Genomic DNA, 72,089 nt, shown 5'->3' on the forward strand with positions numbered 1-72,089 from the left:
ATATTTTATATATTTATTTAAAAAAAACACCAAAAACTATTCTGCTCTACAAGGAAATATATGGGGAAGAGAGGTATAGGATTACAATATTGTATATAGCATATATGTATGACAACTATATTACATATTGTATATGTACTTTCCTCCAATTAGACTCTGAATCCCTTGAGGACTGTTTTCTTTTTCTATTTGTATCCCCATAACTTGAGAACAGGGTGTGATATATAATAAAAGGGCTAAATAAATGTTGTTATTGCCTTTTTCTGCATTCAACAATTAAAGGAGAAATTAAAAGAGCTGAGTTTGAATCATGAATCTGCTACTAGAAATTTCAGGTAAGCTAACTGAACTCTATTAGTCTTAATTTCTTCATGTGAAATATCAGCATAGTGATTGAGATTATCTTCATGGTCTCTTCCAGTTCCAAGTCTATGATCTAATAATACCAGCCCTTCACAGACTCATCAGGAATTAGCTGTCTCTTTTTTCATGTTTATTCTGCATTTCTCTAACTTAACCTCTTCACTTCTGTTAACTCTTCTCCCAGAATCAGTGAAAGAGGCAAGGATGCACAGCATTCAGTCCAGGCACATTCTGGAACCAGCTCAGGCAATTGTTGACTGTTAAATTTTCATCCTAAGCATTCATACCTCCAAAATAACCAAACCACAAATCAGGGATTGAGTTATTGTTTTGATTGTCTAATCTTAAGAAAGTGATGAGAAAAGTGTTGATAATGCAGAAGAAGCTTAGAAATATGTCACTGTATATTTTTCCCCCAAGGAAATCTGTTAAACTTCTAACAGTATACTCTTGATCTAGACTCTGACCACAGAGTAGAAAAAGGAGGGAGCACCATGTAGGAAGGAAACTCTAAGGATTTCTCCTTAGTTGAGGAAATGATTAATCAGAGGACACTTAAGGTGACATAAGACTTCTGGTCAGTGAAACTATCACCATTCTAATCCAGCAGAGTGAAGAACCAAGAATGGAAGTTGAAATATCTGAGAGGCAAGATGTTGGGGGTGGGGGATGCTGCAGTTTTGATTTCCTCTTGGCCCTTCCCCCTTTGTGAACTTCTCATGGCTCTCTGAGGAGGTATCTGGAATATAGGTCTCCTATTTTTATTTGCCATGGAGAATAGCTTCTAGAGGATCATTGGTCTTGCCTCTTTGGAACCATAATGGTTTATAGTCTTCCTGGAAATCATCCAGTGATGGGAAAAATTGTCTTCACACCCATTTTCATGCCTTTTTTCTTCAATCTTTCTCCTCCAGCTATGACTATAACAGCATAGTGACTCTTTCAGTCACAGGTCTCTAGGCAATCAATATGGTTTGGCAAACCTACAGGTGTCTAGGCTAAGTTACTTTCTTACCCATTCCCCCAATACTGAACATTGGCTCCAGTAACCTGATGGCATATCCTCAATAGGCTCTCCTTTTTTGATGCTGTTTTCCTTGCCCCCCATTCTGACAAATTCTTGCTCATCCTTATGAGGAGAAGACAATTTTGATCTGACTCTTTGTATGAGAATCACCCTTCCTTCTCTGATTTTCTCAAGAACTCTTCCTTTAGTTTTTTAGCCAATCTGCCATAATCAATACATCCCTCACACTTTCTTTCCTGGAGACCTTGGTACTCTATCTTTCTAGGTGTTCCTTTTCTCCTATGTTTCCTTTATGTCCTAGGTGTTATGAAAATAGTAGATGGAGAACTAGATTTAGATTCAGAAGACCTGGGTGGTTACCTTGGCTCTTCTAATTACTGCCTAACTCAGAACTTTAGTTTCCTCATTTGTGAAATGAGAAAGTTAGCCTAGAATCAGAGCTACTTCTTTTTTTCTTTCTTAAATAGTATTGTATTTTTCCAAATTTTGTGTAAAGACAATTTTTAAAATTGATATTTTTAATAAAATTTTGAGTTCCAAATTTTCTCCCTCTCTTCCTTCCCTTCCTTCTTCCTAAGATGGTAATTAGATATAGATTATATGTGTTCAATCATGTAAAAGATTTCCATATGTCATACTGTATAAGAAGAAGTGGAACAAAAGGGAAAAAAACTATGAAAAAATAAAAAAAGGGAAAACATTATGCTTTATTGTGCATTGGGATTCCATTAGTTCTTTCTCTGGATGTGGATAGCATTTTCAATCATGAGCATTTTTGAATTGTCTTAGATCATTGTATTGCTGAGAAGAGCTAAGTCTGTCACAGTTAATCATTGCACAATGTTACTGATGCTGTGCATAATGTTCTCTTGGTTCTGCTTACTTCACTTTGAATCAGTTTATATAAGCCTTTCTAAACTTTTCTGAAATCCTCTTGCTCATCAGATTCTTAACCTAGGATCCATGGACTTCTTTTTAAAAATACATATATTTCAGTAATTGTATTTTAATATAACTAGTTTCATTTTCAATCCTGTGTATTTCATTTCATCATTTAAAAAAAGAACATTATTCTGAGAAGAGATCTATAGGCTTCACCAGATTGCCAAAGGGATCTACAAAACTGCATTAAGGTTGGGAAACCCTGGTCTAATCTATGGTTCCTTCTAGTTCTACATTTTATGACTTGTATGACATATATGATTCCTTCAGTCAGGAATATGTCCTACCTGCCCTTGTGTTATAGTTGGCTTCTCTACACTATTGCTTTAGTGTGGGGACTGACTCTTTGTTTATCCTCCACCCTATCCTAGAGCCACATGATCTTGTCTAAGCCATTATGATCCCATTCCTTGAATCTATCTCATCCATGTTGCTGCTAGTTTGAGGTCCCTTCTCTGATTGACCACTTTTTTCCAGTGCAAAACTTGAACCTCCTGGGGACCTTTCCACCAGTCTCCTGTTTCTGAATTTCCTCTTGCCTGGTTCATTGTTAGACAAATAATAAGTACTTTTTTTTTTTCATTTTCTTCATCAATGCCACTGAGTCTTGGCTTGGACCTTTCCCCCAATATGGCACACACAGTGGGAAGAAATGTTGTATTCTAGGAAGTCTTGGATTCAAATCCTGACTTTGCTGTTTGCTAGCTGTGTGTATGTGGGAGCATTGCTTAATCCATCTGAATTCCAGTTCCCTCCTTTATAAATAAAAATAAATATGTAATGAGAGAATCTTGAAATAGGTGAAATCTAAGGACTCTTCTACCTTTATATGTATACTCATATGTGACCCTTAAGGTCCCTTCCAGATTCCAAACTATGAACCTTGCCCAGAGTTATACATCTGAAGCTGAGTCAGAGCTATAACTCGGGTTCCTTGACCCTAACTCTCCTTCCATCACCCCATACAGTCTCTGTATATTGGTTCAATGGTATGGGGGATACCCCTCCATTCCTGGATCAGCATTCCTTTCTCACATTGGCAAGAGAAGAGGGGTATGCTGGATAATCTCTTTTGCATTCCCTGTGGGGACTTTTGGTTAAACTGATGTTTTTACCCCAATGCCCAACTCAGGGCTCTTCATGCCAGATACATCTTGAGCAAGAGTTTGAAGCTGTCATTTTGATTTGTAGAACTTTGGCCAAGGTGTTCAAAGTGACTGGCTGCTTCTTGCATTTTATTATCTAATACAATATTTATAGCATCATCTGTTCTGTTGGCACACTTTGTCCTGCCTTGGTACTCTCTCTGTCTGGAGTAGAGGGTTGTTTCTTTTGCCTTTTTTCTTTCCATTTCCGAAATTCACTTATCTCCTTGTTGATCTCTAACAGAATAAAATCTTCCAAAAGAAAATACCATCCCTGGGGTGGAATTTAGAGACTGTTTCTGTCTATTTTATGCACTGCTCATTTCTAGCAAGGTTCCTTATTGCACATCTTTGGAAGCTGGACAGAAATTCAGGAGCGAGGGAATCTGTTATTCTAACTCGTGCTCATTTGAATCAGGCCTCTGTGGTCATCACTAGATGGTTGGTAGTGAGGCTTAAGATTTTATTTTTTAATAAAATAAAAGTTTATTGATTTTGAAAATTACATTGATGCCACTTCCCGGTGACTTCCTCCCTTCCCCTGCCCCTGAGCTCCAATGAAACTGACCCTGGCAACAAAGTTCAACCAAGCAAAGCAAATCCATGCATTGCTTATAATAAAAATTGAACACATATTCATAGATGTATTGAGTGCTACTTAATTATTGAATCATCATTCAGATGACTCCAGAGCCTTTCTTTCCTTGATATTGAGTCAGGAGTCCTTCAGCTTGGACAGTTTTCTCAAAGCACTAAAAATCCTTTGAAAAATAATTTTTCTTCTCTATGGAAATAAATTTAGCTGAGCAACAACAGTATTGGTAATAATTAGTGTTTATGCAGAATTTTCAAAGGAAGGAAATAAGCATTTAAGAGCCTACTATTGTCAGGCACTGTGCTAAGGGCTTTATAAATATTATCTTTTTTGACCCTCACAATACCCCTGTGAGGTTGATGCTCTTATTATCCCCATTATGCAGCTGAAGAAACTGAGGCAAATAGAGGTTAAGTGACTTGTCCATACAGTTAGTATGTATCGGAGGCTGGATTTGAACTCATATCTTGCTAGCTTCAGGCCCAGCTCTCTATTCACTGTGCCACCTAGCTGCCTCATGCTATATATAAATTATCTATTTGATCAATTTTCAATTGACATTGTAAATGACTGACATGTAAAAAAGCCATTGTTTAATTTGTTAAATAATCCCTTATATACATATTCAACTATGGTACAATCTCATTTACCCAGATCTTTAGTATTCTCCAGATCTTGCTCTCGTTAGGCACATCTATATTAGTGGTTCAATGATATAATTCTTTGGACCTGAATGGTAGGTAGTCCAAACCCATTTCCACACCATTGTATTTAGTTCAAGGAAGACAACATTGTGTGTTAGAAAGAATACTTAGATTGACTCAGAAAACCTGGGTTTAGCTCTCAATCTGCCACAGCACTTGTTGGCTTTGTAAGTCAGTTTTCTTCCTAGGCTTGTTTTCTCACCTGTAAATGAGAGAATTAGACAAGGTGATCTTAAAGCCTTCTTCTAGGCATACACAGTTTATGATTATAAGAATTGAACTGAATTTTTGTTACCCAGTCACCTGGAATTATATTCTAGATTCTGGATGACCTCTTTCTCCTCATCTCAAGCTCCTGGCTTCCCCAGGAAGCAATTTCCTTTGAGTCTCAGTTAAAATTCTACCTTATACACGAGTCCTTTCCCATTTCCCCTGATATCAGTGCTTTCCATTTGAGACTGTCCATAATTTATCTTGCATTTATCTTCTTTATAAATAGTTGTTTGCAAATTGTCTTTCCCATCAGACTGTGAGATCTCCAATTCCAAAGATTGTCTTGTGCCTTTCTTTGCATCCCCCCTCACTCAAAAAAAGTCAAGTGCAAGTCATGTCATCATTTCTCTGATGGCATGGTCTTCTTTGGCAATGAAGGACAAACACACACACACACACACACACACACACACACACACACACACACATCCTCAGCACTTAGGATAGTTCCTGGAAAATAGTAGGCACTTAATAAATGTTTATTTACTTTCTTGTTGACTAGACTTCAGGATTGGCCGTGTAAGGAAGGTTCCTTTGTCTTAACTCTCACAGCAGAATATCTCCCCATTGTATTTGGCTTCTCTGGGTCCTCTTCTACCATCTCTTTAGATTTTCCAAAATTGCCTCCTCTGTTGATCAACATTGGTAACTTCTGGTTATACTTTATCAGAATGACATTTTTTAAAATGATCCTCATGTAAAGAAAATTGAGTTCTTTCAGAAAAAAGTGAAACAAGAGTCAGGGGACAGAGAGTGAAAAGAGCTTTGTCAGTAGAGGACAGCGAAGCAATGTAGTATAGTAGACACATTGTTGGACCTAGGGTCAAGAAGACCTGAGTTTGAATTTTACCTCCGACATCAGGCCATGTAACTTGTCTGTGTATGCAGGTTTCAAATGTATAAAATGGGAACAATTATAGATTTATTGTTTACCACAGAAGGCTGCTGTAAGGATCAGAGGTGATAATACATGCAAAGCACTTTGCAAACCTTAAATGTCAGTTTTTGTATGTTGTTATTGAGAGTGCTATGCTTAGAAAAGACAGTTCTAGAGACTTACAGCTATGTATGGGGCTCCTCTCCATGAGAAAAACCCCATCTGGAGATTCAAAAATTAGTTTTTCCCTTCTTGTTAGATTCTCTTCCCCTATCATTTTGAGTTTAACTTTACCATACCAGGATTAAATAGGTTTCAAAGGCATAAAAATTCCCTTCTTAGAGACCCAAAATGAAAAAAATACCAAATCAGTCTCATGAGGACTTGAAGTAGGTAGTTACTTATGTGATATAATTTTAGAGGTCTACTAGTACCCCAAATCTCTTAAAATGCCTATACCATGCCCAAGATTCCACCATTTGAGCTCATTCCTCTGGATCTTTAAGATTTTTGTTCTTTTACAGCCATGATGATAGGGATAATGTCATCCAATCAATCAAGCATTTATTAATGATAAATATGTAGCAAGAATTCCCTGACCCTACTATTCTAGGTTACATCTGCCTCTCAGGGTTCTAGGGCACCCTGAAGGTTTTGGGGTATGTTCTCTATCATGGTTCAAATCCTCACCAGCTGTATTCCTCCTACTCCACTGTTAGATGTTAGTGACTAGTGACCCAATTCTATTTAACCACTTAAAATCAATTAGTTTCTAAATGGATATTTACCTCAGAGATATAGGAAGACAAAGTACAAATATTTTCCTTAATACCTAAAGAGTATTCATGCTGTTCTCTGTACATGCTTTGGTCTCTAGGGAGAGTGTTCTCTCTTATCTCAGTTCCAGTGTAATATTAGATCCACCAAGTTCATGTCCAAATTTGGCACTAATGCCATCTGAGTCTTCATCTCAGCTACCACTTGGCTAGATCCCTAAGGTCCATCCATGACCTCCTGGGCATTGATGCTTAGCTGGCTGCAAAACATGGACTCCGAAATGTTAGTACACTATAGGGAACCCTCCTGACCTTTACTTTAGGAATCACAAGAGCAAAGGCTCCAGTCCCATCACCTAGAAGGGTAAAGAATAAATGCATAGCCCAAAGGCAGGGAAGTGTTTCACCAGGGCACATTTCAGCCTTGGTGGAGAAAGCCTAAGGCTTCTAGTCTAACATTATCTCTCATTGGACAGATCAGCAAAGGAGTCCAAACCACAAGCAGAACATAGTTAAAATGAGTCATGACAAAGACAGTAGGTGAGGTTTGAAGATATTCCCAATTCTAAGTACATAGCCATTTGAAAAAGACTCCTCCTAACCACATGTTTAACAGATCAGAACCAGTTATAGAATATCTATATATTCTCAATAGTCTCTTCAAAGCACTTCCATTCCTCATTATTATAATTCTTCTGGAAGCAGATTCCCCTGTAATTCCACATGGAGAGATAAAATCGGACTGGCACTTTTCATGGAATGCTAATTCAAATATTTATTGTGATATATTGTGTGTATATTTAGATATAAATACAGATATTGATAGAAATATAAATAGATTTAATTATCTGTGTCATTCATATTTACATGTATCTATATACACAGAGAATATGACACAATAAGCATTTGAATTCCTACTGGTAGTCATTTAATAAAAGAAAAACTTTCTAACAGTGGCAAAGCTTAGTGGGCCAGTTCCATTCAGAGGGCAAGCTTGAACAGAAAAGTCAGAGAGGGATATGAAAGAAGAGGTGGGAGGACAACAAATGAAAATCTTACTCACTTGCCAGTTTGGCTTGGAGCTGTCATTAGCTGAGGCTAACTTCTGCTACACTGTGCTCATTCTGAACACTGTGTAATGCATCAGGAGGGCTATATGCATCTGAGTTATTTCTTTTCCTGTTTTTCAATTCTGGTTGATCTGCTACCTGGATGGTTCACTCCTGGGCATTGCTTGGTCTTGGCTGGTTGGTTTCCTGAGTGGTAGGGAGGTTGGTTTTTGTCTTTGAGATTGCAATTTAATGTTGGAAGGAACCCATCCGGCTCCAATTTCCCAGGCTTCTGCACAGGCGGTAACAAGGTTTTACATGAATCACCATTCCCTTTGGGGTCTGTGCTTCAGCAGAGAATGTGGGGGTGACTGGAACATGTTTGCCTTGCAAGCTGTCAAGCATATCATGTCATCAGATAGGATGCACCTTCCACGATGAAAAGTGAGTTTTACTTTAGGGATTAGGATACACATGGGGTGTGCGGCCAACTGGTGTGCAAGTCTATTAGCTGTCCCCTGGGTAGAGACAAACCTGAGAATATCACTCCTATTTTATCACACTGAGAGAAATGATTAGGCATAGGCAGAAGTGGTAGAGATGCCCTGAGGCAGCCCCTCTACTGGATCCATGGAGGTAAGAGAAAAGAAAGGAAAGAAAAGGGAGACACTGGTAAGTAATTAATTTACATCTGTCAGTGACACAAGTTGAGAAGTATAGGAATAGAATCTAGCTAAGATACAGACATTAATAACACATAGCATTTGTACAGACTTCCACAAATGTCTACTCCAGTGTTTCATAATAGCAGAGAGATCATAGGATCATAGCTATGAAACTGGAAAAGATCTTAGAGGTTATCTAGTCCTATCCCTTTAGTTTACAAATCAGGAAACTGAGTCCCAAGGAGATCACACAAGCAGTAAATGAGAAAGAAAGCCCATGATTTAAACTCAGGTAAATGGGAAAGCTTTGAACACCACATCATGGCAGGGAGATCATAAGCTCATAGATCCAGGGATGGAAGAAATCTTTGAAAGTATTCAATCTAATTCCTTCATTTTATAGATGAGAAAACAGAGGTCCAGGAAAGTCATACAACTAGGAAATGAGAAAGTCCAGGGTTTAAGTTTAGGTCCTATTGCTGTGCTTAATTCTACTGATTCCATTATGACCTTGGGGTCATGCAATGAATCAAAGTTAGTTACTTGCAATTAGTTAGACTTTGAATATAGATAAGACAATGGATTGTGAGCCTGTCACCCAAGGACCAGCCTAGTTGAGTTGGGAAAGGCCAGAAATTCATCTGCTAGGGGTAAATTTCTTCAGCCATTGCAACTGACAAAGACCTCTTACTAAGGGCCTGCAATCTGCACTCAAATCATCTAAATGTCATTCAACGGTTCTTTTCAAAGCTTTTACAAGTCAAGACATCACCTTGCCATTATCACTGCTCCTATTCATGGGAGAAGAATGGGCCACAAACAATGACAACAAACATCTAAGGTTTAGTTTTATACAGCAAAAGCCATGGGAGCTGCAGAAGACAAATAATCTTGCCATTTAAAAGATAAGAAAATTGACTCATGTGGAAGTGAAATGTCTTGTTTAAGTTTACCTATCTAATTAGTTACTGAGTTCAGGTTGCTGTGCTTCATGTTTTATCTGAATCAGTTGAGACAGAGTGTCAGAGTTCAATTTAGGAATCCCTAGCATGATCCCTATCTCAGAAACTAACTAATTGTGTGACCGTCAGCCAGTTATTTCTTTTTTGTGAGCCTTGGTTTCTTCATCTGTAAAATGGGGATAATAGCACCTACTTCATAGGGTTGTCATGTGGATCAAATGAGATACAGTATGTAAACCTTTTTGTAAACCTTAAAGCACTAGCTATCATGACCACCACTACCACTACCACCATGACCACCACTATCATCCATTTTCCTAGTCCCCAGTGATTCCATTGGGCTCTCAATCCATTAAGCAGAGGAACAGCGAGTGTGTACCAAGATTTTAGTGCCTGGGGGATTCCCCCAGAGAAGAAGACTTCCATTGCTCTAGTTGACATTAAGATTGACATGCCTAGAATCAAAAGTTTAGACTTGGAGGGGACCCTAGAGCTCACCTTTTCCACCATACCCCCCACATTTTACAGATAAGAAAACTGGAGACAAGAGACTTGCCCAAAGTCACACAAATAATAAATGGAAGAGGTAATAACAGCTAGTCTTTATTTGTTGTGGAGTCATTTCAGTCATGTCCAACTTTGTGACTCAATTTTAGGTTTTCTTAGCAAAGATACTGGAGTGGTTTGCCATTTCCTTCTCCAGCTCATTTTACAGTTGAGGAAACCAAGGCAAACAGGGTTAAGTGACTTGTCCAGGATCACACAACTACTAAGTGTCTGAGGCTGGATTTGAACTTGGATCTACCTGACTCCAGATCTAGCACTTTATCCACTGTGCCAACTAGCTACCTGCTAGCCTTTATATAGCACTTTAATGCTATGTTTTTTTCTTTAAATTTAATTCATCTTTATTCAATTTTATTTTATTTTTAGACTTGAATTCTTTTCTTCTCACTCTTCCTTCCTACACCATCCCCCATCGAAAAGCAAGAAAAACTAACTTATTACATATCTATATAACCAAGTAAAATAAATTCTCACTTTAGCCATATCATACATTTTGTGTGTATACATATATACATATACACACATATATGTATCAGTTAATCAATATTTACTAAATACCTACTATGTGCCAAGCACTCCTCTCTATCTGGATGGAGATGAGTAGGTGGTTTCATCATGAGTTGTCTGGAATTGTGATTGGTAACTGTATGATCATAGTTTCTAAGATTTTCAGAGTTGTTTGTCTTTACAATATTGTTGTTATTGTATAAAAGGTTCTCCTGATTCTGCTTACTTCATTTTGTATCAGTTCAGACAAGTTTTACAAGGTTTCTCTGAAACAATCCCCTTCACTAATTCTAACCAGTCAGCATAATTCTATCACACTATATGCCATGATTTGTTCAAAGGTTATCATTTTTTGAAAAGTGGGATTTGAAGTGTTGCCCTCTGACTGCCCCTGCCAAAATAAATGATTACCCTTTATTCTGTTCCTTACTGTCTGTAGGCTCAGCCCTAGCCACAATTCTACCATGGCCCACTCTTCTGTGGGACAGTTTGTTTTAAGGGTTAAACCAATGGTATTATAAAGCAGCAATTATCAAAACCACTTGGTACTGGCTAAGAAACAGAAGGGTAGACCAGTGGAATAGGTTAAGTACTCAAGACACAGTAGTCAATGAATATAGCAATCTAATGTTTGATAAATGCAAGGACCCCAGCTTCTGGGATAAGAACTCATTGTTTGACAAAAATTGTTGGGAAAACTAGATAACAGTGTGGCAGAAACTAGGCATAGACCAATGCCTGACACCATACAAAAGAATAAAGTCCAAATGGGTACATGATGTAGGTATAAAGATTGATACTATAAACAAATTAGTGGAGCAAGGAATACTATATTTATCAGATTTATGGAGAAGGGAAGAATTTTTGACTAAGCAAGAGATAGAAAACACTATGAAGTGCAAAATGGATAATTCTGATTATATTACATTGAAAAGTTATTGCACAAACAAACCCAATGCAACCAAAATTAGGAGGAAAGCAGAAAACTGGGAAACAATTTTTACAACTAGTGTCTGTGATAAAGGCCTCATTTCTAAAATATATAGAGAACTGAGTCAAATGTATAAGAATACAAGTCATTCCCCGATTGAGAAATTGTCAAAGGATATGAACAGGCAGTTTTCAGAAGAAATTAAAACTATCTACAGTCATATGAAAAAATACTCTAAATTACTATTGATTAGAGAAATGCAAATCAAAACAGCTCTGAGATACTACATCACACCTATCAGATTGTCTAACATTACAAAACAGGATGATGGTAAATGTTGGAGAAGATGTGGGAGAGTTGGAACACTGATTCATTATTGGTGGAGCTGTGAGCTGATTCAACCATTCTGGAGAGCAATTTGGAACTATGCCCAAAGGGCTACAAAAATTTGCATACCCTTTGACCCAGCAATATCGTTTCTAGGACTGCATCCCCAAGAGATCATAAAAATGGGAAAGGGTCCCACATGTACAAAAACATTTATAGCAGCACTCTTTGTAGTGGCCCAAAACTGGAAATCGAGGGAATGTCCATCAACTGGGGAATGGTTGAATAAATTGTGGTATGTGAATGTAATGGAATACTGTTATGCTGTAAGAAATTATGAACAGGAAGACTTCAGAGAGTCATATGAACTGATGCTGAGTGAAAGGAGCAGAACCAGGAGAACTTTGTACACAGCAAAAACCACAGTGTGCAAGGATTTTTTCTGGTAGACTTAGAACTTCATTGCAATGTAAGGACTTTAAAAATTCCCAGTGGTATCAAGGCAAAATGCCTTCCACATCCAGAGAAAGAACTATGGAATTTGATTGCAAAATGTAGCAGATCATTTTCTTTTGTATTACATTTTGGTTTGTTTTATGATTTCTCTCTTTCATTTAACTCTTTTATGCAACATGACTAAGGTGAAAATGTATTCAATAGTAATTTATGTGTAGAACCTATATAAAATTGTATGTTGTCTCAGGAAGGAGGAAGGAGGTAAGAGGAAAGGAGGGGAAAAAGTCCAAGTTATATGGAAATTATTGTAGAACACCGAAAACAAATAAAATAATAATAATTTTTTTTTAAAAGTTAAACTAATGGGTTGCAGGGCCTTGCTTTCTAAAGAAAGGTCCTTGTGGCCAGACATTGTAATACAAAACTGTCAGATTCTGAATGCCTTTGCAGCTATAGAAATAACTCTCAACATAAACAGTATACTCTGGTCAAGGTCATCCCCTTTCCCTTCTCCTCTTCTCTGAACTCCAGGCTGAGAACCAGGAGCTTCCAGACTGCCCTAGGTTTGGGACAATCAGACTTTTGAGGGTGTGCCTTTTCTGGAGGAACATATATAAAAACAAAGCCCAATGTAATGAAATGTATGTCCTTCCTCTTTTCGTAATCTATAGGAAGAAATTCTTCCTGATGGGAAATTTCAAAGGTGGGTTTTCTTAGAACAAAATAACATCAGCATAGTTAATGAAAAGTCAGGCAAGAATTCCTGGCCAAATCCAAGTGTTTCATTAACCTTAGCCCTCTTGCTAAAAAAAAAGTATCAATAGGTAGCATTTATATGGTACCTTATTTCATACTCACAACCACCCTCAGAGGTAGGTGCTATTATTATCCTCATTTTACAAATGAACAAACTAAGGCTGGGAAAGGTGAAGTGAATTACCTAGGGTCATGTAACTATTAGGCCAAATCTCCATCCAGGTCCGGTGCTTCATTGACTATGCCACTTAGTTACCTCTGGAAAGGAAAGTAAAGAGGAAATATTGAGGGGGTAAAGAATAAATCACTTATTTTTAGAGGCCATCTGACTCATTTGTCATTATTCTGTATGTTATCACATTGAAAATTCACCAGAAAATTCTGAATTCACCAGAAAAAATTCACCAGTAAAGCAGCCTGCCCCTTTTATCATCCCCTCTGTGAGTATTAGTCCCATGCAACTGAACATGCTCTCATCTTGTATTTGATGTATAATGAGAAATTGAAAGCTTATTTTTGTGTCTCCTTCTTGTTTTGCTTTATCAAGCATCTCTAATACACTGGATTTTGCAAAGAAGACAAGTAGGCTTTTTGTATGTGATCTGGTAAGAACACATTTAACAACAAAACATCCCTTCTGAGAGGATTTTCTTTTCATTTATTCTAGATTTTCTCCTATTCCAAATTTAAGAATTTCATAGCATATTGAAAGTACACTTGTTGAAAAGTACATATGTGCATTCACACACAAACACACATATACATTAGGAGGTTGTTTGGTCCAGTGGAAAGAGTTGTGCATTTGGAGTCAGTGGACCTGCTTTCAAATCATCTCTACCACTTTGACCAAGTTACTTAAATCCTTTAGATCTGACTTTCCTCACCTATAAAATGAGGGCTTTAGTTTAAATGATCTCAAAGTCTCTTTCAGCTCTAAAGCTGTGATCCTATGATGTGTGATATCATCAATGTAGGTACTCCTTACAGTAAGGCTGCCTGCAACCCATGCATGTTTTCTTATCCTGTGTAACTCTTATCTACATTCTCCCATAAACCTCCATGGGGAGTCAACCTAGTAAACAAACAGCCTTCCTCTATGACTTACCATTCTGTAGGCATCAGTGCAAAACTTAGGCTGTTCATCTGTTCTCTCTTGCTCTTGGCGGCTTGGCAGTGCAAAGAAAGGAGTGCTGTATTTAGAGTCAGGGAAGCCTGAGTTCAAATCTTGACACACAAACACTAGCTTCGTGACTCTGGGCAAATCATTTAGACTTTATCTGCTTCAGTTTCCTCATCTGTAAAATGGGGAAAGAATTTCACTTACCTCCCAGAGCTCTTGGGAGTATAAAATGAGATCATACTTATAAAGCCCTTTCTAAATCTTTCAGCATTATGTACTTCCTAGGTGAACTAAAACTGAGTTCAAATTCTGCCCCAGACACGACCTTTGTGATCCTAGGCAAGTCATTTAACCTCTTTCAGACCTGGTTTCCTCATTTGTAAAATGGGGTTAATATTGGCTCTCTCCCTCTAACAGAGTTGTGATTTGATGAGATTACATTTGAAAGGTGCTTTTCAAATGTTAAAACACTATATAAATGCTACTTACTATTATTGCTAGATAACTGACTCACTTTTTTTTTAATTATACATTTACTGGATGATATATTTCATACTACCTCTTCCTCTTTAGTATGGAAGAGATATTTTTTTCTCATTGAGTGGGACCAAAGGGAACTTTATTCATGGGAGAGATTCTCTGGATTCTATTTCCCACAATGGTTGGGAGTGTGCTAAGCTTAAAGCATGGTCACACCACCAGATTAGAACTCTGATTGATCTAGAGCAGCTGTTCTAAAGTCTTTTGATTTTAGGACTTCTTTGTTTTCTAGGTGGCACAATGGAAGAAACATTGAGCCTGGAGTCAGAAAATTTTTCAGCCATGTCCAACTCTTTGTGGCCTCATGGACCATAGCATGGCAGGTTTTTCTATCCTCCACTATCTCCTGAAGTCTGTCCTAGCTCATGGTCCTTTGCTTCCATTACACTATCCATCTTATCATCTACTCTATACTTTTTATTTTGCCTTCAATCTTTCCAAATATCAGGGTCTTTTCCAATGAGTCCTGATCTCCTTAGGTGATCAAAGTATTTAAACTTCAGCTTTACTGTTTGACCTTTCAGTGAAGAGCCTGAGTTAATTTTCTTAAGTATTGACTGATTTGATCTTCTTGATGTCCAAGGGACTCTCAAATCTTCTCCAGCATCACAATTTGAAAACACCGATTCTATAACACTCAGCTTTCCTTATAGTCCAACTCTTTCAGCCATACATTGCCACTGGAAAAGTCATAGTTTTGACCCTTGTTGGCAAGGTAATGTCTCTGCTATTTAATATGCTATCCAGATTTGCCATAGCTTTCCTTCTAAGGAGCAAACATCTTTTAATTTCATGGTAACAGTCACTGTCTGCAATGATCTTTGAGCCCAAGAATATAAAATCTGACATTGTTTTCTTTTCTTCTTCCTCTATTTGCTAGTAAGTGATGGCACCTGTTGCCCTGATCTTAGTTTATCTGTTTTTTGTTTGTTTTTGATGTTAAGTTTCAAGCCAGCATTTACACTCTCTTTTTTCACCCTCATCAAGAGGTTTCTCAATTCTTCCTCACTTTGTGCCATCAGAGAGGTATTATCTGCAGATCTGAGATTGTTGATATTTTCTCCAGAAACCTTTATTCTGGCTTTTTGCCTGATGTGTTCTGAATATAAGTTAAATAAATAAGGTGAAAATACAGAGTTTTGTATTACTTTTTTCACAATGTTAAACCAGGAAGACCTGATTTCAAATCTAGCCTCAGTCACCTACTATCTGTGTGATCCTGGACAAGTCACTTAACCTCTATCTGTCTCAGTTCCTTCTACCAAAAGATAAACATGATGATATCACCTGCCTTCTAGGGTTGTTGTAAGGATCAAATGAGATAGTGTTTGTGAAGCATATAGCACCATGCCTGGCACATAGTAGGTGCCCAGTAAATACTTTTTTCTCCCTTTCCTTAAAAATTATTGAAGACTCCCCCCAAATGTGGGTTTTATCAATACTTATATGAGACATTAAAATGTCAGTATTATTATACTGCTATAGTTATATATAATAATGCTATATTATAGTTTTAAATTCATAGATCCCATGAAAGGGAACCAGTCTTAGAGAACCACTACCCTAGAGGGTTCTTTAATTATAAGAAGCTTATGAGTAGAGCAAAGTGAACACTAGAAGTGATGACATAGAGCTGGGAGTAAAGATAGAGAAGATATCCACATTGGGGCAATAGTTATGTGCTGAAACCTACAAGTCCATCTGTGCCATGCTGTCTTCTACAAAGACAAGGTGGAAACTTCCAGCATTCTCCAGTCTGGCCAAAAACTAATCACAATAGACGTTATGTCCAACTGTTAGAACATTTTTACAAGACGACTGCATCTTCTTGCTATGTTCTGAGAAAGAAACATTAAATGAATGTTCAATTATAACTCCCTTGAAGATAGAGGCAACATGCTTAACTTTGTATATTGGTACTGAGAATGTTTAACTCTTTGATTCTCTCTCTTCTTAACTACATTGTTTCATGCCCAAATTAAATATATTTTGGTCACTGGATTTAATGTGTCTCTGGTATGTCTAGCAGCATCGTGACACATTGAATGGGTCCTCAAACATGGTTTGAATAGTTATCACTTCCCCAAAAGTCATACTTAATTTGGAAGTAGCTAAGAGGAGTGTTTTGTGGGCATGACATAAGCTCTAATATATTGCATTCTGCTCATTTCCATAGTCCTTGGGTCTCCCTCAATTTTGCTTCTTCAGATATATTCGGATAAGGTTCTATGACCAACAACAATATATTATTATCAGAAAAAAACAGGCATTTAAACAGATAGATTTTTAATTGGGGGGATAGTTCAAGGTATTACACAATTTCCCCCAAAGTTTTTTCTTTTCCTCTTGTTCAACTCTTGGCCTATCTCACTATTCATCTGTAATATATGTTTAATAACATTTGTAAACATGAACATTTGGAGGACTTCAATATACAGGAAATCTTTCTTCCCTATAGATTCTGTTTAGGACAGCCTCTATGGCATGGCTCTCCTCTTGGCAAGATCAGTCTCTGCTAGCTGAAGTGGGGTTTGTAATCTTCACTAGAATCTTATTGTGGGGTTCACTTTATGCTGGTTACATTTATATAGGAAATTGAATATTTAATGTTGGTATCTTTTCCTTGTTCCCTTTCCCATTTTCTAGTGTCAATAGCTTATTTGAATAGGTCAGGTTGGAGTTGTTCTAATTGTCTGAAGTATCTCTTTCTCATATGCATCCTTTCTTTTCATTCAGTATTGATTTTAACCTTTGGTCTACTAAGTTAATAGTTTGTCTGCACAAAGCTAATTCAGAAATGACTCTCACCATGCCTTCTGACACTCTTCTGGAGGAAAATATTCATTATATGAAAGTGGGAGGTTTTGGAGTCATCTGAAGCCTTTGGCCTCTTTTGTTCCTGAATATGAACCATATTCTCCAAAATATTTTTTTTCCATCTTTGCAATGAAGTCACTAAGAACTAAGCATATATGTGTGTATAATATTTATTTATGTATGCACACACATAAGTATCTTTGAAAAACAGCAAAATACATTGACTTAGCTTAGATCTTCTAGTTAGTTTTGTTTGGAATTTCTTTACTTCATCTTCCATAATAGATCTTGACCCACAAACTGTAATAATTTAATGGTGATCATTTCACTCATTTGCATGAGTACTACAAGGCAACATGACCAAGGTCCCAACAAATTATATTTCTTGTTACCTTTAGGTGCACAGTGGAATCTGCTCTGATGCTTCTTTATCTATCTCTCCAAAGTGAGCCATCCTTCCATTTATTTGGAACTTTCTTCTTTCACTACATTTATAGCAAGAATGTCAACATTCATATGGTTTGATTTCTCTCGTAAGATATCAGCTTCATAGTTCTTGTGTATTCTGTCACCATTTATAGAACTCTCCTGTGCCATTGATGACTGAAGGAAGCCAAACTGGGCTGAGGGCTACTTTGTATTTTCTTTGTGTTCCGAGTTGCCATAGTCACAAATATCACCTGATAGCCAACCTACAGATGATGTTTTGATCTGAACTTACTCAGCCCGGCCCTCAGACATCAGAAACAGCTTGGCACTGGCAATCAGTCAATCAGTCAACGAACACTTGCCAAGTGCTTACTATGTGCCAGGCATTGTGCCTAGATGCTGGGGATATGAAGAAAGAAAAACAAAACCCTGGGATCCTCCTCAAAACCCCTTGGGCATGGTCGAATCTATGAGAATCTGAATTCTATTGGCATAGCTTATGGACTTTAGGGTCCCCTCATGCTATAATACAGTATTGGAATAGGACTTTTTGTGAAATGCATACATATGCAACATACACCTGGATCAAAGCATCAGGATCTAATGGAAAAAATGTTAGACTTTAAATCAGAAGGGCAGACATGGATCTGAATCTTGCTTCTAAAGCTTATGTATGATCCTGTGCAAATTACTTTAACTTTGATCTTCATATGCAAAATGGGGATAGGAATACATGTAATATTTATCCTTATAGAGTTTTTGTGATGATCAAATGGATATATATGTATGTATTTATATATATGTGTGTGTATATATATATATATATGAAGGATTCACAAATTTTTAAATATGGACAAATACTACAAAACATTTTAAGTTGAGTTGAAACTAAACAAATATCTTTCGATGCCTTTGTTATTTACCTCTTAGTAAATCATTCAGCATAATTATGTTGATAAATTCCACTAGCCCAGCAGACTCTTCTTTCTTGATGGTGGAGAGGGCTGTCTCTGATAAATCAATCTGGCTAGTTCTGTGGGCTTCCCAGGCATGCCGCTATCCTTTATGGGATCTGCTTGATTCTTCCATGGCACTCCTCTTAAGCAATATATCACCCAAACCCTTCATCCTTCTTCCATATCGTTAGACCAACAGCTGGTTCTGATAATGTATTAATGTAATACATCATCAGAGCAGGGTGCTCTGCTCTTACATTACTCAAAAGCTAATGTTACAGAGTGGAGAGGGAAGCAGGATTGTAGATAATATGGAGTTGGATGTTTGTTGTATTTTTTTTAACCAGAAACTTCAGCATCTATTTTTTTTCTTTTGCTGTTTCTGTTTTCATGTCTTTAGACCACTTCATTCTTCCTGACAAAAAGTCTACATGTGCTTTCTATGCTATGCGGGCTGCCTTAGCTGCATACTGAGTAAGGGCTGGCCTTTATCTGGACAGGTGATGTTTCTGGTAGTTTGTCTGTGCCAAATTGTCAGTTCATGAAATGACATAATTGGAAGTGATCTTAGAGATCCCTAGTCCAGGGGATCCAGCCCGCTAGTCTAGCCCACTCATTTTGTGAAGAGACAATGGGATGTAGTGGATAGAGAGCTAAATTTGGAGTCAGAAAGATCTGGGTTTGAATCTGAGCCCTGCCATTTCATCCCTGTGTGACCAGGAAGATATTCCTCCATTTCCCTGAATCCACCATTTCCTTCTCTATAAAATACAAAGAATTATACCTGCATTACTTACCTGAATGAATTAGCATAAGGATCAAATAAGATCATATCTACAAGGTGCTTTACAACTTTGAAATGCTATCTAAATATTAGCTGTTATTACAGAGACATCTCTGGGTAGATCTGGGTTTAAGATCAGCTTCTAAAACTAACTGGACTGTGTCACCCTGCTCAAGTAACTTAATCTCTCACTGTCCCAGAAAGCTCCATGGTTTTGAGTAGGAGAGAAGTTGCCTTTTTTGCATGGTGGAGAGAGTTTTCTCATCAAGAATTCTCTATACCAATGAAATCATAAATCTGATAGAGTATGTGTGTAATTGTGTATGTATATATGTATGATTTTGTGGAAGAGGAAATTGAGACTCAGGGAAGTCAAATGGCTTAATATCATTTGGTCTCAGAAGTCATCTAGTCTAACCCCGGCTTTTACCAAAGAGGCCCAAGCAGTAACTTGCCCAGGATCAAAATTTGTGGATAGGGAATGAAAGGACAAGTTCAGTATTTTCTTGTAGGACCTGATACTGGTTGAGGCTTGGCCCTTTTGGGGTTCAGAGATGGCTCAAAGCCTTTTTTCAGAACCTTATTACTCCTTTCAAAGTCAGTGGGTCTGCTGCCAACAATGATATTCATAATACTACCTTATATCTATAGATTATAACTGGGCTTAGATCCTAACACGGAGTGTATGTGAGAACCTGGGCAGAGCTAATCTCCCTGGGACAACTCTCTAAAATTGTAATGTACCAGTTTGCATTCGTTGAAGGAGTTTCTACATAGGGATTTCCTTACACCAAGAAAATTCAAGATTTGGCCCTCTTCTCTTCCCACCCCTGCCCCCTCAAAAAGAATTAGGGCCTACTTTTAAGTTTTGAAAGCATGTTATATCATTTTATTTAATCTGTGAATTTGAAGTGAAAGGCATTATTATCCCTATTTTCCAGATGAGGAAACTGATACTAGAAGTCATGACTACATGTCTATTGAACGACAGAAGCAGTAATAGAACCCAGGTCCTTCAACCCTCAGTCTTGGCTTCCTTCCTATTTGACGGGGCTAAGCTCCATGCATGAGATGTTTACAGTATTTCTGCTTCTTGTGCTTCAATTTGCTGATGAGGATTCTAGCAACATGGATCTGCCTAGCTCTTGAGAAAACTTGCAACCTAAAAGCAGAATCCATTTTGGGGCCTTCTTGGTCACTGGCGGGTTGGCCCAGGCCTGGAGCTGCTTCTAGAGAAATCAATCCTTTGCCTTTGGTGGTTAATGTGAAAACATATTGCTCTGTGATCTCTGGTAATTCTCCTCTAGGGAAATGTGTGCAGGGAGGATTAGTTTGAAATGGAGACACGTATACCTGGCCTTGCTTGCCAAGTCACTGGAGAGAGAGCATGACAGCGCTCTGTTTCCATGGTGACCAGGTGATTGGTAAGCTCACCTTTGCCACTGGAAAGGGCCTGGGGCTTCTGGGAGCAGCAGTAGTCCTGCTTCTTACTGTGAACTAGAACCTCAGGTGGGGAAGAGAGAATGAGTTGCTTATTTAAAAACCAGCTCAGGTGCCCCTTCCTCAAGCTATGAGGAAGAATTGGAAAAAAAACCCAAAACTCTCCCATCACCAGAGATGGAGAGGTCCTGCTGAGGGCTCTGGCTCCTGATGAAACCAAGTTTCTGATTCAAAATAGTATTTTATTTTTGTTAGTCTCCTGCCAGGTATATGGTTAACTGCCCAGTCCCATTCTACCCTCTACTGTCCCATGATGGCATCTTGGCCACGATGGCACATCTCTTTTTCTGAAAATCCCCAAACTGTTATTTTTGCAATGGCTCCTCTCCCTCCATCTCCACAAAGATGAGGAAGCCGCCTGAATTCTGTAACCTCAGCCGACAGAAGCAAATTTATTTATTTAACTTGGGAAATAAAGGTCAAGCGTTTAAAGTGCTTTAACTTCTGCTGGTACTGTTAGCATCTCTCTTGGTTAGCTGAATGCCATCTCTAAATCAAATTTTCCCCTTCAGTGGCTGTACCTGACCAGGTTGCAGTATATCAAGGAGTGTATCTGCAGAACCATCAAGGTATGAAGGCATCCTAAGCCACATAGGTCTATACACCCAAGGGGGCTGAGTGGAATCAGTTGAAAATGCAATCAGATCAGCAGGAGTGGGCACTCTGACACAGCTGGGTGGGTGTGTGGAATGGGTGCTAAAATGGAAAACAAATTCTGACATCTTTAAACTCTACAATTTTACTTACACTAAGAATATACCAAGGAGGTCTGGATTAGCAGCCAGAAAGCTTGGCTTCGAGTCCTGATTCTGCTACTAACTAGTTGTGTGGCCCTAGGCAAATAACATGACCTTCCCTGGGTCTTAGTATCGTCATCTGTCTAGATGAACAGGGTATAATGGAAAGAGCATTGCATTTAGATCTGAGCTTAAATCTAAGCTCTGCTACTGACCACGCAAGTGACTTTAGGTCAGTTAATTAACTTCATTGGACTTGTTTTCTCCTCTGCAAAGTTAAAGGAGTGGGCTCAGTGATTTTTAGCTTTAAATCCTAGGACTGTCTCTATGATTCATCTAGCTGTTGAAGTAGAGGAAAGTTGAGTGAATTACACATGGTATGAATTGAATGAATGTTGAATGAATTGAATTTAAATGAAATTGTATGCCCTCAAAACAATTCAAATCATGACTGCTGATTCCCTACCTCTAAAATGGAGCATGATGTCGAGCTTACCAATGGTGACTAGCTTCCCCATGCATTCTACCACTAACTCCTTCCATTCCTTCTAATTCTCCTTCCAATCAAATCTGAGGATAGAGAGCCTAAAGGGACCCCATATATTATTTAGTCTGCCCCCCTTATTTTACAGATGAGGACACAAAAGCATAAAGAGAGTTGCTCAGTGTCACAAAATGTCTGAGGCAGAAGTTGAATTTAGGTCTTCCCAATGCCAAGTTTAGTACCCTATCCAGCTACCCCTCAATCCATTGGCAAGTATGTATTAAGGACCTATTATGTACCAGGAAATATGTTAGGCACTTGATAACATAGTAGATAGAGTGTTACACCTGGAGTCAGAAGACTCATCTTGCTGAGTTCAAATCTAGCTTCAGACACTTAATAGCTTTGTGACCCTGGGCAAGTCACTTAACCCTGTTTGCTTCAGTTTTCTCACCTGCAAAATGAGATGGAGAAGGAAATGGCAAACCACTCCAGTGTATCTGCCAAGAAAACTCCAAATGGGGTCACAAAGAGTTGGACACAACTGAAAAAAACCACTGGGGATGAAAATATAAAAATGAAATGGTTACTGTTCTTAAGCAGTTTACATTCTATTGAAGGAGACAAAACATGAATATATAAGTATGTAAGTGTGTGTATGTGTGTGTAAATGTAATCATAAATGCTACACACATATGTGTGTGTGTGTGTGTGTGTATATGTATATATATGCATATGTAAAATAAATGCAAGGTAGTTTTACAGGGAGAGGGCACCAGCCACTGGGAAGATCAGGAAAGATTTTATGTATGAAGTGATGCTTGAATGGAGTCCTGAAGGAACCCAGGATTCAAAGAGATTAAACAGAAGATACACATACCAGGTATGGGAGATAATCAGTGAAAATGCAGGGAGAAATGGAGAGATGGTGTATGTATGTGAAGAACAGCAAGATGGCTACTGTGAATGGACTGTAGAGTGTGAGAATGAGAATGATGTATAATGAGGCTGGAAAGGTAGGTTAGTGCCATGATATAAAGGATATTATATGCCAAACAAAGGAGTTCTTATTCAGTTTGAGAGATAGAGAGCCACTGGAGTTTATCAAGTAGGACATTGACATGGAGAGACTTGCAATTAAGGAAAATCACTTGGCAGCCATATATGGGGAAGACACTGGAGAGACAGGAAACTTGAGGCAGAGAGACAAATTAGGAGGCTATTGCAGTGGTCCAGGTGAGAAGTCATAAGGAATTGGACTAAATTTTAGTGGTCATGTGGAGGAATTTGATTTGCATTATATTGTGGAGGTAGAAATTACTGAAATAGCTGTGTGGCATAGTGGATAGAGTGCTAGATGTAGAGGTAGGAATTCCTGGATTCAAATCCTGCCTCATACACATTGAGTTTTCTTATCTGTACAATGGGGATGAAAATGGCACCTACCTCCCAGGGTTGCTTTCAGGATAAAATGAGATAGTATTTGTATAAATACTAGTTGCTATTATCATTGTCATTATTACTTATAATAAGATTTGGGAACCCAACTGCCTGAATATGTGGAGTAAAGGAGAGAAAGGAGTCCAGAAAAGTGTATACATGCCAAACCTGAGAGGCTGGAAAGAAGGTGGTACCATGGACAGAAGTAGGGAAAAGTGTATGTTTAAGTGGGGAGAATAATGAGTGTTGTTTAAACATAATGAGTTTTGGGTATTATAGGACATCAACAGATAGTTGGTGATGTGGAACTAGAGGTTAGGAGAGAGGTTAGGACTGTGTATGTATGTGTGTAAATATAGATAGGAAGATAGATACATACATACATACATCAAGGAGACATTTGCATAAATAATAATTAAATCCATGAGAGCAAGAACATCTCCAAATGAAAGAACACAAAAGAAAAAGAATCCAAAACCAAAGAACCTTAAAATATCTTCATAGTTAGCAGTCATAATATGAGTTATCCAGAAAAGGATAATGGTCAGACTGTATAGGAAGAGAAACAGTTTAAAAAAGTGTCATGAAAACCCAGAGAAGAAAGAGTATCCTGAGGAGGTGGTCAGCAGTGTTAAATGCTTTAGAGAGATGAAGAAGGATAAATAATAAGAAAAAGACCATCATATTTGGCAATTAAGAGATGGTTAGTAAATTTGGAAAGAATAGTTTTAATTTAAATAATGAGGTTTGAAGCCAGATTGCAAAGGATTGAGAGATGAGTGAGAGGAGAGGAGATGGAGTCAGTGAATGAAGGCAAAGATCTGGCTAGATTAGAATGTTACCTCACCAGTTGGCAACAATAAATAACACCTTTTATTTTATAATTGGCTAAGGTACGAACCACCAGAGTAGGATCTAGGTGATTTGTTTCAGTGGACTGAAATGTACCATAGAATCACCGTCCATATGTTGCTGCTTATGTCCAGCACTGGATCATGATTTCAGAGGACAATTATAGGTCGAAATGAGTATGACCGAGTGTCAAGGTACCATGTAGCAATCAATCAATAAGCATCTTTTAAGTACCTACAACAAGGCAGGCATTGTGCCAAATACTATTGTCCATATGCAAAGGTGAAGAAGGTAATGTTTTTTTCTCTCCAGGGACCAGTAAGTGAGAACATCAGCAGGGTCCAGGTACACCTTCCATCCAGTCTAGTTAATTTCATCACAAATGGGCATTTAAAATAATTGGTCAACAACACCAATTCTGTTGTTTTTCAATAGTGCCCAAACTTTGGTTTTAAGCATTTTCCCCTTACCTTGCCTTTGGCTTAGTTAAATTGAAATAGATTGAATTAGATTGAAATAGGTAGGGATAACCACTATGCTCTCCAGAGTAAAGGGGAAAAAAAAAATGGTTAGAAAAACCAAGTCTGCTACTAAGCAACTATCCAGTTGGACCAGTGGCTCATAGATTGCACAAATGATAAAGCTTTTCCTGTCCTCTAAAGAATCAGCAACAATCTGGCACTCACCTGCATTCTTCATCTTCCCAATCAGCTCCGTGCTGTCACCTCCCCTGCCAACCCCAGGCACACACTCACCCATCATGAGCCAGCTAGACTTTTCTAAATCTAGAGTGGCAGCCCAGGGGGATTACTAATGTTAGAGCTCTCTGAAAGCACAGACCCATTGTGTATGTAACTGAATTGGGTAATTAGGAAAGTGTGGCCCTTCAGTCATTTTAAAAGCTTAGTGAGCGGAAGGAAAAAAACCCTCAATATTCTTTGATGGCTTTTGCACATCCAATTATATGAGATGCCTCTTCATCAAAAAAAAAAAAAATCAGATTTTTGCCACTGAAAAACTGCTTCTCTATTTTTCAAATGGCTATGTGATACAAAAGAATCAACAAAGTTGAATGTGAATGGGATTATTCAGTCCATGACAAAAGCTGGGGTATTGGAAAAAGCAAAGTATTGAGAACAAGGATCGCTGTCTTTGGAGGTAGAGAACCTGGATCCAAATTCTGCCTTAGTCATTTATCAGCTATGCAGCGCTAGGGAAGTCACTTAAACTTTCTGGGACCCAGTTTTCTAATCTTTAAAATGAGGGGTTTGGATGAAATGGCCTCTAGAGTGTCTTTCAGATCTAAATCTACAACCCCACGATGGATGGATGTACATCACAATCTAAAGGAAGAGGAAAAGAGTAGATTAGCAAGGGAAAGAAAGGAGTGAAGATGGTGGCAACATGAAGGTAGGAGAAACTCTTCTTGATGTCTTTTTGAGCACAGGAAGTAAGAAGCAGCTTCAGATTCCTCAGCTCAGACAGTTCTACGATGGATCTGATCACAGTTGCCATTACTACATACTCCTACCGTTCTGATGCCATTGTGTGAGGTCTTTGGAATAGCATAAGTCTCAATTCAATTTATTTCATGTACTACAATTTGTATTATAAAAATGAAGAAATAGAAAATTTCAAAAAAACATGGAAAGACTTGTACGAACTGATACAGAGTGAAGTAAGTAGAACTCCTATTAGATTCTGACCTCCTTGAGGGCAGGGGCTATCTTTTGTTTCTTTTTGTTTCCCCAGTGCTTAGTCCAGAACCCAGCACATAGCTTCATAAATGTTTCTTTACTGACTGACTGACTGAACCAGAACAATCATTTAATCCATAATATAAAAGTGAACAATTTTGGCAACTCTATAAAGTGATAAAGAATGAAATGAGTTGAACCAAAGAATAATTCATATAATAACAACACTACAAAGTCATCTGTAAGAACTATGATCAATAGAAAGACTGTCCAAGTTTCCAGAGGATCAAAGATGATACATTAGCAAGCTCCTTATGGAGAGCTGGTGGATTTAGGATTTCAAGATCCTGAATTTATAATTTTATATATGTGTGTGTTCTTATCCACAATGTTCCTCCATGCTTTAGCCTAAGCTATCCCTTGTGCCTCTGACTTTTAGATTTCCTTGGTCCTTTCAAGGTTCAGTCAGGTGCAATAAGTGTCTATGAAGGGCTGGGGCGTTAATGGAGATAGAGTGTAGAATGGAAAGAACATTGGTTTTGGAGTCAGACAACCTAGGTTCAAACCTACCTTAGACATTATAAATTGGACTATAAGTTATGTGGCATACCCACACATTGTATTTAGGGCCAAGAATTTTACACACACACGCACACACACACACACACACACACACCCACATAATTTAAAAATGTAAAGATCTATAGGGATCTATAGAATGACATACAAATACATATATACATTATACATATATAAAATACCTATACACATACATATGTGTGTATATAGAGAGAATACAAATATGTAGGGTACACACAAATATATATTATATATTATTTTATATGTACATACATATATACATCAATATCCTATGTTTGGATAGATAGAGAGAGAGAGACAGAGACAGAAAAAGACAGACAGAGAGAAGGATGGATGGATGGGTAGAGAGATATTTCACATAACCATTGAGGGCATTTGCTTTTCTTTTCCTTGCAAAGACATTTTTGTTACAAGGAATTAACTTTTCTTCTTTCACTCCACTGGGTGAGAGGGGAATGAAAATAGATTTATGTTCATTTTTTAAAACTATTAAAATAGATTTGGGGAGAGACTACAGATATGAATTATTATTGCATGCACTTTAAGATGTTGATGTACTTTAAATTTTCCTTATTTTTTTTACTTTGTTACAAGAGAACTCTCACAGGGTGGGGACAATTTGAAATTATTTCTATTATAAAAATAAACCACATCAGTAAAACTTAAAGAAGATTCCATTGAATAAACATTTATTATGTACCTACTAATTCCTAGTCGTTGGGCTAAGTACTCAGGAAACAAGAAGAAAAAAATGAAATAATCCTTGATCTCAAGGGACTTATATTCTAATGGGTAAAGCAACACACACACACACACAGAGATAAACAAATATGAATTATAAGTAAGGTGACACAAAGCAATTTGGGGGTTGGGGAGGAGTACCAGAAACTAGAGAAATCAAACAGGATTTCATCAACTAGTGGCACCTGAGCTGAACCTTGAAAGGAGAAATGTATTTGAAACGTCAGAGACAAAGAGCATCCCAAGAAGGAGTCACAGTCTGCATGTACAAAGGTATGGAGGAAGAAGATGAAACATGGTCTCTGGGAACAATAAATATGACTGAGACATTCATGAACACCTCCTGATGATTATAGTCATAGCACAAAGAGAAAAAAAGAACATCAGTCATACACCACGTCTTCTAGTCTCCATTCACTGCACTTGCTATCTGTCACCTTGCTTCTTTTAATGCTCTCACAGAAAGAAGTTCAGCTGGCTTTTTAGGCCTAGAACTGTAGTTGTTTCCCCAGGTAATCTGTCTTACAAGTTCTATGGTGGGGTCATCTAGCTCCTCTTTTGCCTCTGGCTCCCCCACTGTCTTATCCTCATCCTATACAGAAGACCATACGTAGAAGGAATCGTATTATCCAGAATCTTCTTGAGAAGGCTCTTTGTTTCCAGTGTAGAAACTGTTTCTATGTTCCAGTTAGCTAAAGATGAGTATTTCATCATGAAAAGATGGTGGAGAAGAACACAGACATGAGAGAATGGGGATCTGTTCCTATCCAAACTCCCTAAATTACCTGGCAGGAAAGAAGCTCCATTCATCCAAATCAGGAATAAGTAATAACACATAGGGAAGGAATGACCTCTGTTTATCATTTTGCTCATTCTGTAAATAAAGAGAAACTATATTTTCCATTTTTCCATTTTTATTGGTATCTTTTTTCTTTAAATTTCTTTTAATTCCCAGTTTACTCTTCTCCCTTCAACCATTTAATCGGCTATCAACAACTATGCACGAGGTCCTATACTAGGCCAGCGAGCCATGACTTGACACAAAGAATTGTTTTAAAAGAGGGAGAAAAAGTAGTTCAGGGAAACTAATCAACCAAATCCTAGAGTATATAGGATATTACATATTTGTTGTCCCTCACTTCTGCAAAGGAAGAAGGTGCAAAGTGGTATGTCCTCTTTGGGGTCAAGCTTGGTTATTATATACACAGTGTTCAGTTTGGATTTTTTTTTTTGTTCTTTCTTTTTACAATGGTGTAGTCATTGTGTAATATTTTTATGATTCTGCTTACTTTACTTGTGTTTTGTTTTGTTTTATTTTATTTTAATTTTTGAGACTAGGTTTCCTTATCTTGGCTAGGATGAAAATGCAATGACCACTCCACAGACCTGACTCTACCAAAATTGAGCATAGAAGTTTGACCCACTTGGTTTTTAACCTGGACGGGTTAAAACAGCTTCCCCTCTTCATTGTCAGCCCGATGACCTCCCACTCTCAGGGTTTCCTTCTGTAGGTGCTAGACTTAGCGGATAGATTCATTTGACTCAGTCAGCTGCAGCTCAGAACTCCAGAGCTCAGGAGTTACACCAGTCTCAGCCTTCTCAGTCATAGGGAGTGGAGTCGGCCTGAGCCACCATGCTCCCTTTCTGCTTACTTTACTTAGAATTAGTTTCCTCCTGTTCATCATTTCTTACAGTACAGTAACACTCCATTACGTTCAGGTATCCTAATTTGTGTAGCCACTCCCCAGGAGATGGACATCTACTTGGTTTCCAGTTCTTTCCTCCTCCAAAAAGAAGATCAATTAATATTGAAATACATGTAATCAGTTGACACTTCAATTGACTTTAAAAAGAAAATTTATACATCTTAGTTCACTACAAATTCAAATGGAATTCAGGCTCCATTTCAAACATATGGCTTATTTAGGGCCAATATTGAGAAATATATTGCAGCTAAATCCAATTTTAGAAAGATGTAAATGTAATATAATATGGAATATCTGTTCATCATTTAACTCCTTGGCAAGTTTTTTTCACTAATATCCATAATAAAGTATATGCAAATGCATTTAATTGAACATAATTAAAATAATGAGAGTTAAAAGAATGTGATATTCAGAATAAATGAAATACGGACTTGAGCATAGGCATTATACTAATTCAGAATGATTACTTTATGATTACATTATTAGGTTCTCTAATAATTCAGGTTTCAACATAAGTTTGTTTACTTTTTTCAGACAGTATTTTATATGAAAGCACACTAGATTTAGAGCCAGTAGAACTCAGTTAGATCTTTGCTCTGGCACTTACTAGTCCTTCTGATGCCTACTCTTCCTCATCACTATTATACTTAGGTTTGGGAATTTGTTTGTTTTTTTGTCCCATAATTTACTGAAACTCCTCTCTCTAAGGTTACCAAGATTTCTTAACTGTTAAATTCAATGACCTTTTCTCATCTTCCTTGAACTCTCCACACTATTGTCAAGGTTGACTATCCCCTTCCTTCTAGATTTTCTCTCCTTCTTTGTCTTTTGTGACACTGACCTTCCTTGTTCCTCTCTTACCCATCTGACTACTTTTTCAGTCTCCTTTGTCCCCATCTCTGGCTCCTTAATTTGAGGTGCTTTTTAGGGTTCTGTCCTGGGTTCTCTTGTCTTTTCATGTTATATTATTCCAGTAGCAATCTCATCATTTTAATTGACATCCTTGTTCACGTGACCTTCAGATCAACGTAGATATCCCTAATGTCTCTCTCTTGAATTCCATTCCAATACCACCTATTGCCTGCTGGATGCTTCCTTCATTTCACTGCCTAATTCCCCCTTTATAAAATATCCTGGTTTTTCTCAAGGGTATTACTACGCTCCTAGTCACCCAGGTTCATCCTTGCCTCACCCCTCTCCATCACACTACATATTCCATATTCCATCACTTATCAACTCCTGTTGATTCCTCTCCCCAAAAAACATCTCTGTCACTGTCACTTACTGTTTTCTCTTTATTCACTTGGCCACCATCCTTGCTCAGGACCTCACCAACTCTTACTTGGTTTATTGTAATAGCCATCTAAGTGGTCTTTCGGCTATCAACATTTCCCCTATTCAGTCCTTCTTTCACACAGCTAACAAAAAAATCTTCAGCTTCCAGCTTAACTGTGTCACTCTTTTGCCCAAGAGTTTTCAATAGCTCTCTATTGCCTCTAGGATATAATACAAAATGTACTTAGTGCTTAAAGTCTTTTCCAGCCTATCCTCATCTTACTGTTACCAACATCTTTCACAGTTCTTAGCCTCACTAACTCTCCATTCCAGTCAACCTTGTCTTCCTGCTGTTTCCAGTACATAACATCTCATCTCTTACCTCTTTTTCTTTGCACATGATATCCCCCATGTCTGGAAATCACACTTTTCTCATCTCCACCTCTTGGAATCCCTAGCTTTTTTTAAGGATTAGTTCAAGTCTCAGGCCTATTCTGGTCTGCTCAGTTACTATTATCTTCCAAAGTTCCTTATATTTTATGTATATGCATGTGTAAGTCTATGTTTGTGAATATATACATATAGCATAGTCGCATATATTTTTTATACCTATATGCATCCAAATGCGTAAACACATATAAATGCATATGCATGTATATGTATGTATGCATGTATCTGTATGTATACTGATTATCTCAAATGTCTTGGTACAGTTTTAAACTTTAATATGACACCCTGCATATATTCTTTCCCCTTGATAGAAAGTAAGCTTCTAGTAGGCAGGAATTGTTTCCTTTTTGTCTTTGGATCCATACCATCTAGCACAGTTTCTGGCACATAAAAGGTACTTACCAAATGTTTGTTGGATTCAGTTGAATTACATGAGTTAGAAGCTAGAGGGAGGAAGGTGAATGAATCTTATTTCTGTGTGTACTTTTTGTTAATTTATCAGGATTTATATATCTCAATGTTTCAAAGACAGGCGTTTTTCTGAGTCTTGGAAGCTCAAGCTGAGTTTCAGCTATGGAGTGGAAATGCATCTGTGGCACTTTGGGCACGTAGAAAGTATTAAAGAATAATCATCATCACAATAATAACTTCGAAATGGCAATTAGCCTCCAGTTTGTGCAGATGAATATCTCTGGAGACCTTTGCTTAAGTGTTATTTATTGACAAGATGTATGCAAAGCAGGCGGATATGAGTTGGGAGCCCTGAGCGCTCTCTTTTGCGCATGCCCATGTTTTAGCACCACCAGCTGAAACCTCTCTCCTAACACGTGCACTTCTAGGGCTTTCAAGTCCCAAAATCCAGTGCATAGACAGACTCAGTGACAGTCTCACAGCATGGATCAAGTTACGCAGACTTGGTGCTTACATGCAGTGAAGGCTGTTAGTCACTAAAATAGAAGGAAAAAATGTGAGGTTTCAATATATCTCACATCCATCTCCTCTCTACACATGCCATGACTACGTTTGTACAGGCCCTCATCACCTATTCCCTATACTATTTCTTTTTTTTTAAATTTCTATAACACAGTATAAGTGAAAAAAGATGCTTGTATATGAAATTGCAAATTTACTATGTTTAAAATATACAACACTATCATGTAAATTTCTTTTCATACACACATATATTGCTTTTACATATATATTGTTTTATATATACAATATATGAATGTGTGTATTGTATATATAAAATTATTCTAGACATACTTCTATTTATCAATTCTTTCTCTGGATGCAGATAGTGTCTTTCTTTATATGTCCTTTATAGTTAATTTGGGTATTTTTGATACAAAATAACTTATTTGATCAGTCATTCTTAAAACAATATTGCTATAAATATATATAATTTTCTTTTGGTTTGGCTCAGTTTACTCTTCATTATTTTAATAGTCTCCTAATTGACTTCCTTGCATCTTGGCTCTCCTCTCTTCAATTTTTCCTCCCAAAATGGTGCTACATGAATATTCCTAAAGTAAAGGTCTTAAAATTTTACTCTTCTGCTCATCAAACTTCAGAAACTCCCTGTTCCCTTTAAGAGGAAATGCAAATTCATGTTTGGCATTTCTTACTTCAATCTGGTTTCAGTCCATATTTCCAGACTGATTTCACATTGTTTTCTCTTGTGCACTCTACATCCCAACCAAATTGATCCTTGATCATATATAACTCTACATTTCCTGCCTCTAACTGTCATTCAGACCTAGAATGCTTTTCCTCCTCAACTCCCTATCTTGGAACCTCTAGCTCTCTTCAAGGCTCAACTCAAGTACCAACTTTTTACAAGACATCTTTCCTGATTGTCCCAATTGATGGTACCTACCAAATCTCTTTTTATTTATTTTGCACATTTTATTTATCTGTGTACAACATTTATATGTGTTGTTCTATCCCACACCATCCCCTAAAGTGGAATATATGTTCCTAGAAGTTAAGGACCATTTTACTTTGGTGTCCACAGTGCCTAACACAGTCCCTGTCATATATCAGGTGCTTAATAAATGTTTTTTGATTTAATTTCTCTCAGCAGCCAAGGTATTGTATCTGATTCAGACTTAAGAGATCTGGGTTCTAGTCCTGCTTTGAGTATAAGCTGGTGAGATGAACTTAAGCAAGTTATTCAACATCTCTGAATCTTGGAACATTCGTTAGTAAAATGAAGGGGCAGAATGAAATTAATCTGTAAGGTCTCTTGCAGCTATAATGGTCTTTGATGCTATGACTATGTTTCATGTAGAATAGTTTCACTACTCTAGAATAGCTCGTGTGATCCTGCAGAAGCATGAAATGGATGGACTCTTATCATAGCCCTCGACCAAGACTTAAAAAATTTGAAATCAAGTCCTCACTCTGATATTAACTAAATATACGACCATGCACAAGTGACTTACCTTGGAACCATCTTTAACTCCTCACTCTGGCTCACTCCATACGTCTAATCCACTGTCAAATCTTGTCACTTCATCCTGCCTGTCATCTCTTGTATATGTCCTCCTTCTCTTCAGTCATAGCCACAGTCCAAATTCTAGCCCTCATTGCCTTGGGCCTGGACTATTACAATAGCTTGGTCTCCCTACCTCAAATATCCCCTGACTCCATCCTATTTTCTTTTCAGCTACCAAAGTGATTTTTCCTAAAGCACAAATCTGATCATGTCACATACCACCCACTCTCCACTTAATAAACTCCAGTGGCCCCCTTATTACCTCTAAGATCGGACATGAAGTTCCATGTTTGTTGTTTTAATGTCCGTCTAAAACTGTTCCCTTCCTACTTTTCTAATCCTCTGATACTTATTGCAGGGGCGGGGACCCTGCTGCCTCAAGGCCACGTGTGGCCTTCTAGGTCCTTGGCTGCAATCTTTTTACTGAGTCTAAGTTTTATAGAACAAAGGGGATTTGTTCTATCAAGTTTGGAATTGGTCAAGTGGCTGCACTTGAGGACCTAGAGGGCTACATGTGGCCTTGAGGCCACAGGTTCCCCACACCTACTTTAACCCCTTTTTACTCTACCATCCAGATACGCTGGCTTACTTGTGGTTCTTTGAATATGATAGTTCATCACCTGTCTCTCTTTCTTTGCAATGGCTAGCTCTGAAATGCTTTGAGATTCCGCCTTTGAAATTCTTTGTTTTTCTGTCTTCTTTCAAGACTCAGCTCAAGTCTCCCTTCACTAGGAGGCCTTTCCCTCTCCCCAGCTGCTAGCGGCTTCCCCTGTGAAATTACATTTCATCTGCTCTGTATATCCATTGTATCTAACTCATTAGTTATCCTTGTTTTGAAGATAGATGATTCAGTGGGTAGAGCACTTGGTCTGGGGTTAGGAAGACCTGAGTTCAAATCAAGTCTTAGACACTTACTAGCTGTGTGACCCTGGCAAGTCACCTAAGACTGTTTGCCTCAGTTCCTTCATCTGTAAAATGAACTGGAGAAGGAAATGGTGAACCACTCCAGCATCCTTGCCAAGAAAAACCAATGGAAAGTATTGGCATGCTACGGTCCATGGGGTCACATAGATTCAGACACAATTGAACAATTCACCAACCACAATAAAGAACCATAATAGAATGGAATCTCATTTAGGAAAGTGACTCTTCACCTTTGTTTCTATCTCTAATGCTTGGTTCGGTGTCTGACAGTAGACTTAATAGAAGTTTTTTGACTGATCGGTCGATTGCTCTACTTCTGTTTTTGTCAACTCTTCCCTATGGCAAAAGATTGTCTTAAGGATGAATGAATAGGTCGTGTGGCAAAATGTTCGAAGATCCTTGAGATGACAGCACTCCTGGAGGGAGGGAAATGACACTCTGTTGTATTCTCCAGTGATTAAAAAACATCTGGGGTATTATATTTATGACTACCGTGCTTAGAAGGGACATTGACAAGCAGCAATCTGCCCAGAGAAGGGTGACTAGGTTGATAGAAGAAATTGAAACTATGCTATATGAGAAATATTTTGAAGGTGGAACTGAATAAATGAATGAAAAAGCATTTATTCTTAGCCAACTATGTTCAAAGCACTGGGCATACATATAGGGAAAAAATATTTTTATTCTCAAGAAGCTCATTATCTAATGAGGAGAAAACATGTATAGAATGTTACAGCTGTCAGTCAGATGGGAAGGCCCAGGGCTCCATAGGATGAACCCATAAAGCAGATAGTAATGTGGAATTTGAGTGGAATGAGAAGAGGTGACTGCAATTTTAGATCTAATTTTACTAATGAGGAGGCATTGGTTACCAGCGGAGAAATGATGACAATCCTGAGAAGTAGATTGTTCAAACCATAGGTTATTGAGATAAACTTCCATTCCTTGTAAAATTTTAGAAGCTATTATTAAGGGAGAGTTTATATGAGTATTTATAAAGTAGGAAGCATCCCTAGTATAAAAAGGATAGGAATAATTTTTAAAAAAAGAATTACAACTATAAACATCCGTACTAAAATGTCCTTGAAATCACTAATATAAGATAAATTCAAAATGAAACAACTCTGAAGTTTCACTTTGTACTATACAAATTGACAAAAGTGACAAAATATAAGAAAAATCAATGTTGGAGTGGGCTGTGGGAAAAGGGGTACGCTGATACTACATAGATGGAGTTGTGAAGTGGTCCAGCCACTCCGGATATGCAAGAAAAGTGACTCCACATTGTCCATACCCTTTAATGCTCCGATTCCCATCTTAGGCATTATACCCAAGAAAGAAAAAGACAGAAATAAAGATCTAGCATATGTGAAAATATCTATAGAAATTCTCTGTCGTAGCAAAGAAGTCAGCAAAGTAGGTTCCTATTAATTGGGGAAATGCATGAAAAGAATTATGATATGTGAATGTAATAGAATATCATCAACAGTAAGATATAATAAATGTTAAAAATTCAGAGAAACACAAAGCTCTGAGTGAAAAATTAAAAAGCATTTATCAAGTGCCTACCGTGTCCTTAAAAGTGCTGTGTAGGGTTAAAAAATATAAAATTAGTCCCAGATCTAAAGGAGCTTATATTCTCGCAGAGGATACAGCACCTATTGGGTGGTGTACTGGTAAGAGTGTTTTGATCCAGGTGAATCATGAAGATTGGGAGAGGAATCACATTGCTAGTGATTGCCTGGCCCATGGGAGTATTTATTTGATTACTATCCCCAGAATGAGAACCAAAGAAAGGAGTGCATTCCAGGCATGGAGGAAGGCCTGTGATAAGATGCAGAGATTGGAGATGGGATGCCAGGAAAAGGGAATAGTTAGTGGGCCAGTTTGGCTGGAATGGAGAGTTAGAGCCCTTTTCAACCTGGTCCCATCCTACCTTTCCTGCTTATTACCTGTGACTCCTCTTTATTCTCAGTACAGTCTAGCTAAACTGGCTTTCATACATGATACTCCATTTTCAGTCCCCATAACCTTGCCCTGGCTACAACCATGCCTGGAATGCACTCTTTCATTACCTCTACTTAGTATCCTTAGTTTCTTTCAAAGCTTAGCTCAATTGCTAGCTTTAAGCTTTTTCTGATTCCCTTCTATTAATGCCTTTCCCCCAAATTCTCATATATCTATTTTGTATAAACCCTCAACCATTAATGTTTCTCCTGGCTTGACTGTGAATTCCTTCAGGGTGAGAATTGTTTCCTCTTTGTCATTGTATTCTCAGTGCCTCTCATAATGCTGGTCATATAGCAGGTACTTAACTAATGTTGCATGGTCAATTGATTGACAAAAGAATAATTTTAAATAAACCTAGAAAAGTAGGCAGGAGCCAGACTTTTAATAACTTTTAATGACAAACAAAAGAATTTGTATTTCGTACTAAAAAACAATAGGGAGTCACTGGAGCTCCTTGAGTAGGGTAGTGACCTGGTCAGATCTATGCTTTAGGCATATGCTTTTGGCACCTTTGTGAATGATGGATCACAGAGGGGAGAGACATAAGACTTGTTTATTAAGAATGGGTCATGCCAGACTAACCTCATTTCCTTTTCCTGACAGTTTGTAGACTCATAGAGCTTGAGAATGACATAGACATACTGTTTAGGACAAGGCATTTGACAAAGTTTCTCATGATATTTTGTGGACAAGATGGAGAGATCTGAGCCAGATGAGATAAAATCTGAGATTCTAAACAGTAGAATTACTAGATCCTAAGACTAATGATTAATGGATCAGTGTCAATCTGGAAGCAGCCTTCTGGTAGAAGGCTTCAGGTATTTGTCCTTAGTCATATTCAATTGCACATTTTTATCAGTGACTTAGAAGGCACAGAATGCATGCTTATCAAATTTGTAGATAATGTAAAACTGAGAGGAACAGCTAACAGATGACAGAGTTAATACCTGAATAGACCTCAACAGGCTATAACAGTGGACCAAGGCTAAGAAGATGAACTTTCATAGGGATAAATTAAAGTTCTATGCTTGAATATAAAAAAGAACCAGCTTCATAAGTTCAAGATGGAGAAAGCATAGTTAGACAACACTCTTGGGAGTAATACTCTAGGGATGTGAATGTATTGCAGTCTTAATGAGTATATAGTATGACATGGCCACTAAATGAGCTAACTTTTTTTGAGGATGGGAAAGACAGGGCCTAAACCTGTTATTTCAGCTTCCATACATGAAGATCAGTAACATGTCTATAATGTAAAGTCTTAGAGAGTTGCCTGGGGTCATTCAGGCTAAGTGACTTGTCTGTGGTCAAAGATCTAGAATGGATCAGATGTGTCAAGAGTTATGACTGAACCTTGGATTTTCCTGTTTCTGAGGATAACCCTCTATCCATTAGCTAATGCTAGTGGGTAGTGTAGTCTCATACTCAACATAGTGTGAGACTATATTAATGAAGTCATGGCATTCAGAATAGGGGAGGTGGTCATCTTGCTCTCCTTAGCCCTTGTCAGAGTGCAACTATTTTGTTCAATTCTGGATATTGCAATTTAGGAAAGATATTTAGAAAAAAAATTAGAAAAAAAGTTATTTAGGAAAGATAAATGGTGGAGCATGTGCAAAAGAGGGAGATGTAAATGACTTGAAAGCTGAAAACTATGTAATTTAAGTGTGATTGAAAAACTACTGAAGGATGGAAGATTTTAGAGACTTGGGAAAAGCAAGAAAAGGCTTTATTAGGCTAGTGCTTTGCCCTATCCAATTGCAAGTACTTCTTATCTATTCATTAAAGCAGGACCTTGAGTAACTCCTTCATAAATTAGCTGCAGGGCTTGTTGACCAGTTGCATTTTCTGAATAATTGTGGACGCCATGCAAAGGCATTTCCTTGGACAATATTCTCTAATTCAGACAGCACTTGAGATCAGCTTCCCACTCCTCAAATAGACAAAAATCAGTGAAGATTTATTCTGCCTGTGTATAGGCTTATTGACTGCTTCTGCTGGAGGCTGATGAGAAACTACACTGAGCTACAGTAGACAAAGTACAAGGCATATGGGGATAGGACTTGCTGAAAAGCAGCAAAATTCTGTGCACATGAGTCTGTGCTTAGAAAATAGATTTGGGAAAAATGAAAATTCTGACTTTGCACCTGCTGATCATCGTGTCCTCACTTAGCAGCTCTCCCAGACCTGGGCATGCTGTCCTATCTAAATTGAAATGGATACAGTGAGCACTGTGCCCACAATGTTGAACCACTGACCTTCTGTCTTGCTCGTCTCCTTCTTCTCCTCCACTTACCCATGATGAATAAGCATAGGTATGTGGTGACAGATACCTCAAAGTGAATGTTACTCTACTGGGCTGTTAGCCATATAAATCCATCAATTTCTCTTTCCAGTTTAGAAGTGAAAACCACAAGAAAGAAAGTGACTAGATTTCTGAAAATGTGCCAGTGTGTGTGAATGTCTGCATGCCAGTGAGTCCTTGCATTCCAGCAGAAAGCACAGGGATGTCTAAAGACTTTTCTGTTCAGTGATGTCTTCTCGCATGAGCCAGACTGTGTTCATCCAAATGTTGGCCATCATTCTACTTGACTTTACTGATGTTCTCAGGTTGATACGTTCAAGATTAATGAGGCATTAGTTCTCAATCAAGGAACCATCATCCAGAATGCCCATTTAGCTCCAGTGAATTGTGTAGTTGCAATAATTAATATCCTTTGACCTTTGTATTTTGGGGTGGGATGATGTATTGCTGTATTTTCTTGAGCAATGTCATAAAATTGATAGCTTGAATATTGCCGCTAGGATGGACCGGCAGTCCGTTTAAGTTAAATGCTGTGCTGGTAATTAATATATGATAGGTAAGTCTTAGCAGAGGATGTGTATTAATTCTTGTGCAGTGATGCAGGAACTGGGGTGGCCAATTCAAATACCGGACTTTATGCCATGGTGAAGGCACTGCTTTCTGGATCTTAAAGCCTTTCATAACCTGGTCCCTTTCCTACTGGGCAGCTAGGTGGTGTTGTGGATAGAGCACCAGTGCAGGAGTCAGGAGGACCTGAATTCAAGTCTCACCTCAGACACTTCACACTCACTAGTTGTGTGTGAGCTTGGGCAAGTCACTTAACCCCAATTGCCTCATCCTGGGTCATTTCCAGTCATCCTGATGAATATCTGGTCACTGGATTCAGATGGCTCTGGAGGAGAAGTGAGGCTGGTGACCTGCACAGCCCTCCCTCCCTCAAAACAAAGTCAAGGGCAAGTCATGTCATCATTTCTCTGATAGCAGGGTCTTCTTTGGCAATGAAGGACTAACACACACCCTTTCCTAGCCTTCCAGTATTCTTACACTTCACTCCTCTCTTTGTAAAGTACACTGCCCTACATGATATTCCCAGGGAACTTATCTCTAAGCTCCATGTAGTTTCCCTAACTGTTCTTAATGCTTGGAATGCTCTTCTGCTTTCCCTCAGGCTCCTAGCTTTTTGGACTTCATTACAGATTCAGCTCAAATCCCATCTTCTGAAGGAGACTTTTCTCAGTCCTGCTCTCCTCTGGTGCTTCTCCCTCTGAGGTTACCAGTCATTTACAATGTATATATTTTCTATGTACATAGTTATTTGTATATGCTCTCCTTAGAATGTGAGCTCCTTGAGGGCAGGGCCTTCCTTTGCATCCCTAGGACTTGGCAAGCTGTTGACCATAGTAAGTACTTAATAACTTGCCTAATAATACAGCAGAACTTGGAATCCTGGGAGAGAATTTTTTTAAGTTTAATTTTAATTTTTTGTTCCATTTTAAGTTCCAAACTGCCTCCCTTCTGCCTTTTCTCTCCTAGTTAGAGAAGGTCATTATTTAATACATGTTATATGCATAACACATGTGCTATGTGTGTATATGTGTGTGCATGTATGTATATACATATATGTAAAATCATACATACTTCTGGTTATCAGATCTTTCTCTGGAGGTGGAAAGGATCTTCCTTCATAGGTCCTTTGGAGGTGATTTGAGTAATTTTAATACTCAGAATAACTTAGTCATTCACACATTCTTCGAACTATATTCCTATTATCGTATATTACATTCTCTTGGTTCTTCTCATTTCACTCTTCATTATTTCATGCAAGTCTTTCCATGTTTTTCTAAAATCAACTTGCTCATCATTCCTTATAGCACAGTAGTATTCCATCACACCATAAACCACAACTTGTTCAACCATTCCCCAATTGATGGGTATCCTCTCAATTTCCAGTTCTTTGCCACCACAAAAAGAGCTGCGATTAATATTTTAGAATATAAAAGTTCTTTTCCTTTTTCCATGATCACCATAGGAAACAGACTTTATAGTGCTATCACTGTGTCAAAGGGTATACGCAGTTTTGCAATTCTTTGTGTCTAATTCCAGATGGTCCTCCAAAATGGTTGGATCAATTCACAGTTCCATCAATACTCTAGGAGTGTCCCAATTTTCCACATCCCCTTCAACATTTGTCATTTTCCCCTTCTATCATTTGAGCCAATCTGATAGGTGTGAGATAAGAGAACTCTTATGAAAAAGGATCTGGAATTCCTACTGAGCTCAATTCTCATGTCTGCACTAGCATTTAGGTGGCACTGTTGAAAGTACTCTCACCTGCCACATCATTGAAATAACAGAAACCATACAATGTAGCTCACTTTATGAATCACTCTCACTTGTAAAGACACAAGGCTCCGATTTCTTGTCAAAAGTTTGTCCTCTATGGCTTAAGACAATTAGGAGGAAAAAGAAGACCTTTCCTGTCTTTGGCGTAACTTTGAACCTCTTCTGGGTCCTATGGATTCTTCTAGAAAGTATCTTTTTAGGTCTAGAAGTAGACTATTTGCCTTCGGTAATCCCTATGTAATGACCATTTTGGATGGAGGAAGCAACTGTTTATGGATGTGATTTGGGGAACACTGGTACACCTCCTACTCTATCCTTCCTTAATCCCAAAGAAAATCTCTACTAGTTTGTTTCTATAATTGGAAATTACCAAAGTGTTAGATTCCCTAATTGTGATTTAAGTCTCCACAAAAGTGCAAATATATTGTTTATGAATAAACTGTGAGTAAAGTAAACTCATTATACAAAGTTAATTAGTTAACAAGGACTAATTTATAATATTAGCAAAGGAGGGGTTTTGAGAAAAGAATGAACATAAGACATAAGGTGAGTTTTGTTGTGGAAATTTCCCAGCCTCAGCTCCTTGAAAACTCCAGAAAAATCTGTAGCCAAACTAAAAAGAGAATGATTTATTACTTTTCTAAGGAAAAACTTCTTGGGCTGGCAGCAAATTTGATTTCTTAGGGTACGCAGATTGAGGGTGTTGTTGGTTTTTTTTAGTAGCTTCTCAGATTTACTTAGAGTACAAAGTCAGTCATGGAACTTCCCTGGAAGAAAGGAAATGGTGGGGGGAGGTGGGATATGAAAGTCTTAGAGACAAGAATTGATAAAGATCAGATGGGATATTCTTATTGGGGAAAGTGAATTTCTCTGTAATACCTAATCTTTAAGATGTTGTAGCCCTAGGTCAAGACAGAATCAGTCTAACTCATCCTCTTATGATCAGGATAATAAAGGAGGAGAATAAAGTATAGCCCGATGGTCTCTTATTGATAAACTCTATAGCTTGGTATCTTGGCCCGAGAATTCAGGTTAACCCTCATTCTGAGATTTCTTTATTAGGGGAGATATTTCCCCCAAACTCACAATACTCATGTTCACCTTCTTATACAGTTTTGATGGTAGAAATAAGAAAGAGGAAGGTGCTTTCCCTAGGGAAGGTAGGAGGGATATAGGTCACTGTTAAGGACACTGGGTACCTTAGCAGATGCTTATTAAATGTTTGTTGATATGTTGACTAAGGAGACCCAAAAAGGAATGAAGTATAATGGCAGCCTTTTTGCTATTTGATAGTTTTGCCTAGGTCCTGTACAAAAAGCTCTCCATTATAAAAATATACAGCCATACATAGAGATGGACAGACAGAAATTCATAGATATGATTTCTAGTAGTGAACTAGAAATGAACAAACAAATATTGATAAAAATTTAAATAAAAAATAAAAATCTCTGAAGTGGGATAAGACCACCTATAGTAGCTATCTAAAAGGATTGTTGTAAGAATCCAGTGAGAAAATGAAAATCAAATATGTAAAATGCTTTGAAAACCTTAAAATACTATGCAAAGATCAACTATTATTTTGAATAATAATACTTGATAAATAAAAGTATATATAAATAGGAAGGTATAAAGAGAGATACATAGGTCAATAGGTATTGATATACAAACATAAAGAAATATGTAGACACATAGGCACACAGAGAAAAACATAGGTGCAGAAATAGGTATATAGACTAATAGATAATAAAAGATAGATTTAATTCTTAGGCAAATGCGTGAACAGATAGAAAATATGGATAAACAGGTAAAGACACACATAGATATGTATAAAAATAGATGTATAGATCAAGCTAGACAGCTAGATGACTAAATTCAAGTAGCCTGACTTTAAATTTAGTTTCAGACACTTAATAGCTGTGTGACCCCAGGCAAGTCCCTTTACCCTGTTTGCCTCAGTTTCCTCATCTGTAAAATGAGGTAGAGAAGAAAATGACAAACCCCTCCAATATGTCTGCTAAGAAAATCCCAAATAAGACCCTATGAAGAGTTGTACAACATGACTGAAAAAAATGATCAAACAACAAAAACATAGATTTGGTTTGGTATGAAATGGGTGAAAAAATAGGAAGCCTTAGACAGGAGAATGATCATAAAAGGGATAGTAACAGAGTTTCTAACCTACATTTAAGCACAGCAAGAGGGCACAGAGACTATAATAAAATCAGAGGGCCCTAAATCTATAGCTAAGAAGTTTCCTCCTCATCCTGGGTTTGATGGACTTTGCAAAATGAGAAATAGACTGTGAAGAAGCATTTGGGATCTCTGGCATCACAGAGGCAATGTAGGTTTATTTTTTCATTTAAAAAAATATATAATTTGTTTATTTTTCGTTTCTTAACATTCACTTCCACAAGAATTTGAATTCAAAATTTTCTCCCCATCTCTCCCCACCCTCTACCTCAGGAGAGCACCCACCCCTTCCTCCAGTCTGTCCTCCCTTCTATTGCCTACCCTTCTTCCATCCCCCTTCCCCTCTATTTTCACGCAGGACAAAATAGATTTCTATACTCCATTGCCTGTATAACTTAATTTCCAGTTGCATCCTAAAACAATTTTTAACATTCATTCTTAAAACTTTGAGTTCTGTATTCTCTCCCTCCCTCTCCACCCACCCTCAATGAGAAAACAAGCAATTCAATATAGGTCATGCATGTGTAACCATGCAGAACACTTCCATAATATTTATGTTATAAAAGACTAACCACTTTTCCCTCTCTCCTATTCTGCTCTTCATTTATTACACATAAATGAAAATATTGCACATTACAAAATATTACACATTATTACATATATACATATACACATATACAAATGTACATATATATCTACACATATATGATATACACATATATACATACCCATACATACCTATATATATAATCTTCCCTCTAAGTGCCCTAATACTGAAAAAGATCTCAAGAGCTACAAATAACATCTTTCCATGTAGGAATGTAAATAGTTCAAATTTAATGAGTTCCTTAAGGCTTCTCTTTCCTGTTTACCTTTTCCTGTTTCTTGATTCTTGTATTTGAAAGTCAAATTTTCTATTTAGCTCTAGTCTTTTCAGCAAAAATGCTTGGAAGTACTCTATTTCACTGAAATTCCATTTTTTTCCCCTGAAGTATTGTATTCTGTTTTGCTGGGTAGGTGATTCTTGGTTGTAATTCTAGGTCCCTTGATCTCTGGAACATCATATTCCAAGCCCTTCAATACCTTAGTGTAGAAGCTGCTAAATCCTGTATTATCCTGATTGTTTTTCCACAATACTTGAATGATTTCTTTCTGGCTGCTTGTAATATTTTCTCCTTGACCTGAGAACTCTGGAATTTGGCTACAATATTCCTAGGAAGTTTTCTTTCAGGATCTCTTTCAGAAGGTGATTGATGAATTCCTTCCATTTCCATTTTACCCTCTGAGTCTAGAATATCAGGGCAGTTTTCCTTGGTAATTTCTTGGAAGATGATGTCAGGCTCTTTTTTTGATCATGGTTTTCAGGTAGACCAAAAACTTTTAAATTATCTCTCCTGGATCTGTTTTCCGGGTCAGTTATTTTTTCCAATGAGATATTTCACATTATCTTCTATTTTTTCATCCTTTTGGTTTTGTTTTATAATTTTGTGATTTCTCATATAGTCGTTAGCTTCCATCTGCTCCATTCTAGTTTTTAAAGAACTATTTTCTTCAGTGAACTTTTGAACCTCCTTTTCCATTTGACTAATTCTGCTTTTTAAAGCATTCTTCTCCTCATTGACTTTTTGGACTTTGTTTTTTGCCATTTAGGTTAGTCTATTTTTAAAGGTCTTAGTTTCTTCAGAATTTTTGGAGTGTTTCCTTTAGTAAGCTGCTGGCTTGCTTTTCATGGTTTTTTGGCATCGCTCTCATTTCTCTTCCCAATTTTTCATCCATCTCTTACTTCATTTTCAAAAGTGTTTTTGAACTCTTGCAAGGTCTGAGACCATTTCATATTGTTTTTTGGAGGTTTTGGATGTAGAATCCTTTACTTTTATGTCTTCTTCTGATGATACGCTTTGTTCTTCCTCATCAGAAAGGGTGGAAGGTAACACCTGTTCACTAAAAAAGTAACCTTCTATAGTCTTATTTTTTTCCCCTTTTTTGGGCATTTTCCCAGCCAGTTACTTGACTTTTGAATCCTTTGTCAAGTGAAGGGTATACTCTAGGCACCTGTAAGTTCTCAGTTCCTCCAAGGTGGCACAATCAAAGGAAAGGAGTTTACTCCTCTCCTTACCTCTGCTCTGGTCTGGGAGCAACCGCAAGCACTCTTTTCTGCCCAGGATCTGTGAGTAGGATTTCCTCTTCAAAGTCTCCACCAGCTTCACCACACCAGTGCTCCTCCTTGCCCCAGGACAGCCACACATGGCTGAAACCCAGATTAGCTACCCAATTCCCCCAAGGTCTTTAGGCTGAGGGCTCCAAAAGTGGATGCTGCTCCTGCAGTAGCTGCTGCCACCCTGGGTCTGGGGGTGGGGTCAGACTGCATACCCCTCTCTTCCAGGTAAAAGATCTTTCCCACTGACCTTTGAAGCTATCTTTGGCATTTGTGGGTTGAGAAATCTGGGAAACACAAGTGCTACAGTGATTCCGTGCACTGAAACCTGCTCCAGCCCTGTCCTTGCTGTGTGACCCAGGCAAGGCTGTACTCCACTCCCAGGCTGATGGCATAGACCTTTCCTGTCAGCCTTCCAGATTGTCTTGGACCAGAAATCTCTTTCACTCTGTCATTTTGTGACTTCTGCTGTTCTAGAATTTGTTTAGAGTCATTTGTACAGGTATTTTATGAGCCATGGGGGGAGAGCTAGAGTAGATCCTTTCTACTCTGCCATCTTGGCTCTGCCCCCAGTGTAGATTTTTCCTTAAATGAAAAGACAAGAATTGGGTTATCATGTGTCAAGCCAGGTCAATTTCTTTGGGAAAGTCTTTAGTTTAATTTCATTCTAAACTACTTGACCTCTGTGTGAAAGTTGGGCCTCATAATGTGTAGGACCTTGGGAAAGTCATGTAAGCTCTCTGAGTTTCAATTTCCTCATCTGTAGAATAGATGAGTTGGTCTAGAAGACCCTGGAGATCACTTCCAGCTTTACTTAGATGATTCTATAATCCTGGGTCATTCCATCTTAATTTATGGCAATGGAAAGGACCCTGGGATTTGTTCTTATATGGCCAAATCTGATTTTACCTGATAATCACCTAGGTTCATAAGATGAATTAATCAGAGCTGGAAGTGACCTCAGAGATCACCTAGTCTGGCCCCCTCAAATTTCCAGATGATAAAACTGAGGCAGACAGAGGTTAAATAACTTGTTCATGATCATATAAATAATAAATATCCTTAGGACCCTCTGCTGTAGCTCTAAATCAATATTACTCAATTATAAGACAACTTTCATTTTGTACTTGAATATTTGTGGTTGTTCATTTGTTAAACTGTATCCTCATTCTTCATGACCCCATATAGAATTTTCTTTTTTTAAAAAAATTAATTTGTTTTCAGTTTTTTACAATCACTTCCATGAATCTTAGATTTTCTTTCCCCTCCTTCCGCCCTGACCCCTTTCTTTCACCTCTCCCTCCCCAAGATGGCATGCAATCTTATATGGACATTCTAACTAAATACATTTTCACCTTAGTCATGTTGCAGGGAAGAATTAAAATGAATGGGAGAAACCATGAGGAAAACCAAAACAGAACAAAACAAAACACAAAATAAAATAGTCTGCTTCATGCTGCAATCCAGTTCCATAGTTCTTTCTCTGGATGTGGATGGCATTTTCCCTCAAGAGTCCATTGGGAATTTTTTAGGTCCTTGCGTTGCTGTGAAAGAACCAGACAAATTCCTCACACAATGTGGTTGTTGCTGTGTACAAGGTTCTACTGGTTCTGCTCCTTTCACTCAGCACCAGTTCATATAGGTCCTTCCAGGCCTCTCTGAAGTCTTCTTATCCATCATTTCATATAGCACAATAGTATTCCATTACATTCATATACCACATCTTGTTCAGCCATTCCTCAACTGATAGGCATCCTCTTGATTTCCAGTTCTTGACCACCACAAAGAGAGCTGATATAAATATTTTTGTACATGTGGGAACTTTTCCAATTTCTATGATCTCTTTGGGAAACAGTCCTAGAAGTAATATTGCTGGGTCAAAGGGTACGCAAATTTTTGTAACCCTTTGGGGTTTTAAATTGCTCTCCAGAATGGTTTGATTAATTCACAGCTCTACCAACAATGAATTAGTGTTCCAATTCTCCCACATCTTCTTCAACATTTATCATCTTCCTGTTTTGTAATGTTAGTCAATCTGATAGGTGTGATGTGGTACCTCAGAGTTGTTTTGATTTGCATTTCTCTAATCAATAGTGATTTAGAGCATTTTTTCATATGACTATGGATAGCTTTAATTTCTTGCTCTGAAAACTGCCTGTTCATATCTTTGACCATTTATCAATTGGGTAATGACTTGTATTCTTCTACATCTTACACGGTTCTCTATATATTTTAGAAATGGAGCCTTTATCACAGATACTAGTTGAAAAAATTCTTTCCCTGTTTTCTTCTTCCCTCCTAACCTTGGTTGCATTGAGTTTGTTTTTGCAAAAACTTTTCAATTTAATGTAATCAAAATTATCCATTTTGCCTAACATTCTAGATCTCTTGTTTGGTCAAAAATTTTTCCATTCTCCATAAATCTGACAAATACACTATTCTTTGCTCCCCTAATTTGTTTATGGTATCAATCTTTATACCTAGGTCATGTGTCCATTTGAACTTTGTTTTTGTGTATGATGTCAGACATTGGTGTATGTCCAGTTTCCACCACACTGTTATCCCAGCAGTTTTTCTCGAACAGTGAGTTCTTATCCCAGAAGCTGAGGTCTTTGACTTTATCAAACAGTAGATTGTTATATTCATTGACTACTGTGTTTTGAGTGTCTAGCCTATTCCACTGGCCTACCCCTCTATTTTTTGGCCATTACCAAGTGGTTTTGATGATTGCTGCTTTATAATACAATTTGAGATCTGGTAGGGCTAGATTAGCTTCCCTAGCATATCTTTTCATTAGTTCCCTTGATATTCTGGACCTTTTCTTCTTCCAGATGAATTTTGATATTATTTTTTCCAGCTCTAGAAAATAATTATCTTGGTAGTTTGATTGGTATGGCAATGAATAAGTAAATTAATTTAGGTAGAATTGTCATTTTTATTCTATTAGCTTAGCTTACTGACGAGCAACTGATATATTTCCACTTACCTACATCTGACTTCATTTGTGTGAAAAGTGTTTTGTAATAGTGTTCGTATAGTCCCTGGGTTTGTTTGGAAAGGTAGACTCCCAGATATTTTATAATATCTACCCTAGCATTAAATGGGATTTCTCTCTCTATCTCTTGCTGTTGGGATTTGTTAATATTATTGAGAAATGCAGATGATTTATCTGGGTTTATTTTGTAACCTGCAACTTTGCCAAAGTTGTTTATTATTTCAAGTAGTTTTTTACTTGATTCTCTGGAATTGTCTTAGTATATCATCATATTACCTTTAAAGAGTGATAGCTTAGTTTCTCCTTTGCCTATTCTAATTCCTTCAATTTCTTTTTCTTTTCTTACTGCTAAAGCTAACATTTCTAGTACCATATTGAATAACAGTGATGATATTGGACATCCTTATTTCACCCCTGGTCTTATTGGAAATGCATCTAGTTTATCCCCATTGCATATGCTTGTTGATGGTTTTAGGTAGATACTGTTTATTATTTTATGGAAAACTCCATTTATTCCTATGCTCTCCAGTGTGTTCAATAGGAATGGGTGTTGTATTTTGTCAAAAAGCTTTTTCTGCATCTATTGAGATAATCATATGGTTTCTGTTAGTTTTGTTGTCAATATGATTAATAATGCTGATAGTTTTCCTAATATTGAATGAGTCCTGTATTCCTGGTATAAATCCTACCTGATCATAATGTATTATTTGCATGATAAATTGTTGTATTATTTTGCTAATGTCTTATTTAAAATTTTTGCATCTATATTCATTAGGGATTTAGTCTGTAAGTTTCTTTCTCTGTTTTGACTCTTCCTGGTTTAGGTATCATAAAAAGAATTTGGTAGGACTCCTTCTTCACCAATTTTCCCAAATAGTCTATGTAGTATTGGAATTAACTATTCTTTAAAGTTTTGATAGAATTCACTTGAAAATCCATCTAACCCTGGAGATTTTTTCCTAGGGAGTTCTTTGATGACTTTTTCAATTTCTTTTTCTAAGATGGGGTTATTTAAGTATTCAACTTCCTCTTCTGTTAATCTGGGCAATTTATATTTTTTTAAATATTCATCCATCTCACTTAGATTGCCAAATTTATGGGCATACAGTTGGACAAGGTAATTTCTAATTATTGTTTTAATTTCCTCCTCATTGGAGGTGAGTTTACCCTTTTCATTTTTGATATTAGTCATTTGGTTTTCTTCTTTCTTTTTTTAAATCAAATTGAGCAAAGGTTTATCAGTGTTATTGGTTTTTTTCATAAAACCAACTCTTAGTTTTATTTATTAGTTCAGTAGTTTTCTTAATTTCAATTTTATTAATCTGTCCCTTTGGTTTTCAATATTTCCAATTTGGTAGTTATTTGATTTTCAACTTGGTCTTCTTCTAGCTTTTTCAGCTGTATGCCCAATTAATTGATCTCCTCTTTCTCTATTTTATGCATATAGGTATTCAGTGATATAAAACTTCCCCTAAAAACTGCTTTTGCAATATCCCATGAATTTTGGTAGGTTGTCTGATTGTTATCATTCTCTTAAATGAAGTTGTTGATTGTTTCTATGATGTGTTGTTTAACCCACTCATTCTTTAGGATTAGATTATTTAGTTTCCAATTTATTTTTGGTGTATCTTTCCATGGCCTTTCATTACATATAATTTTTATTGCATTATGATCTGAAGATGCATTGACTATCCCTGACTTTCTGCACTGGACTGTGAGGTTTTTATGCCCTAGTACATGGTACATGGTCAATTTTTGTATATTTGCTATGTATCACTGAGAAAAAGATATATTCCTTTCTATGCCCATTCAATTTTCTCTGGAGTTCTCTCATATCTACTTTATCCAGAGTTTTATTCATCGCCTTAACTTGTTTCTTGTTTATTTTGAGGTTAGGCTTATCAGTTTCAGAGAGGGGGAGGTTGAGGTCCCCCACTAGTATAGTTTTGCTGTCTATTTCTTCCTGTAACTCCCTTAACTTCTCCTCTAAGAATCTGGATGCTATACCACTTGGAGCATATATGTTTAGTAATGATATTGCTTCATTGTCTATGGTGCCTTTTAGAAGGATATAGTTTCCTTCCTCATCTCTTTTGATCAGATCTATTTCTGCTTTTGCTGTCTGAGATTAGTATTGCTACCCTTGATTTTTTTATATCATCTGAAGCATAATATGTTCCGCTCCAATCTTTTAGCTTTACCCTGTGTATATCCCCGTGTTTCAAATATGTTTCTTGTAAACAGCATATTGTTGGATTATGGTTTTTAATCCATCCTGCTATCTACCTCTGTTTTATGGGAGAGTTCATCCCATTCACACTCCCAGTTATGATTTCTGTCTGTGTCTTTCCCCCCATCCTCTTTCCTCCCATTTAGGCTTTTAGTTCTCCCTTCTCCCCTCCACAACTGAGTTTTAATTTTTGACCACCACTTCCTTCATTCTTCCCTCCCTTCTTTCAATCCCCTTCCTTTTACTCCCTGTTTCCCTTTACTACTTCTTCCCTCCCTTTTAGCCTTCCCTCCCTTTTCTTTCCCCTTTCTCCTCCCACTGTCTATAGAGCTAGTTAGATTCCTATACTTAACTGAGTCAGATGAGAGTAAGTCTCAACCAGTACTCATTTCCCTCCCCTCTTTCCCTCTACTGTAATGTTTTTTTGCCTCTTCCTGTGATGTAATTTACTTTTTTTCTGCCTCCTCCTTTTCACATCTCCCATTACTATCCCTTCGTACCCTTAAATCACATTTTTATCATCACATCATTTAATTTATACCCACTCCCTCTACCTATGTATATCCCTTTTAAATATAATAAGTGTACAATTCTCAAGATTAACAAATATAATCTTCCCTTATAGGAATGTCAACAGTTTGCCCTTATTGAATAACAGGTTTTTTTTTTTTTTTTGCCCCGTTTACCTTTTTATGCCTCTCTTGAGATTTGCATTTGAAGAATGAGTTTTCTATTGAGCTCTGGCTTTTTCATCAGGAAGGTCTGGAAATCCCTTATTTCACTGAATGTCCATCTGTTTGTCTGAAATATGAAGCTAAATTTTGCTAGGTAGTTGATCCTTAATTGTAGATCCAGCCCTTTGTCTTAAGGAATATCATATTCCAATCCCTCCAATCTTTTAATGTAGCAGCTGCAATGTCCTGTGTGATCCTGACTGTAGTTCCTTGATATATGAATTGTTCCTTTCTGACCACCTGCAGAATTTTCTCCTTCACTTGATAGTCGTGGAATTTGGTGACAATATTCCTTGGTGTTTTCAGTTTGGGATCCCTTTCAGGAGGTGATTGGTGGATTCTTTCAATGACTATTTTATTTTGCCCTGTGGATCTAGGACCTCTGGGCAGTTTTCCTTGATGATTTCTTGGAACATATTTTCCAGGCTCTTTTTTCATCATGGCTTTCTGGTACACCAGTAATTCTTAGATTTTCTCTCCTGGATCTCTTTTCCAGATCAGTTGTTTTTCCAATGAGATATTTTACATTTTCTTCTATTTTTTCATTCTTTAAATTCTATTTGACTGATTCTTGATGTCTCAGTCATTAACTTCTACTTGCCCAATTCTAATTTTTAATAGTTTGTTTTCTTCAGTTAACTTTTGCATCTCCTTTTCCATCTGTCTAATTATTCTTTTTAAGGAGTTATTTTCTCCAGTTAGGTTTTGTGCTTCCTTTTCCATTTGTCCAATTTTCCTTTTAAATTTTTCCATGATTTCTTTTTTTATGTTTTTAAAATCATTGGCCAGTTTTTCTTCTGCTTCTCTAATTTGGCTTTTAAAATCCTTCTTGAGCTCTTCCAAGAATGCTCTTTGAACTTGAGACCAGTTCATATTCCGTTCTGAAGTTTCAGGTGGGAGAACAGTCTCAGTGTTGACCTCTTTGGTATTTGTGTTTTGGTCCTTGTCCCCATAGAAAGATTCTATGGTCATTTCTTTTCTGGTTTGCTTCTTGCTCACATTGATCACCCTTTTCCTGGCTTTTAAAGTGGATCTCTGCTTCTGGGGCACAGGGGGCTCTGACCTATGATTCTTGTGCTTAGAACTTGAGGTTTTGTGTATCATGGACTCTGGTTCTTTCAGCTAGAAGCTAAAATGTTGTAGCTTACCTGATGCTGAGCTGCCTGGTGTGCCAAAGCAGAGGCCATGTGAAGTCTTTCTGAGTTTCTCCGAAGTTACTCTGGAGTTTACTGCATTACGTGGTGGGGTGGGGTGGTCTGGCCACAGGAGTTCTCCTCTCCTGAAATAGAGTATAGGTATGCTCAGTGGTTGGTGAATCCATTTGTGCTAGTGTCTTCCCGATTCCCATGGCTGTGCTGAGGTATGGCTGGGCTCCTTGTGTTGGCAGTTATGTACTCCACCCCCCTGGGGCTCAGGCTCTCTTCTTGGTTCACTGAGGGGGAGCTGTTTGGGACAGTTCCGGTCCTGCACTGGTCCCCTTCAGCCACAGAAAGAGGGACACCTCCCCCCCCCCCCACCTTTGTGATTTTCTTAGCCTCATGGGATAAGAGACTGTTTACCCCTTTGGCTAATCCAACTGTTCCAGGATTTTTCCTGTGGAAATATTCTCTGGGTTTTTCAAGGTCAACAAGGGGACAGGTAGAACATTTACTGATCACTCCACCATCTTGGCTCCCAGAAGTTCAAGTAGGTGACTTACAGACATTTTGAATGGTTGTTGCTGTTACCTGGAGTGCTGCAGTTCTCTCTCACTCAGTTCCACTGGATTCCCATCCTGAGCTGATATGTTTGAGAATCCACTGTGCTGCTGCTACTTCAGATCACCTGGGGCTTCCTGCTTGGTTTTGCTATGGCTCTGGTACAACATGTGCACTGTGTGCTCCTCCAGCCCCATGCAACAGATCCTTCCTGTCAACCTTTCAGGCTGTCCTGGTTTGGAAATCTGTCATACTCTGTCTCCTATTGTATTCTGCCATTCTAAAATTTGTTCAGATTCTCTTTTTAGAGATATCTGAAAAAGTTTATCTTAGAGCTCAGTTGAGTACTTGCTCCCACTCTGCCATTGTGGCTCTGTCACCCATATGGAGTTGTCTTAGCAAAGATACTAAAGTGATTTGCCATTTCCTCCTCCAATTCATTTTACAAATGGGAAAACTGAGGCAAATAGGGTTAAGTGCCTTGTACAGGATCACACAGCTAAGAAATGTCTGAGGTCATATTTGAACTCAGGTTCTGACTCCAGGCCCAGTGTTCTGTCCACAGAGCCGCTCTGATGCCTTGAATTTTAAAGAGTCATATTTTTGGTAAAATGCTATACTTCAAATAGGAAGAAATAGAATTTTGCAGATATTTTGATGGAAGAGGTGATATTAATGTGGAAGGTAAGGTGATACTCACTGAAACTTTTCTAATACATTTCTTATGAGTTGTGTGACCCTGAGTGAGTAACTTAACCTTCACCTCAGTTTCTTCATCCATAATATGAGAATAATAATAGCTACTATTTCTCAAGGCTGTGGTAAGGGTAAAATGAAATAACATTTGGAAAACATTTTGCAATTAAAGCAATATGAGAATATTATTAGTAATTGTTAGTCCTGAGGATCTTAATTGCTTCACATAGAATCATTGAATCTTTAGGTCAAATAGGAACTTTAGAATGGACATAGTCCTTCCTCCTGCACACATGTAAATCATGCCAAGAAAACTTCTGTGCCATATTGAAAGTCTGAAATGAAGAATATGCTTATCTCCTTCTGGTGTACTCTAAAAGATGCCTTGCTGTCATATGGTGGTTCCATGGTTCTCACCAACCAAAATCACTCTTGAAGTAGCTTTAGTCCCATTTTTTCCAAAGAAAGTAGCATGGTGTAATAGACATAGTTTTCATCTTGTAATCAAGAAGACTTCAGTTCAAATCCTACCTTGGACATTGAATAATACTGTATTCCTCCAAAAATCATTTAATTAACCTCTTTGGGCTCCTATTGCTTAGCATATAAAGTTCACAATTTGATTCCAGATTATCCAAGCTGTTTTCATATTACTCGCTTTCATGTACTTTATATTCTAGTCAAATTGGCCCACTTTCTTTTTTTTTGTAATTTCTAAAAAATATATTTATTTTTAGTTTTCATCATTCATTTCCACAAGATTTTGAGTTCCAAATTTTCTGCCCATCTCTCTCCTCCCCCCATTCTGTGATGGCATACATTCTGATTACCCTTTCCCCACAGTGTGCCCTTCCTTTCATCATACCCTTCCCTTATCCCCTTCCCCTTTACTTTCTTTATTCCCTTTTTTTTAAAAATTATTTTATTTTTTTTTAGTTTTCAACATTTACTTCCACAAGATTTTGAGTTCCAAATTTTTTCCCTATCTCTCATTTTCACCAAGAGATCATGCATTCTGATTTCCCTTCCCACAATCTTTTCTCCCATCTATCACACCTCTCCCTTCTCTGATTCCCTTCTCCTCTATTTTCTTGTAGAGCAAGATAGATTTCTATGCCCCATTGCCTGTATGTCTTGTTTCCCAGTTGCATGTAAAAACAATTTTCAACATTCATTTTTAAAACTTTGAGTTCCAACTTCTCTCCCTTTCTCCCCCCCACTCATCCCCACTTAGAAGGCATGCAATTTGATATGTTATACATATATAGTCATGCAAAACACTTCCATAACAGTCATGATGTGAGACTAAATATATTTCCCTTCATCCTATCCTGCCCCCCCATTTATTCTATTCTCTCTTTTGACCCTGTCCTTCCTCAAAAGTCCCTCCTCTCTCCTATCATCCCTCTAGCCCCTGCTTATCCCTTTTCCCCCCTACTTTTCTGTAGTGTAAGATAGATTTTCATACCAAATTGAGTGTGCATATTATTCTCTCCTTAAGACAAATCTGATGAGAATAAGGTTCACTCTTTACTTCTCACCTCCCTGCTCTTCCCCTCCATTGAAAAGCTTTTTCTTGCCTCTTTTATGTGAGAGATAATTTACCTCACTCTATTTCTCCTTTTCTCCTCCCAATATATTCCTCTCTCACCCCTTAATTTTATCTTTTTAGATATCATCCCTTCATATTCCACTCACCCTGTGCCCACTGTCTATATGCATATAATCCCTCCAACTACCTTAATACTGTGAAAAGTGTCAAGCATTGAAAATATTATCTTTCCATGTAGGAAATAAACAATTCAACTTTAGCAAGTCCCTTGTGATATCTTGTTCCTGTTTGCCTTCTAATGCTTCTCTTGATTCTTGTGTTTGAAAGTCAAATTTTCTATTCAGCTCTGGTTTTTTCACCAAGAATGCTTGAAAATCCTCTATTTCACTGAATGACCATCCTCCCTCCCCTGAAGTATCATATTCAGCTTTGCTGGATAGGTGCTTCCTGGTTTTAATCCTATCTCCTTTGACCTCTGGCATATCATTTTCCAATTACTCTGATCCCTCAATGTAGAAGCTAGTGTATGTGTTATCCTGATTGATTATCCCAATTCCCACAATACTTGAATAATTTCTTTCTTGTTGTTGAAATATTTTATCCTTGACCTGGGAGTTCTGGAATTTTGCTGCAATATTCTTAGGAGTTTTCCTTTGGGGATCTCTGTCAGGTGGTGATCTTTCTATTTCTATTTTATCCTCTGGTTCTAGAATATCAGGGCAGTTTTCCTTGACAATTTCATGAAAGATTATGTCTAGGCTCTGTTTTTTATCATGGCTTTCAGGTAGTCCAATAAATTTTTAAATTGTCTCTCCTGGATTTATTTCCCAGGTCAGTTGTTTTTCCAGTGAGATAATTCACATTGTCTGCTAATTTTTCATTCCTTCAGTTTTGTTTTATAATTTCTTGATTTTTCATAAAGTCATTAACTTCCATCTGCTCCATTCTAATTTTTAAGAAATTATTTTCTTCAGTGAGCTTTGACTTTTGACTCATTGACTTTTTGGATCTCTTTTGCCATTTTTATTAATCTGTTTTGTAAGGTCTTATTTTCTTCAGCATTTCTAGGTCCCCTTTAGCAAGCAGTTGACTCATTTTTCATGATTTTCTTGCATCATTTTTATTTCTCTTCCTAATTTTTTGCTCTATTTCCCTTACTTGATTTTCAAAATCCTTTTTGAGCTCTTCCATGGTCTGAGATGAACTCATATTTTTCTTGTAGGTTTTCGATGTAGGAGCTTTGACTTTGTTGTTTTCTTCTGTTTGTATATTTTGTTCTTCCTTGTCACCAAAGTAAGATTCTATAGTCTGATTCTTTTTCTGGTTTTTGCTCACTTCCCTAGCCATTTACTTGACTTTTGAGTTCTTTGTCAAGGTATTTCTCTGCTTCCAGTGGGGATGGAGGATGTACTGTCAGCCACTCAATCTCTGGATCTCTAGAAACAGTGGTAGCTGCTGCCCCTGCTGCTACTGTAGCTACAGCAGGCTCCTCCACCCCCTCTGCCTTCCTGGGGTTGGGGCTGGACCACTCTACTCTCTCACACAGGTCTGTAAGGATTTTTTCCACTGACCTTCCAATTTGTCCGCAGTGTTTTGGGGTTGTGAAGTCTGGAAACTGCTGCAGGTTCCAGAGATTCAGTCCCCCTCCCCCCAGACCTTCTCAGCATGGCCTACACTGGATCATGTTGTGCTCCCATCAATGGACATTAGACAATAGATGCCGTCAACCTTCCAGGCTGTCTTAGTTTGGAGATTTGCTTCATTCATTCATTCTGTGGGTTCTGCAGCTCCAGAATTTGCTTAGAGTCATTTTATGCACATATTTGGCTGGGCTTGGAGGAAGAGTTCTAGAAAGTCTCTGCTTCAGTTCTTTCCTCTGGCCCACTTTCTATGAAGCATATAAGACATCCCATCTCCTACTTCCGTACTCTTGCATAAGCTGCCTCTCTACCCCTCCTATGCCTGGAATGCTCTGTTTCCTCACATCTACCTTTTGGAATTGCTACCTATATTATTCAACACTTGGCACAGATGTCACTTCCTATCTTAAGCCTTTTTTTCTCTTCTTGCCCTTAGTCCTTTCCCTGCCACCAGAAATCACTTAACTTTTAGTTTTTAATGTATTTTGTATATATTTAACTGTATTCTCTCCGTCCCTCCCCCCAGTTGAATATAAACTCCTTAAGGATAGAGAATCTTTCTTCCTCCCCTCCCCCCCATAAAAATCTAGTGCCTAGATTCAGACATCTAGGTGGCACAGTGGATGGAGTGCAGGGCCTGGAATCAGGAAGACTTCCTGAATTAATATCTGACCTCATACACTTACTGTGACCCTGGGAAAATTAAGAAGGAAATGGGAAACCACTCCAGTATCTTTTGCCTGGAAAATCCCAAATGTAGTCATAAATAGTCAGACCCAACTGAAAAACTACTGACCAATAATAGTGCTTAGACTAGGGCCTGGCATATACTCATTGATTAAAGGATTGTTGAATAAATGAGTTAACTGAACAAAGAATGTGAAAGCATTCTTTAATTTGTCAATTACTTACTACCTATGTGGTGCTGAGCATGTCATTTCTTTCCTCTGGGTCTCAGTTTCCTTGTCCGTAAAACTAGAAGTTGAACAAGATGACCTCTATACTCCATGATCATGGTGACTGCCAACAAGACATATTCCCCAAAGCACAGAATATCTGGGGAATCCTTAGTGTGATGTAATTAACACCATTACCCTAAAGCAGAATATTGTCCTCTTCATTCCTTACAAAGAAAAATCTTCCTTCCCTTTCTGGGTGGAACTATTGCTCATTATTCCCCAAAATACACCTTTTTCCCTGGCCATGATGTGATGTTTCCACTTCTCAGAATTCACATAAGTTGTTTTTTTTTTTTTCCTAGCCAGAGGATATGAACGGTTGGTTTGGTGGAATTCTCTTTGTGTGAAATGGAAACCTCACTGAGGTGACTTCTTTGTCACTAATGATCAGTTATGCTATTTCCTGGCACTTTGAAATTTGTGTTCTACTCTATGTATGCTATAGTTCAATGTGCTCTGAAAGACTTAAACAAGGGTCCTTTCCATAAAGGCTGACCTTCCACTTGGGATCCACTGTATCAGTACGGAGGTAATCCTTGCTAGTTAGCTCAAAGGTAGAGACCCTGTAGGGCAAATAAGGGGTTTATGTGCCATGATCTAAGTAAAAAAGAGATAAAATCTTCCTTTCCCTCCCCAAAAAAACTACCAAAAATTTACCTAGTCCTTTATTGTAATTCTTTCTTTAGTAATTAAAGGACTCCGGCTCCAAAAGACTGTTCTTAAAACGCAAATAACCAGAGAAAGGTACTATTATGAATGACTTGATATGAATTAGTTTATCAAAGATAACAGCAATTAGACCTCCAAAGAACTAAAGGTGAGTATCACATAGAAGGCTATGGAAAGGAAGGTTACCTGGTGCATGTGAATAGGTTGCGAATAACAAATGAGGAATTTTGAAGAATAGATGCTAAAGATACTATCAGGAATTTGTACAACAGGAAAAGAAGATGAGTTGATCAAATGGCATGAGCACAGGATGATGGTCACCACTCTACTGGCAACAGTCACTTATTAGGCAGATGCTGTGCTAGATACAGGGAAAGAAATACAAAAATGAGATAGTTCCTGCCTTCAAGAAGCTTACAATCTAAAACCTATGTAAGGTTTTAATAAGATAAGGCAATATAGGATAGATACCAGATGAATACAAAATGATTTAGAAGGGGGGAGTCACTAAAAACTGACTGAATCAGGAAAGTAAGAGGCCATCCAATGAAGTCTTTAAGGAGGTTAGGAACCCAAGAGGCAGAGGTGAGAAGGGAGAATATTTCATGACTGGGAGAAAGGCTATGCAAAAACATGAAAATGAGTGATGGAATGTGATATATAGGAAACAGCAAATTGGCCAATTTGATTAGAGAATATGGAATACTTGAGAGGAAGTAGCATGCAATCATCCTGAAAGATAGGCTGGAATCAGGCTGTAATGACTTTAAAAACCAAACAGACAGCTTTATAGTTTATATTAAAAGCAATGGGGAGTCCCTGAAATTGCTCAAGCAAGGGAGTGACATGATCCACCCTCTGGGGAAATTTGTGTTCTTTTTGACTATGACGTGTCAGTTTCCATTATATTTCTCCTTGGAATACAATACCATTCCACCCCATCTCATCCTAGCCCATGCTACAAGCAGTCATTAAGTGCCCACTATGTTCCAGGCAGTGCAGTAAGCCCTGAAGATACAAATAAAAAAGGAAAGATAATGTGTGCCATCAAAGAGTCTACAGTTGAACAGGGGAAGATAAAGCACAAAAGGAAGCAAAACTAGGTGAGGGTAAAAGAACTGGGCATAGTGGCACGATGATGGTGGAGCAGAATTCAAAGAACAGAGCTGCTGGGAAATAATGTCTAGGCTCAAAATGTCTTTGGACACGGAATAGTGGCAGAGGTCTCATTACAGTGGGGAAGGAAGAGCCTCCAGGCTTCTTGGTCTTGGTCCGATGTTTTTCTAGCTGAGTCATTGTTAATTTGTTACCATAGACAGATATAGTTTCTTTCTTTTCTTGTTTTTTTGCTGAGACTTGACTAGGTTGATTCTGATATTTAGTCTATAGGACACTATTGTTTGTCCTTCCTCCCCTCCTTCCCTCCTTCCCTCCTTCTTCCCTTCTTCCCTTCCTTCCTTCCTTCCTTCCTTCCTTCCTTCCTTCCTTCCTTCCTTCCTTCCTTCCTTTCTCTCTCTTTCTCTCTCTCTTTCTCTCTCTCTTTCTTTCTGTCTTTCTTTCTTTCTTTCTGCAATTGGGTTAAGTAACTTGCCCAGGGTCAAATAACTAATAAGTATCTGAGACAGGATTTGAACTCAGGTCCTCCTGACTCCAGGGACAATGCTCTATCCACTATAAAAATACTATTATTCTAACAGTATGTACTCTCAAGGCTGGAGGCTTCCATTTTTTGTCATCTCTCTTTTCAAACTGGAAGTACCCTATGATTAAGAACTTGAACGAGTGATATAAGTTGATTGAGGTTTCACAACATGCTTCCATCCTATGCCCAGTCCTCAGCTCTGAGAAATTTTAAGTATATTCTTTGTTCTTCTATAAAACTAGGGAAGTTTTCCACATTTCCACACTTCCTCCAAGTTTTAACTACATGAATCTATGAGGCTTTTGTACATGAATCTGCTTAGCTTTTTCAGATGTATGAGATTTATATCCTCTCTCAGAACAATGGAATCTTATTTTTTCCTTGTGCTCCTGTTATTGAATAACCCCTTTAGTGCAATGGTTGTTTAAATGGTGCCTGGCTGGGCAGGCCCACACCTTGGAATATTGATACTTACACATAAGATTGTTCTAATAAGCTTTATTGACTTAGGTGAACCTCAGAGTACTTTTTATTGACAGGTGCTGTAGATCATTCTTTCTGACATTTGAATGTCCTTTCTCAAAATATATTAGACCTTACAGTGGATGAGGTGATATACCTAAATCTTAGTCAAGCATGCAGTTCCTTTTAGATGAACATACTGTATGCACAGTCTTGTTTTAAATTAAGATCAGATGGAGGAAAATACCCATAGAACTATGCTTCAGTTTCTCTTGCTTTATTAGCTGTAGAACGGCTGTGATTTTTTAATTAAGAAATGGAATAATGGGATTGTGGCTATTTACTGTGGACTGGAACATGAGATGGAGGAAAATGGAAACATCTAATTTATAACAATCCCTAGTATCAGAAGGACAAATATCTATAGATGAACTTGCCCCAGTCCTCTTGGTGGAAGTCACTTAACTGAACTCCCTCCCAATTCCTTCTATCCCAACCCCCCTCCCTTCACTGTGCTTATTTATGTCCATGTGATTTTCTCTGGACCACAGTTCCCTATCTGTGAAATGAAGAAATTAATCTAGTGATATCCAGGTTTCCTCCCACCTCCACATTCTATATTTGGCATTATAGCTGAGTAGCTTAGATTTTCTAGTGTAGAACAATCACATTTTTAGGAATTCTTCTGAGATAATGTTTCTTAGGGCCACCTATATATCCCTCCTTCTCTCCCTCCCTTCCTTTCTTCTTTCTTCCTTTCCTCCCTCCTTCCCTCCTATCCTCCATTTCCCCCTACATCTCTTCATTCCTGTCTTTCTTCCTTTCTTCCTTCCACATTTATTAAGCATCTACTATGTATACAGTGTTGTCTTAGATGCTGGAGAAATAAACAAAAGAAATTAAATATTTCCCCCAAGGATCTTCAAGAAGCTTACGTTCTATTGGAAGGGTTTATATGTAATACAATATAGATGCAGATAAGTAAATACAAACATGTGCAGGGTAAATACTAATTGTGGTGGGTGAGCTGAGCATTAACAATTAGAAGGATAAGGAAGAGCCTCATGGAGGCAACCCTGAGGTGAATCTTGAAGGTATCAAGTGATCTCAGAAGTTATTGGTAAAAAGGGCCTTACAGCAATGCAGGCCAGCTTGTACAAAGGTGTGGAGGTGGGAGATGGAATACTTGATGTATCATTCCATCTTGGTAACATTAAGGAGTCTACTTTAACTGGAATGGAGAGTATGAGTTCTAATAATGTGAAATTGACAAATTAGACAGACAGTTGTTCATAATTGCTTGTTCTTTCTCTGTGAGACTTTTTAGAAGAAGGCAAAATGTTAAATGCAAGATTATTAAGTTGTGTTACAGGATAATAGTGAGGCAGGTACTCCGGGAGTTTTGGACCGCAGGGATGGATCAAAATAGGAAGAAACAGTGAAATCAAATAGATTGATGAGCTTCCTCATTGAACACTTCTCAAGCTGATTTTCCTTTCTTGGATCAGCATGTTAACATTTGCTGATATTTGTGGAATACGTTTTTGAATGTTCAGTAAAGAAAAGGAAAAAAATAACAATCTACACTATGATAATAATGATTCCTCGCTCTACCCTCTCAATTACAGAATAGCTTCTGATGCAAACTCAAGTTCAAAAAACCCATTCTAATTCCAGGAGTCTCCAAAGTGGAGGCCATAGTCTGATTCTAGGGGATGTCCTTGAAAGGGAAGTGTGATCACTTAAGACACATCTCAGGGTGCGCTAGAGCCAGCTCAAACCAGTGAGTGAGGACTGAGTGCCAAATTTTCATTGTGAGCATTTTCACCTCAGAAATTTGACAAAGGCTACAAATCTGGGTCTCACTTATTGCTTTGTTGATTGTCTACATTTTTTTAAGTGATGAGGAATATGTCAACAGCCTAGATTAAACTTAAAAGTATGTTTTGCATTTTCATTCTGGCCCATCCCACCGTCCCTGTGATAACCACTTATGAGGTTTGTCTCCAATGCCATCACACTTACCCTTTTCTCCAAACACTCCCCAACTCTGTTCTCTCTCTTTTCTGTGTGAAACATGTTAATGATACATAAGTTGTTCATGCTGTCTTTTCAATTCTGCTTCTTCCAGTGTATCTTCTAAAGTACAGAAATGAAAAGATCTTTTCAGAAAGGCAAGGAAGCTTCCCTATAAAAACCTCCTAAGCCTTAAAGTGATGGATTCTTTTCTTCCTGATTTCTTAATATTTCTTCTCCCTCCTGTGAATGATCATACGATGAGTGTAGCATTTTTGGATGGCCAGTCTAGGTGGAAAAAATGTCTTTTTCCATCATTAAATAATGGGGAATTAAGGTTTCATCATGTACCTACCTCTCCCCTCTCTCATGGTAGAAAGCTAAATACTAGACCTTTCCTTCTCTAAGAAATGTTGTGAGTTGATGTATTAAAGCATTAGAAACTTCTTGGAAAATGCAAACTAAAGAACCCAAGCTAGTAGTATCATATAAGCTAGGCAGCTTGGTGGTGCAGAGGAGAAAGCACTAGGCTTAGAGTCAAGATGAGCCGAGTTCAAATCCCATCTCAAATACTTACTCAAGTTTAACTTAAGCAACTCACTTACCTTTTGTCTGCCTCCTTTTCGTCAGCTGTAAAATGGAAATAACAATAACACCTACATCTCCTAGCTGTTGTAAGAATCAACCGAGATAATATTTGCAAAGCACTTAGCTACTTAATCATTATTACTGATTATTATTATTTTGAGGAAAGAAATACAGGTTAATGGTAACTATGTATTGTGGGAGAAACATTTTCTCAATAAGAGTCAATAAATTCTTCTTACTGTTTGAAAGATTCAACTACTGATACTTGGGAGCTGAAAGACAGAAGGCAAGTTCCTACATTTATGGAAACATACACAGTAATATTTTTTGAATAAATTTTCTAGATAGTCTTTGTTTCTGTATTACCTAAATTTTCCCCTCTATACATCTCCTCCTTGCAGAGAGCCTTTCTACCACAAAAATTATTTTTAAAAGAGAAAGGAAAAAATCAGTAAAAAACCGATTAATATGTTGAAAATATCTGACCATATATGTAATACTCCATATCCATAGAACTCCAACCTCTGAAAAGGAGGGGAGAGAAGGAAGTTTCTTGGATTTCTTATTTGAGACTGTGCTTATTCTCTATAATTTTATAATTTTCACTTGCAGTTTTTTTGTGGATGTTTTTCTTTCCATTTAGATTGTTGCACTCATGGCATGTGTGGTTCTCATGGCTCTGCTCACTCGCATTTACATGAGTTCTTGTCTTCTTTGCTTCTTTCTTTATCAAGTTCATCATTTCTTAGAGCAGAGTAATATTTTATTACTTTAGTATACCACCATTTCTTTAGCCACTTCCCAATTCATGGGTTTCTTCTTTGTTTCCAGTTCTTTGCTACCACAAAGATACTACTATAAACATTTTGTTGTATATGGAGACTTTCTTTTAATCAATTATCTCCTTGATGTATCTATGTGCCTAGTAGTGAAATTTCTGGTGCAAAGGATGTTGATGTTTTAGTCATATTGATGTATAGCAATATTTTTTCTATATTTGTAGAAAACTGGAAACAAAAATGTCACTCCCAAGTTAGAGAAATGTCTGAGCAAATTGTGGTATATGAATTTAATGGAATATTGTCATAACAAAAGAATTAATATGAGGAACATGGGAAAACTTTCATGAACTGATGCAGATTAATGGTAAACAGAACCCCAAAACCAGTATATTTAATAACTACTTAAAGTTAATAAAAAGAACTCTAATGAATCTGAACCACATGGGTCTTGGGTTTTGGTGGAGAAGGGAGAAGGTGAGGAAATGTACTTCTGTCTATTCCTTTGCAAAGTGGGAGAATATGAGTGGAGGTGGTATATGATGTCAAATATATCTGCCATGTCAGCAGCTTTTATTTAATTTTTTTCTTTGTATCAAGGGAAGGTTCCTTGTAGGGGACATATGAAAGCATGATTGTCAATCACTCAACATTTATTAAGCACCTACTATGTGCTAAGCACTGTGGTAAAAACTGGAGATACAAAAAGAAGCAAAATACAGTCCCTACTCCCAAGGAGCTCACAATCAAGTGGGGGAAACATCAAAAAAAAATATACAAAGAAGATACATACAGGATAAATAGGAAATAATAGAGGAAAGGCACTAGGATTAAAAGGGGTAGGGGTAGGCTTTCTATATTAGGTGGGATTTTAGTTGAGATCTAAAGGAATCCAGTAGGTGAAGATGGAGGGAGAGCATTCAAGCCACAGGTGAGTCAGAAAAATGTCTAGAGCCAAGAGCTGGAAGGTCTTGCTTGTGGAACAATGAGGAGGTCATTGACATTGGATCAAAGAGTGCATGACAGAAAGGAAGACATAAGAAGACTGGAAATGTAGGAGGGGACTAAATTATAAAGGGCTTTGAACACCAAGCAAAATTTTGCGTTACAATGAAGAAAACTAAAAAGAAACAAACAAAAATTTCAGGGGTCTGAGTATATAGCGTTCCAGTGTATAAAGAGTAATTAAAATTGCTTCCATTGGTTGTCTCTGTCTGTTACAATCAAAGTGCTTCTTTTTATTTAATCATATTGGCTACCTGTAAAACTTAGCTTTGGAAGACATTTCCAGGAATGTTTTTATTTTAAAGATTTTTGCCCCTTCATTGAGGTTTAAAGAATAAACAAACATAATATATATGAGCAGAACACACAGTGATATATACTTTTACGAATGATTTACATGGAGTTTATTGCTCAGAACATTTATAACACACCGGTAACCACCACAAATGTATTTTCTTCATTGTAAGGTTGCATATTTCATTTTTAATGGCGCAAATATGTTCACTTATCCATTTGTAATGAAATGCCTAGTGCTTAAAATAAAAAGTAAGTGCATTTTCAGCAGATCTGTTGTCAATGTTCTGTGCTTCTGATACATGGAGCATTTTTTCTGAAATGTTAGTACATTAAGGTAGACTATTTATAACATTCTTATAAATTCATTAACTACTTGCACCTCATTGACTTGCAACTTTATTCTTCACTAGTACTCATTTTTGACCTTCAGGAAAGGTTTGCTATAGCAATTTTTATGGAAAGTGAGGTTTTTGATAAAATCCCGTTACACAAATTATTCTATCTCGTTGGACAATGCATCCCTAGTATACATAGAGAAAGAATATCCTCTTTTAGTTTTATCTTTGTAGGGCACCTTGGTTTCCTAAATAGGTGATGAGGTCTCTTCCATTTCTAACTGACCTATGAGAAAAAGGTAGACTCCATAAACTAATACTTGAAACTGCTATTATATCACTATTTATTTATCCGTGGATGGAATTAGCAAATACCTTTTCTCAATGACCTCCGAAAGACAATTTTTTTTCAGTTTCTCTAGTTCCTCTGTTATTAAACTTGAGCAGCAAAGAACACCTAGCTGAATGAGAGGACAACTGGTCCTTGGTTTGCCGCTAACTAACTATGTAACCTTGGAGGAGTCACTATACCTTTAGGGGTATTGTTTTGTCATATTTAAAATGAAGTGACTGGATTCAAAGTATTTAAGGCCCTTCCCAATTCCCAGCATTCTTTGGGTTTATGAGAAGTCATTTTATGTTATGGCATAAGAATAATGAGCCTTCCTCACAATGATGTGTGTGATTAAAGATTCCCTTTGCCAGACCGAACCCTTGAGCTGACTGGTGCACAAAGTAGACCATTAAGCATGCATAGTGGTGAAGTAAAATATTTTGAGGTGAGGGGAAAAAACTGTAATTGTATTTCACATTAAAATAAAAAAGCCAAAATGGCTGTGAAAGTTAGTAGGTCACCTTCACCATTATGACTATTGGCCAGGCATTAGTAAAATCTTGCATGCTTCACTGTGATCTGACTCAAAAAGTTTACATCCCCTTCAGATGAGAATATTCCCATAGGTGCTGCAGCAGGTATATATATATATATATATATATATATATATATATATATATGTGTGTGTGTGTGTGTGTGTGTGTGTGTGTGTGTGTGTGTGTGTGTGAGAGAGAGAGAGAGAGAGAGAGAGAGAGAGAGAGAGAGAAACAGAGACAGAGAGAGACAGAGACAGAGACAGAGAGAGACAGAGACAGAGACAGAGGGAGAGAAGAGACAGAGAAAGACAGAGACGGTGGAAAAAGGAAGAGGAGGAAGAGGAAGCAGCAAAGTTGGCTGTTATAATGGCTACTCATTTTATTTCCCCTCTGCATTTCTATAGTTTTAATTTTCCTCATGCTAATGTAGAGGGGTCAGGAACTCCTAGCTTTACATTAAGGACTAGTAATATTGATTTAAATAACACATAAAATTCTTTTTCAATGCCTTGTCATTGTATGTGGTGTAGAGGAGACCCTGGTTTTTTAAAAATAACTTATTTTTTTTGTATTAGGAATTCTTTGTTAAAAAAAAGAGTTAGAAGTTTCTTGATATAGTGAGTAATCAGCATCATAGTGAAAATGATGGTATCCTAATAACCAAGAAGTAACTGGTTACCCATGATTTCTGAATTACCTGTATCCTCTCTGTCTACATGTAGTCAGGTAGTCTCAGGGAAAACCCAAAATTAGAAGAAAAAAAAAAGATCAGACTCATTTGAACAAGTTGTCAATATCGAGAAATGGATACAATTCAAGATACTGACTCTGATTATTATCGCTTTCTAGAGAAGCTTAACCTACAAAAAGTTGCCATAGCAATCAGGCTGAAAGACTCCAGAAACCACCTCACTTAGCAAAGACTCCATAGCCTTTTGCCAGGTTGTGCCGCTGTAGAAAAGAGCAAGCAGTATTGGCCCTTGGAACAAGCTCATTTGCAAAAGAATTCAAAAGAGGAAGAAAGAATTAGAGCAAAACATTTCACGAATTGGTTTAAAGAAACAAAAAACAATTGAGAAGAAAAAGCTTTCAGGGGCTTTGCCGGGAGATAAAGCTAAAACAAAGTATCCAGAGAACATTTTTAGATGTCATGGGGAGAAAGACAACAAATAAATGCAAAAGAAACAGATCTGCTGATGCCTTTATGGCGATCTATTCTCACCAGCAAAAACTGTTGAAACAGACACTTTTGGATCCTATCACCTCTGTTGTCTATGATGATAAATCAATGAATTGTACTGGTTTCCTATTGTCCCTGCATTCAACTCTAACCACTTCTGTTTCACTTTTAAAATTCACTACAGACTGGCCCATTTTGTCTATCCAGTCTCAGTAGATGTTACATCTTAATATTCTCACTCTCTGCTACAGTCACACTGCTCCTCTTTACATTCCTCAGACGTGACATTCCATCTTTCATCTCCATGTTTGCTCTGGCTGTTCCCAGTACCTAGAACACATACTCTCTTTCTTCTTTTCCTTCAAGTCAAGAGCTCATGTGCCACCTTATACTTGAAGTCTTTCCTGATCTATCAATTGTCAGGACCCCTGATCTCAAAATATTTCATATTTAACTAGTTGATATTTATTTCTATATATTCTCTTCAGATCTATCGTATATATCTTTATATATATATATACATATGTATATATATATATATATACATATATATATACATATGTATATATATATACTTAAGACATATATTAGTCAGTTAGCAAGCATTTATTAAGCACCTACTATGTGCCAAACACCACACTAAGTTCTGGAAAGGAAAGCCAAAAACAAAACAAAATAAAAAACAGTTCCTGGTCTCAAGGAGTTCACAATCTGATGGGGAAGCAATGTGTAAACAGCTATGTACAAACAAATACGTAAACAGGATTTATTGGAGTTTTTCAGCAAAGGGAAGGGACTAGCATTAAGAATGATTGGGTAAGACTTTTTGTAGAAGTTGACATAGCTTATATTTGAAGGAAGCCAGGAATCCAGGAGATGGAGATCAGAGGAAGGAGAACATTTCAGACATAAAGGACAGCCAGTGAAATGCAGTCAGGATGACTTGTATGAGTCTTGTGTGAGGAACAACAAGTAGGTCAGTGTTACTACATCACAGAGTATGTAAAGGGAGATGGGGGAGTAAGGTGTAAGAAGACAGGAAAAGTAGGAGGAATCGTCATAAAACACTTTGAATGTTCAACAGAGGATTTTATATTTGATGCTGGAAGTAAGAAGGAGCCACTGGAGTTTATTGAATAAAGGGGTGATATGGTCAGAACTGGTGCTGACATGGTCAGACCTTTGGTTTAGGAAAATAAATTGGAAAGCTCAGTGGAGGATACACTAGAGAAGAAGGAGTAAGAAAATGAGGGTCTACACCAGTATGGCAGCTGTGACAGAAGATAGGAGACACATACAAAAGATGTTATAAAGGTGGAATCAGTAAGATCTGGCAACAGATCGGTAATGTAACAAAATGCCCACATTTTCATTTCTATAAATATTTATGAGAATGATCTCTGTCTCATGAGTCTAGCCTGGATTTAGCTACAGATGCAAACTGGGTATGTTTGGGGATCTGAACAGGAAGTTCGCCCTCAAAGGTGATGGGGAGGAAAACATGAATAAAAGATAAGAAAGGAAGAGAGAGTCAAGGAATAAATCTAATCCAGACTCTTCTGTTCAGTCTCTATTGCATGGAATAAGAAATATGGACACAACAGGATAAAAGGATCGCAGTAAGACTGTTCACCAAATTATAAGGAAAAAGTTAAGGAATCACAAAGGATACCACAAAACCAGAGGAGACAGACAAGGACTATTGGGAACTATCTCCTTTATATTTTTGGGCTCAAAGATCATTGCAGATGACAACTGCAGCCATGAAATTAAAACTCTTGCTCCTTGAAAGGAAAACTATGCCAAATCTAGACAGTATACTAAAAAAACAGAAACATCACCTTGCTGACAAAGGTCCATAATGTCAAAGCTATGGTTTTTTCAGTAGCAATGTATGGCTGTGAGAGTTGGACTATAAAGAAAGTTGAGTGCCACAGAATCAATGCTTTCAAACTGTGGTTCTGGAGACGACTTTTAAGAATCCCATAGACAGTAAGGAGATTACATTAGTCGATACTTAAAGAAATTAATTTAGGCTATTCAATGGAAGGTTAAATAGTGAAGTTGAAGTTTAAATACGTTGACCACATGATAAGAAGACAAGAGCATTGGAAAAGACCCTGATGTTTGGAAATGTTAAAGACAAAAGAAATGGGGATGATAGCAAAGGATGAAATGGATAGATAGTATTATAAAATCAATGAACATGAGTTTGGACAGACTTCGAGAGATAGTGGAAGTTAGAAGTGCCCGGTAAACCATGGTCCATGGGATCACAAAGACACAACTGAATGACTGAACAACAATAAGGGGCTAACACCATATAATAAAGTTTAAAAATGATATGCATCATACCTATGAGATCAGCCAGTGTGAGGAAAGTAATAATTCTTTTTACCTACCTTAAACCCTTCCTTCTTGCCTTTTTTTTCTTTTTTTGAACTCTTGCACCCTAAACACTGAGCCTCACCTATCTTTCTGCTCTTTAAAGATATCGTAATTTCTGGCTTTGCATTTTCTCTGTATATATTTTGAATATATATACTTATAGATATGTTGCTTCAGCCCTTGGAAGGTAAGCTCTTTGATTTCAGAGACTGAGTTTTTTCCTTGTTTTCCAGCAGTTAGCACAGTATATGGGATACAGTAAGTGCTACATAAATACTTTCTGATTTACACATTTATTCCCCCCCCTTTCAGTTTCCTCATTTATCTTCTTTATTTTCACTTCATGCTTGACGTTCATCTGGGAGGAGACTTCTCAGTTCCTCCCTTTTCCTACCCCATCACTGGGAAGTACTTGGTGTTCATCAAACACCAGTGGGAACAGTATACCAGTAATCTTTGGCAGGTGATTTTTTTGCAGTAGATCATATCTTTATTGTCACATCACTAATTTAGGCATATAAGATATTGAGATCTTGCAGGGTTTATTTGTTGATTTTAAGAAAACATTTGACTTGACTGAGCATAACACTTAAAGACTTTCCTCCAATAAGATGACTCATATGTACTTGGTTATACATTATATGGCTACATTTAAAAGACTACTGAAGCAATTACTTCCTTTATCTGTTTCCAGGCAATTTAAATCAAGTGAGGTATTAAGCAGAGAGATATATGTTCATCAATGATGCTTGACTGTCTTGTAAAATATGTTCTGTGTTAAATCCAAACAAAAAGATTATTAATGGTGAGATCTTTCAAAAGCTCTATGCAAAGATAATATTGCTTTTATTTAATTAAGCCCCAGATAAAGCCTCCAGAGTGAAATGAAACTTCAGGAAAAAAGATCAATTTAATTATCCAATAATAGAAAAACAAAGTGGATGAAAAATCCCTATTAGGCATACTACAACTTTTACTGCATGGATAGCCCCTTGAATCAGTGACCAATCAACGTGCTAATACCAGATGCATACTGTAAGTGCATAATGAGCAGGGCACATTATTGAATAGGAAGAGATTGGTTCAAATTAGACTTGAAAGATGTGTTTTTAGAACTTTCAATGATCTCAGACTACTCACTGTAACAAAATTCTCTCTAATATACATATTCTCATGTTGATGTTATATATCTGTAAATACTTAGAATTCAGTACTCTCAGAGTAAGTAAAATTATTATCTGCCCAAAGGACAATGAAAAGATACATGCAGAGCTAATATGCAGGCTGTTGAAGATATGTTATAGTCAGAAAAGGATGTTGGCTAACATGCCAATCTGCAGGAACTGCTATGAGATGAGGAACAGCAAATGCTTAGGATTTTTTTTTGGTTTGCAATCATCATTTATTCTTTACCATGTGAAATAGATGCTATTATTATGCCCCATTTTACAGACAAGGAACTTGAGGCTGAGAGAGGTTTAATAACTTTCCCAAGGTCACATAGTCAGTGTCTAAAGCAGGATTCAAAATCAGGACTCCCTGACTCTGAATCCATCACCCTATCCATTATGCCAAAGGCCTTTACAAAAGAGACACTGACCAGTGATTTTTTACAGGTGCATTTTAACTCACAGAAAGGAAGTATAGACCTAATTGAAGACATCAGGGGCCAGGGTATGGCAGAGAAGGGGCCCAAGAAGAGAGATTTGGAGAAAAGGATCTTTGGATCTTAGCCACTGGAATTTGGCCATTGAGTCTGCAGTGTGATGATCTTAGACCTCCACAGAATAAAAATGTCAAGTCAATAAGGGTACAAGCATGTATTAATTGTTTTTTATGTGTTAGGAACGGTGCTGAGTAGTGGGAATGCAAAGAAAGAAA

Source organism: Notamacropus eugenii, chromosome 1 (genome assembly GCF_028372415.1).
Source record: "Notamacropus eugenii isolate mMacEug1 chromosome 1, mMacEug1.pri_v2, whole genome shotgun sequence".
NCBI lineage: Eukaryota > Metazoa > Chordata > Mammalia > Diprotodontia > Macropodidae > Notamacropus > Notamacropus eugenii.